Here is a 72,089-nt window from a genome sequence, read left to right as displayed (position 1 = left end):
GTGGCAGTTCTCAGGCACAGATTAAAACAAACAAATAAAGTAAACGTGTGGAAATCATATTTACTGTTATATTTTCAATATCATAACTTTGTATTGTGAGGTTTTATTGTGAAAATGTGACAAAAAACAAAAGCTATTAAAAGTCATAACATTAAAATAGCAGCGCTTCAGATTGGTTGCAAAGTCGGGTGCGTGCGGGACAGCAGACTTCATACACCTTAGATTGAAAAAAACACTAGGTTGGATTTTATGTTTGTGTCAATCTTTCTTTTAATATATATGCATACATTTATATATATACAGTAGCCTAGATCGGGGGTCGCCAACCTGCGGCTCTGGAGCCGCATGCGGCTCTTTCATGCCTCTGCTGCGGCTCCGGAGCCGTGCTCCTATGGTGATATATTTTTAGACTGATATTGTAAGTTCAAAATAAAACGTGTTCATTTTTGCGCTCAAAATACCCCCCGCCGTCAACAAATTATTTCGCTGAATCCACCCCCCCCCATCCCCACCCCCGAGGTGGAACGAAGTGTCCGAGATCAAGCCCGCTGCCATGCTTTCCTGACCGAAAAATGTTTTTCATCCAAAGTGACTTGCAAACTAGGAGCCTCCTCGTACTATAATAGTTTTGATACACTGATCTGTTTTGATCTGATTTAATATTGTACGTTAATTGCTTCACAGCTTCAATATACTGTAGATTGCATGATGTTTGTTAGTGGATTAAATTGGGGGAAGTTTTAGTACTGTATGCTCTTGACTGAATCTCTTCTCGTCATCTCTTCCCCCAATGAGGTGCGAAATGTAATTTACATGTAAAAACCGGTTCGACCGGTGCTCAGACGATCTGTGATAACTCTCCACCATTTTCACAATCTTGTCATTAGTTAGTTTAATCAGTTTAATATGCTATTTTCCAAATAAAAGAGCAAGCTGAAGATGCTTTTTTAACTTATATTTCTATTTAATACAATCAGACCTCGTTTTCATTACTGTAAGGTTTTTATTGAGTGGTTACTAGGGGTGGAGCCGAACCCGAATACGGTATTCGGAAAGGCACAAATAATGTGTTTTTTACGAATACTTATTTCAAACAAATACTTTAAAAAATATTTGTATTCGGGAACAAGAAAAACTTTATATTAAAAAGCTGCGTTTCCTCTTGAGACCGCAGTGCATGCCCGGATGAGTGAGTGAGTTCAGGAGTCGGGGGGGGGGGGGGGAGTAAAAGAGGTGACTGATACAGGCTGCTCCACACAGCAACAGAGAAGGCTCGGCTGAGCGAAAAAAAGACTTAACTGTATCACTATTTTTGTTGAATAGATTTTTGTACCTTAACTGGGTTCCGGAGGCAGTTTATAACTTTCGGGAAGTGGAGTTTGATCGGGAGATTATTCCATTACGCTGCATTATTGACGTCTGCAGTCAGGTGCTCTCATATTCGCTCTGTTTACGTAGCTCTGTTAGCTCGGTAATTTAGGCAATAGGCTGTTGACAGAGTAACGCTAACATTTGGTTAAAAAGGTTAAAACAATGCTTGTGTAGGCTAGTTGTGTCGAATTGTATGCACTTGTAGGAGTTATATGGTACGTTTAAGTTACTCTGTCTACTGCATATCCATAATTATAATTAAAGAATACTTACACTATAACGTAAATTAGAAGTGCAACGCAAAAAAACTGGATTTTTACGCCTATTTTGAATTTTACTCGAATACAAATACAAATACTTTTCCCCCCTCAACAAATACAAATACAGATACAAATACCGGCTGCTTTGCACACCCCTAGTGGTTACATAGGCAGAAATACAGATTAAGATGGATTACAGTTTAATTTGTGTTTTGTACATCTACTACATTCCGGTATGTCCACCCTGATTCGTAACTACGACTGGAAGAACTTTAAACAGTCTATTTATGTAGTTGTTGCATGTAGTATCTTTTAGTTCTTCAAACCAGAACTTTTCTTCTGGTTTTCTACGTTTTAGTCATTAAAGTTGTTTAGTCATTAAAGTCGTCTTAGTCGTTTAAAGTCATTATAATGCATGATTTAACAGTAATATTTAGATAATAAAGTCAACACTAGTTGTGAGATTTCCAAAATAAAGTTAACAATATTGAATTTTTAATATTGTTATTATACTCATGCATTATAAAGATTAAGTCATATGCCAAGGAGGCATTTTTATTAATACATTCATTTATACACAAAAATGCCTATTATTTTTACTCACGTTTTAATTCATTTTTACTCATAGTGTTAGTATATATAGCATTAATATATAAATATATTGCATTAATCAGTTTCCCTTTTGAGTAAAGTTTCGTTGCATTCACCTGTCCTCACACAACTGTTTCCTCAAGAGATGAGATTAAACGCTGTTTGTCAACATTAATGTAGTGTGTATTTTTAAAAACACTGTTACAACAACAACAACAATATTATTATTATATATAGATATTTTATTTATTTCACATCAGTCCGTCACATAAAACAGACTTAGGATTTACGGCAACAGTTTTGGAAAAGCAAATAAAAAATGTCCATTCAGTGTGTTGAAAAGCACCTGGTGAAGTTGGAATTTTACACCAAGTTTCTTCTTCGGGTTCGGCCAAAGTCGCGTGCATTTTCGGAAGCTAGCTAGCTAGCTAGATAGATTAGATAGATAGATAGATAGATAAAAAAAATTACCTGTGACTTCGCGCGCGGCTCCGCTTCCGAAAATGCACGCGACTTTGGCAGAACCCAAAGAAGAAACTTGTTGTGTAGAATTCAGAACAAATAGACACAGTTTTTATACATATTATTATAAAATAATACAATAATATAATACAATATAATATATATATATATATATATATATATATATATATATATATATATATATATATATATATATATATATATAAGAACTGTGTCTATTTGTTCAGAATTTATTGTAGCTGTTTTAACACAATCACTAAGTTGCATGTGCATATAGACTATACTATACATTGCAGACTTTGAATGATTATACATATAATGTGCTCTGGAAGAGTTCTTCCATGTGCCACCTGGTGGGAATTCTGTGAAGTACAACACTTGGATGTAAATTTCAAGGCGAGGACTCCCAGAATACCGCGGCAGTCAGCGGGAAGAATTGCGTCATGCCGCAGAAAAAAACGCTCATTTTTAAATGCCCCATCTGTATACCTACAATCCTCTAAATGCCCTCTCTACTCCATAATCAAAAAGTTACTCACCAACTTTTATTTCCCTCTGTGCTATAAAGAGTATTGCATCTTGCTCATTCCCACCAATGTCCATTGTATTCAGCCTGGGTTGAATGTTGGCCCTCTTTGTGTCCAAAGGGGCGAGCAAAAGATTAGTCAGGAGTCAGGCGAGAGATCAAAGAAACCAGGAAAGCAATCAAACCAAAGCGAAAGTACGAAAGGGTAAAGCGAGAAATCAGAATCCGAAAACCAAAACCATCATACACAAATCCAACCAATAACAATCCAAATCACAATCCAACACAATGAGCAGAGCTGCCGACGTACTCCAGTCGTGGCCTTTTCTGTCCAGGAACCGGAAGTGACGAGTGGCGCATCGGACGAGTCGTGGACGGGGTCTGGACAGGGAGGCAGAGCAAAGTTTGTTTGGGCAAAGTTATGCGGGGCACTTGTCGGGCTTTGTTTGGGCACAGTTATGCGGGGCACTTGTCGGGCTTTGTTTGGGCACAGTAATGCGGGGCACTTGTCGGGCTTTGTTTGGGCACAGTTATGCAGGGTTAGGGTTAGAAACAAAATGTTTCTTATGACCCATAAGTGGTAATGCATTTAGAAAGAAAGACGCTATCCCAAAACACTGCTAGTTACACTGCGGCCATTTTGGATAGGTTTTGGATAGGTTTGGCACAAGTCGTGTGAATAAAATATAGATTTTCCTACAAATGTGTGGTGATTTTGTGTGACAAAATGTTACTTATGACCCATAAGTGGTAATGCATTTAGAAAGAAAGACGCTACCCCAAAAAACACTGCTAGTTACACTGTGGCCGTTTTGGATAGGTTTTGGATAAGTTTGGCACAAGTCGTGTGAATAAAATATAGATTTTCCTACAAATGTGTGGTGATGATGTGTGACAAATTGTTACTTATGACCTATAAGTGGTAATGCATTTAGAAAGAAAGTTGCTACCCCAAAAAACACTGCTAGTTACACTATTGCCATTTTGGATAAGTTTCAGATTAGTTTAGGTTAGGTTTTGGATAGGAAAGGCTCCCAGTTGCACCATTTGCTCTTTCCTCCGTAAAACCTGTTGGGCTGCATCAAATGATATGAAATTGGGCACACATGTAGAAAACAAGTTTGGGAACCAGATTTTTTAAATTGGACCTATTCCATCATGTAGTTTTTGAAATATTTACAAAAATCCAAGACACAAAGACAGGTTTTTGTATTTTTCCAGCTGTTTTTGTTATATTCGCATGTCCATAAATTATACACAGGTTATTCATTTCATTATTGAACTTCCTACAATCAATTGTAAAGGGGTCAACTTTGCTTTTAGGTATCAGGCATGTGTCTGTGACTTTTATATCTGAAGTTATAAGGTAATTATTCCAAAGAGGGAAGAAATGCCCCCCCCATGCAAGGGGCCCCTGGTTCACTCCATAGGGTTAACAGATAATTAGTCTCTTGCACTAACAAAGACCACTTATGCGGGTTGACACGATAAGGATGCTGTTTGATAGGAGCATGACCACCAACATCGATATCATGCTCCATGCTCCGCGAAGGGACGTCTGCGAATAGACTGAAATATTTTTATTAGGGACAACTGTGCAGACTCCCTTGCCTTTCCTGATTATGTCTGTCACTACCAGTCTGTAGGGGAACCTTCCATTGGCCCAATGGCGGAATCCAATTGGACAGCCGAAGGCTTGAAATGCGTGTGGATCCTTCCGAGCGCTTCTGTAAAGTTACTTACCCGTTGTAGGTAAAGACCAAATTACATCTGACTCCAATTTAATTAAAGATCTTTATTGGCAAGTTTAGTCATGACATTTCTGTTATTTAGATTACTTCTGGGCTGTGCCTTCTATTGCTGAACTCCCACTAATCCCAGACGATGGGGCGCATCGGATTCGCCTCGGCCGATAAGGCGATCCGTGACTCTGCTATGTAGGTTTAGAAGTTGGACAACCACTACAAGGGAATACAGTGCTAGCCTAGACACCCGTCATGACCTGGCGGCCCTTAACGCCCCAGAGGCTCAGCTGACCATTGCCGAATCCGAGCTAGTGAGGGCCACAGAGGTTAAGCCGATGTCTGCCGTAACTCAGCGTGTGCACGCCTCAGAGGCTGGGCCGGATTTGGTGCCGTAACTCAGCGTGTGCACGCCTCAGGCTGGGCCGGTCTATTACCGTAACCCAGCTTGTGCGCACCTCAGAGGCTGAGCCGGACTTTATGCCGTAACTCAGCTTGTGCGCGCCTCAGAGGCTGGGCCGGCATTCACCGTAACTCAACTTGGGCAGCCGCATCGGGTCTTGGAGAAACGGGGTCGAGTCAGAGGCTGCAAGAGAGTGTTAGAATAACCCCAGTCCCTGAGGAACATGCAGAGGTTCAGCAAAGTCAGACAGCCAAGAAGTAATCAAAACACAGGTTATTCACAATTAATATACACTCACCTAAAGGATTATTAGGAACACCATACTAATACGGTGTTTGACCGCCTTTCGCCTTCAGAACTGCCTTAATTCTACGTGGCATTGATTCAACAAGGTGCTGAAAGCATTCTTTAGAAATGTTGGCCCATATTGATAGGATAGCATCTTGCAGTTGATGGAGATTTGTGGGATGCACATCCAGGGCACGAAGCTCCCGTTCCACCACATCCCAAAGATGCTCTATTGGGTTGAGATCTGGTGACTGTGGGGGCCATTGTAGTACAGTGAACTCATTGTCATGTTCAAGAAACCAATTTGAAATGATTCGAGCTTTGTGACATGGTGCATTATCCTGCTGGAAGTAGCCATCAGAGGATGGGTACATGGTGGTCATAAAGGGATGGACATGGTCAGAAACAATGCTCAGGTAGGCCGTGGCATTTAAACGATGCCCAATTGGCACTAAGGGGCCTAAAGTGTGCCAAGAAAACATACCCCACACCATTACACCACCACCACCAGCCTGCACAGTGGTAACAAGGCATGATGGATCCATGTTCTCATTCTGTTTACGCCAAATTCTGACTCTACCATTTGAATGTCTCAACAGAAATCGAGACTCATCAGACCAGGCAACATTTTTCCAGTCTTCAACTGTCCAATTTTGGTGAGCTCGTGCAAATTGTAGCCTCTTTTTCCTATTTGTAGTGGAGATGAGTGGTACCCGGTGGGGTCTTCTGCTGTTGTAGCCCATCCGCCTCAAGGTTGTGCGTGTTGTGGCTTCACAAATGCTTTGCTGCATAACTCGGTTGTAACGAGTGGTTATTTCAGTCAAAGTTGCTCTTCTATCAGCTTGAATCAGTCGGACCATTCTCCTCTGACCTCTAGCATCAACAAGGCACTTTCGCCCACAGGACTGCCGCATACTGGATGTTTTTCCCTTTGCACACCATTCTTTGTAAACCCTAGAAATGGTTGTGCGTGAAAATCCCAGTAACTGAGCAGATTGTGAAATACTCAGACCGGCCCATCTGGCACCAACAACCATGCCACGCTCAAAATTGCTTAAATCACCTTTCTTTCCCATTCTGACATTCAGTTTGGAGTTCAGGAGATTGTCTTGACCAGGACCACACCCCTAAATGCATTGAAGCAACTGCCATGTGATTGGTGGATTAGATAATTGCATTAATGAGAAATTGAACAGGTGTTCCTAATAATCCTTTAGGTGAGTGTACATTACACCAACTTAACCAAATATAGCGTTGCAATAATTTTAACATGTGGCCACAATTCCTATATATATATTTTATATATATAAAATATATAATATATAGTATATAATCCAATTAAAAGTATATAACAATTCCATATCTCAGCTGAGTGGACAAATAGTAACTGCAGAAAATATCTGATTACAGATGAAGATTCATACAGCACTATGTGGGAGCTCTGATTACAGAGTGACTCCCCGTGCTGCTCTGGAGCTCTTCCTTAACACTAGAATCCCTAAAGCCTACGAAAAATCTTGGACGGACCTCTGGTGGAGCCCCCCCCTCACTCCCCACACAAACTGCCCGCCCCCTCATCAGCACCAATCAACACCTATTGTTTTGCAAATGAAAGCGAGTTTCACGGTTTCAACCTCGGATCTGCTCAGAAACGTCTTTCTAACAGTGTGGTCTGAGGAATCGTAAAATAAATGTATATTATAATCGTAATTTGAAATACAATTTAATCCCCATTTCTCTTGATTCAGCAATTGCGATTTCAGTTTCCCGACAGTATTTGAAAGAATAAATAAATGCATTTGCTTACTGTCTGTAACAATTGGTGTTAATCTCTTTTTCAGTTTTAAAGTTCGATCAGGGCTAAAAGACAAATTAATTAATTTATGTCGTTAAAATTACCCTGGCATGACATTAGCGCGATATATGCATTATAAATGTGCCGACAGACAAAGCATTTTTATAAGTAATGAAGAAAAAAAATGGAACTTGCAACTTAGAATGTGTAAAGACCGTATGAAGTCCAAGTAGGCTATCTTACAAAACACAATAAAGGTATGTGCTAAAACATACATTCAGCCTGTGAAAAAATGGCACAATGCACCTTGCAGGGAAACTTCGTACGTTACATGTGAAACATTGCGTAGTTATGAGCACAAAAAAGACTACTGATTACTATGTCCATCTGTTATGAGATGGCACAATGCACTTTGCAAGTATACACACTGACATCGCTACGTGCAAAAAATATTGCGCAGTTATGAGCACACAAAAGACTATAAATTACTCAGGACGTATGTGCAATCATGTATGGGATTTTGAGATACCACAGTGAACTTCACACGGAAACAGTTCACACGTTACATGTGAAACATTGCATAGTTATGAGCATACAAAATACTGTAAATCACTCCGGACGTGTGTGCAATCATGTATGGGATTATGAGATGCCACTTCACACAGAAACAGTTCACACGTTACATGTTTGGAGCACACAAAAGGGCTAATTACTCAGAAACAGATTGCGGTCCAAATATATTACGGCACAATAAATAAGACTTTCGCGTATGTATGTTTCCGTATCACATTCAAGCGGTTATATTTGATATAATAAATACATACAGTTGATGTCTGCAACAATCTGTGTAACCTTATTCAGTTGTAAAAGTTAGAGCTAAAAGTTAAACTGATTTACGTATATCGGTAAAAGGACACTGGCATGACATTAGCGCGGCATATGCATTATAAATGTGTCACGCAGTAAAAACGAAATATTGTTTACTTGAGGGGTGCCAAAAATGTTATACGATGTAATGTGTAAAGTTCAACCTTTTGTTATAAAAAAAAAAAAAACAATGCCACAGTGCACCTTCCACGGAAACAGTTCACACGTTACATGTGAAACATTGCGTAGTTATGAGCACACAAAAGACTGCAAATTACTCCGGACGTGTGTGCATGAAACAGGGCATGCAATTATGAGCACACAAAAGTGCTAATTACTCAGTCTGTGGGCGTGTTCTGATGTGACAGAATACAAGTAGACAAAGAGATCCAGGTAAATCAATTGATTTCTTCTTGGTACCGTGTGGAGTGAACAGACACTGCAATGGAAAACAAGAAGCAGTACACCCCTTTGGAAGCTTTGGCTATCCTGAATTCAATGGATGATTGCGACTCTGATGGTGGCGAAGAACTCACTTTTGTTGTTGAAGAAGATGAAGATACGGATACAGATGGGCACTCGGCCATGTCAGCAGATGATGACGAGGATGGTACACTGGATAAAGAGAATAGCAGCCCTCCCTTCAAGAAACGTGTGGTAACTCAGAAGGACAACGCAGCTGCACTTAGCATGAAGGCTAAAGATGGCACTGTTTGGGGAAAAAGAAGATGTTGGACGTCTCCCTGCCAGTGATCCCTCTGCATGTTTTTCCTTCAGTGAGACAGCAGGGCCTACAAAGCACGTCAAGGTATCATGCAAAGTTCCTGTGATTATGCTTTTTCTTGTTCTTTATATAAAAACAATTTAGAATGACATTTATTGTGTATATTCACCTTTATTTATTTATCTTCCTACAGAGTAGAATCACAAGCCGACTGCAGAGTTTTCTGTGTTTGATCGACATACAGTAGGGATGCTGATGACCATCAAGGACTGCACGATCCATGAAGGCTGCAGAACAGACCCCAGCTGGACCCTTTCTCTCTGTGAGCTGATGGCATTCATATCAATTTTGTTCACGAAAGCAACGACAAGCCCAGTTGGTGCAGTGGCTGATGCCTGGTCTGAATTATTTCTGGTGCCGGCAATCAAGAATACAATGCCCCGTGACCGCTACCAAGCAATTATGAGATATTTGCACTTTGATAACAAGGACACCCGTGCAGAACGAGCAAAAACCGACAGATTTGCAGCAATCTCAGACATCTGGCAACGTTTCGTCTGTAACTGTATTTCAAGTTACAACCCAGGACAACATCTTACTGTGGACGAGCAGCTATTTCCGACCAAGGTCCGTTGTACTTTCTTGCAATACATCGCTACAAAGCCTGATAAATTTGGTATCAAGTTTTGGATTGCAGGTGATTTGGAGACCAAGTACATGTGCAATGCTAGTCCTTACTTAGGAAAGGATCCCAGTCGTCCCAAAGGAGAAAGACTTTCTGAGAATGTCGTCACAAAGCTCATGGAACCATATCTGGACAAGGGCAGAACTGTTACAACTGACAACTTCTTCACATCTGTCTCTAGCTAATAAACTACTGAAGCGCAACACGACTCTGCTTGGCACCATAAATAAGATACGACGGGAACTTCCACCTCAGGCTAAAGATGTGTCAGGACTCAAGGAATTCTCCACACAAGTGTTTAGAACAGGCTCTGTTATTCTGACAGTGTATGCACCCAAAAAGAAGAAGTCTGTCTGCATTCTGAGCACCATGCAACGAAACGTGGAGATTGGCAAGGATCGCAAGAAAAAACCAAACACGGTCACAGACTACAACTGTATGAAGGTATGTGAATGTACTTAATTTTTTTTATATGTACTATACATGTCAATTGATTCAAAATGTAACACAAGTCTGACACACTTTTTTTAGTGTGGCGTCGACATCATGGACCAGAAGGTGCGTGCCTACACGGTGCGAACAGGAACACGGCGGTGGCCAGTTGCCGTGTTCTACAACATTCTGGACCTGGCAGCGATGAACGCGCACATTCTCTACAAGGCGTGTACAGGATCCACAGAGAAAAGACGAGTGTTCATGGCCCACCTTGCAGAGGAACTTCGGCGTCGTTTTATGTGATTGATTGTTGTTTGTTGTGATTGATTATTTTAGGGCTTGCTCTGATCTTGTGTGTATGTCTTGGAGAACTGTTGATCTTATCAATTCTCAGACCCTCAGCCAATCAAATTGCTTTAGGAGGAATGTGACAACTCCTTTGTTCTACCAGGTGATAAGATCCTCCACTTTGGTGGGTTTAGTCTTACTTTCTATATTTCTCTTATGTGAAAACATGCCGCTTTAAGGTTGAGAGTATTGTGCCCGTCGTACTGTGACTATTCAAACGAGACCAAACATGGGTGTATGTGTCCCTAATGTATACCTCTTGTGTTAGTGTGAATTACTGAATGTAGGATGCATCTGTGTCTTGACGCAGCCAGGCCTTATCACTGGAATTTGACTGCGGGGTTCTGGCCGCCCAGTGGGGGTGAGGTGTCCCTTTTGATGTGGTGATCAGGTGATTTGGGTCCAGTCTTGTCGGAGCCGGTGGACCTTTGCTTCAGGACACTGGGTGGAGCATTACAGGCTTGCCAGAGCTCAGACCGACGGGGACTGCAAGGCCTCCAGCCTTACAAGTCTTTTCCACTTCTGTGTGGTGACCAGCTTCTGGATGTGACTGGAGTCCATAGCTGTGTCCACAGATACTGGAGGCTTCCAGTCTTTTAGGACACTGGTAGCACTGGAATATTACTCTTCCAGGGCTGCTTTTGGATCCAAGCGCTGACTCTGTACTATGTGGGTTCATCTGCCAAAGTTTATAAAGTTAATAAATTAAATTGGTACATTAATAAAAGGTTACCTGGTACCTAGGGCAGAGCCTATTTGTGGGCAGAGCTTAGGGGTCTCATTTATGACATAAGCGGGAGGGGGCATATCCCTTAATTCTGATTGGTCCAGGGGTTATGTCCATATATGGTATCAGATATGCTTGTGCCACGTGTTGCGGATAAGGGCCATATGGTTTAGGAGTAGGCACAAACGTCCCGACACTTTGTTTAACTTTTTAAAGAAAGAAAAGTATAAACATGCCCAGAACGAAACACTGTCAGAAGAGCAAATGCTTAAACAAGCACAAGTCATGAACGAAACTCAATTAACATACAGCACATTGTTTTACAAGAAACAAAACACAAATATTTTAACACAAGTTTTAAAAAACGAGAAAAAAGCCATTATCAGTTTAACAGTTTATTTCAATGTAAAATAGAAAAGTATTTCACCAAACAGTAATCCACTGTCCCGCTAACGACGTCCAAGGAGCCCACAGCCCTGGTACCATGTGTCCTGTCCCTTCAAAGGACGCACGTCAAATGATTTTCGGAGGCGGGCACACTCGCGCATGCGCACTGAACACTCACTCACGCACACACACATTTCAAAATGCCGCCACCAATGGGGCTACATGCGGCCTGTTATTTCAAATAAGACCCTTTAACCATAACATTTTTTCTCTTTTCAAACAATGTGTTATTTAAAATAAAACACCCTAAGCATTTCAACAACAAGAATCAAGGGATAACATGGCCAATTGTTGTTAAAATGAGCAAATGGCATTACCCCAAAAGTGGTGCGGGTAAAAAATTGTCATGCCACTAATGTTTTAAACTAGAACTAATTCTCTTTAACATAGATGTACTGTCTTTAATACATTGTTTAATACAATGTATGTAAATAAACTAGACAATAAGTTTTAGGGTTGAATTTATGTGTTTTAACAAATTTAGAAACATGGGTGTGGTACGGTCTCAGCACAAACCGCTAGGTGGGGCTGTTTTTTTTCTTATTCTGTTAACGGGGTTTGTGGGGGTTCACAGCAGAGTCAGTGAAACAGCGGGGGTTCTGCAGCCATTATACACACCTGTTGATGGATGGTTCGAGTTACCCCAGTTCCCATAAACATGCTGTCATAAACCGTTGCGGCCTGTTTACCTGAAACCATACATCAAAATACATCAAACCAAAGAATAATGATTGGAAAAACAGATGTTGGCGCAGGAGGTAGTGCTATCGTTCGGCAACCGGAAGGTTGCAGGTTCGAGCCCTGGTTCCTCCTGACCCCATCAAAGTGTCCTTGAGCAAGACACTGAACCCCAAATTGCTCCCGGTGTGCAGGTTGGCACCTTGCATGGCAGCCGTCGCCACCGGTGTGTGAATGTGAGTGTGGATGGGTGAATGTGAGACATGTATTGTAAAGCGCTTTGAGTAATCGTAGGAGTAGAAAAGCGCTGCATAAATGCAGTCCATTTACCATGTTACAAGCATCCCCCAACAAGCTGGCCCTTATTAAGGTGCACGAATGCCGGGGACAATTATCAGTCATCTCAAGGATTGAAAGAAGCTGTACTTCTTTTTCTGATCTACGTCATAATCGCATATCAACATTGTAAAATGCCATTCTCGAGGTATGACATATTTTTACTGTTATTAAGAGCTGTTAGGCTAGCCAGTTGTCACTGTGAAAACATACTACTATTATTTTGACCAAGAATTTTCTACATTGTCAAGCCCAAGGCAGCACCGTGAAACAGAGGATTGTCATGACGGTAAGATATTGTTCATAGTTAGTCATTTCAACAGATTTACTCTTTAAATGCGGCAAAGACTGAAAATGTTTATACTCACAGTTGCAGATAATGATGACCTGTTAAGCACACCAACAGTTATTTTCAAAGATAATCATGAAGGACCTGCACCCAGACAAGTTAGCCATAAACTGAAAAGAGCGGATAGTTTTAACGGTACGTTGTAACACTATTGCTTACCTGTGTCGTTGAATTTTTTTTTTTGTATGAAATGCTTAAAGACTGATTTTGTTAGTTTCACCCCAAGACACTGCCGATGATGAATTGTTGATCGCTGTGGCTGAAAGAATTGAAGCAGCTCTAGAGTCATAAACATCATCAACCGACGGCGTAAGTGCGCCCTGGCTCTTCAACCGGAGTCAGTGTATCAGAGGACTTCTACGATACGAAGCGTGCCACTGGACCAAAGGGAATCTGCAAGTGGTGATCCGGTGTCCGCAACCCGAGCCTTATCGGAGCCCTTGTAGACGACACGAGTGGGATATTGACTCATTAACACCTTGGCATCTGCCTATGAGTTCCCCAGCTGTGAGTGTTTTTCAGTAGCCTTTTTCCTTTTCCACGATCAGCTGTCTGATGTTTTGGTGGATTTGCCTGACCCGATCTAAAGAATAAGTGCGGACATGTCTGAAAGACGGAGGCAGTGTAGTCTTGATGGTACTGGGGGATCTAGAAGGGTGCATATAACTGATGATGATGATGGTGAATTGCAGTTGAACCCTTATTTGCTTCGTTTGATTGATGAACTGAATGGTGTGCAACCGGCTGAAATTAACCCCTTCTTGCTCACCTTAATAAAAGATTTAAATGAGAATGTACCTGATGAATTAGTCGAGGCTATGGACTATGTTAATTTGGGGGACGCTATAGGAAATGTAGACGGGCGGTTACCAAATACACATATGGCTATAGATGTTGAAATGGCTGATGCTATGGTTGATGACCACGTGGCTGTGCCTGGTGCTAGGGGCGACAGCGGACTGGTCACAGATGTTGAAATGGTTGATGCACATGACGGATTAGCCATGCACTCTGAACTGCATCAGATGGTTGCAGAACTGAATGGCAAGCAGCCGTTTAACCCCATCTTACAAGCCTTATTAAATGATTTAAATGATGAAGGAGCTGCTGTGGCGGTGGTCGACCCTGAAATTATGGTTGTTGATAATGTGGTACAACAACAAGGCGGGGCTGCTGATGATGCTGTTGGAGGTATTAATGTAATACGCTGGCCACAGTTGAACAACACGGACATAAGGCAGCGCTTTCATTTTGATGGAATTGAGCATAACGATATAAGACGTCTACAGGTCTGTGATACAGACATTGCAAAATTTTGGTGGACAGAGTGAATACTTTAGCGGGGCCGGGGAATATCATACAGGTTGAACTACAGGGTGATTCAGTAACTAATAGCGCAGTTATACATGTCCAAGGCGAGATCGATATAAATGATCTGCTATCGATGGTAGAGAACCTTTTGCAGAGTAATGCTGAGGTTTTCAGTGATGAAACGCTGGAGCTGGTTGTACAGATTATTCATAATCAAAATGGTGGTGCAGCCAAATGACAGAAAGTTAACAAAGCTTTTAATCCTCAATAGGTCCTTGTTAGAAAGTTACGTTCCAGGTCATTGGGGTTCAAATTGCACCCCTATTCGTTGGCATATATAATTCAATGGTACCAAGCTCAAATTCAATGAACTAAACTTAAGATACATTTATTAGTTAACTGCATGATGCATGCACAGCTTATGCAGTGAGAGTGCAGTTAAAGGGGTTGCGGCAGTGGGGGGGCAGCGGAGGGGACTGGTCATATAACGCACATTCCGTCTAGCCAACCCCTTCACTGCCGCGATGTAAGCGCCATTTTAATTCCAATGCTAATATAACACCCATATTCAAAAAAGGGGATAGAAGTAATCCAGCAAACTATAGGCCAATCAGTTTAACTAGCATTACTAGAAAAATAATGGAAGCTATAATTCAAGTGAAAATGGTAGATTACCTAGATGCAAATAACATTATAAAGGATAGCCAACATGGATTTAGGAGAGGTAGATCCTGCTTAACGAATCTACTTGAGTTCTTTGAGGAAGCTACAAGTGAAATTGATCACAAAAAGGCCTATGATGTGATTTACTTAGATTTCCAGAAGGCCTTTGATGTTGTCCCCCACAAACGGCTCTTGCTAAAGCTTAAAGCTGCAGGGATTTTAGGAACTGTGGCAGTTTGGATCAAAAACTGGCTAACTGACAGGAAGCAGCGAGTAGTTATTAGAGGCACAATGTCACAGTGGGCCTCCGTTCATAGTGGGGTACCGCAGGGTTAAATTTTAGGACCACTATTGTTCCTAATTTACATTAATGATATTAATGTAATAATAAGTGGGCAAAGGCGGGGACCTTGGCGGTCCGATCCTCGGCTGCAGAAGCTACAGTAGCTCTAGGGACATGGAATGTCACCTCTCTGGTGGGGAAGGAACCTGAGCTGGTGCGCGAGGCTGCGAAGTTCCGACTAGATATAGTTGGGCTCGCCTCGACGCACAGCTTGGGCTCTGGAACCAGTCTCCTCGAAGGGGGTTGGACCCTCTTTCACTCTGGAGTTGCTCACCGGGAGAGGCGCCGAGCTGGGGTGGACATACTTATTGCTCCCTGGCTGGGCGCCTGTACATTGGGGTTTACTGCAGTAGACGAGAGGGTAGCTTCCCTTCGCCTTCGAGTGGGGGGACGGGTCCTGACTGTTGTTTGCGCTTATGCGCCAAACGGCAGCTCAGAATACCCACCCTTTTTGGAGTCCTTGGAAGGGGTGTTGGAGAGCGCTCCCCCCGGGGACTCTCTTGTTCTGCTGGGGGACTTCAATGCCCACGTGGGCAATGACAGTGAGACCTGGAGTGGCGTGATTGGGAGGAATGGCCCCCCCGATTTGAACCCGAGTGGTGTTCTGTTGTTGGACTTCTGTGCTCGTCACGGATTGTCCATAATGAACACCATGTTCAGGCATAAGGGTGTTCATATGTGCACTTGGCACTAGGACACCCTAGGCCGCAGTTCGATGATCGACTTTGTAGTCGTGTCATCGGACTTGCGACCGCATGTCTTGGACACTCCAGTGAAGAGAGGGGCGGAGCTGTCAACTTATCACTACCTGGTGGTGGGTTGGCTCCACTGGTGGGGGAGGAAGCCGGCCAGGCCTGGCAGGCCCAAGCGTATAGTGAGGGTCTGTTGGGAACGTCTGGTGGAATCCCCTGTCAGAGGGAGTTTCAACTCCTACCTCCGGCAGAACTTCTCCCATGTTCCGGGGGAGGCGGGGGACATAGAGTCCGAATGGGCCATGTTCCGCGCCTCCATTGTGGAGGCGGCTGACCGGAGCTGTGGCCGTAAGGTGGTCGGTGCTTGTCGCGGCGGCAATCCCCGAACCCGCTGGTGGACACCGGTGGTGAGGGATGCCGTCAAGCTGAGTCCTATCGGGCCTTTTTGGCCTGTGGGACTCCAGAAGCAGCTGACGAGTACCGGCAGGCTAAGCGGAACGCGGCTTCGGCGGTCGCTGAGGCAAAAACTCGGGTATGGGAGGAGTTTGGCGAGGCCATGGAGAATGACTTCTGGACGGCTTCGAGGAGATTCTGGTCGACCATCCGGCGTCTCAGGGCAGGAAAGCGGTGCAGCATCAACACTGTTTATGGTGGGGATGGTGCGCTGCTGACCTCAGCTCGGGACGTTGTGGATCGGTGGAAGGAATACTTCGAAGACCTCCTCAATCCCACCGACACGCCTTCCAATGAGGAATCAGAGTCTGGGGACTTGGAGGTGGACTTACCTATCTCTGGGGCAGAGGTTGCTGAGGTGGTTAAAAAGCTCCTTGGTGGCCGGGCCCCGGGGGTGGATGAGATCCGCCCGGAGTTCCTCAAGGCTCTGGATGTTGCGGGGCTGTCTTGGTTGACACGCATCTGCGGCATCGCGTGGACATCGGGGGCGGTGCCTCAGGATTGGCAGACCGGGGTGGTGGTCCCCATCTTTAAGAAGGGAGACCGGAGGGTGTGCTCCAACTATAGGGGGATCACACTCCTTAGCCTCCCTGGTAAGGTCTATTCTGGGGTGTTGGAGAGGAGGGTCCGTCAGATAGTCGAACCTCGGATTCAGGAGGAGCAGTGTGGTTTTCGTCCTGGCCGTGGAACAGTGGACCAGCTCTATACTCTCGGCAGGGTCCTGGAGGGTGCGTGGGAGTTTGCCCAACCAGTCTACATGTGCTTTGTGGACTTGGAGAAGGCATTCGACCGCGTCCATCGGGGAGTCCTGTGGGGAGTGCTCCGGGAGTACGGGGTGCCGGACTGCCTTATAAGGGCTGTTCGGTCCCTGTACAACCGGTGTCAGAGCTTGGTCCGCATTGCCGGCAGTAAGTCGGACTCGTTCCCGGTGAGGGTTGGACTCTGCCAGGGCTGCCCTTTATCACCGATTCTGTTCATAACCTTTATGGACAGAATTTCTAGGCGCAGCCAGGGCGTTGAGGGTGTCCGGTTTAGTGACCTCAGGATTAGGTCTCTGCTTTTTGCAGATGATGTGGTTCTGTTGGCCTCACCAGAACGTGACCTTTGGCTCTCACTGGAACAGTTCGCAGCCGAGTGTGAAGCGGCTGGAATGAAAATCAGCACCTCCAAATCCGAGACCATGGTCCTCAGCCGGAAAAGGGTGGAGTGCTCTCTCCAGGTCGGGGAGGAGGTCCTTCCCCAAGTGGAGGAGTTTAAGTATCTCGGGGTCTTGTTCACGAGTGAGGGAAGGATGGAGCGGGAGATCGACAGGCGGATCGGTGTGGCGTCAGCAGTGATGCGGGCGCTGCATCGGTCTGTCGTGGTGAAGAAGGAGCTGAGCCAAAAGGCAAAGCTCTCGATTTACCGGTCAATCTACATTCCTACCCTCACCTATGGTCATGAGCTGTGGGTAGTGACCGAAAGAACGAGATCGCGAATGCAAGCGGCCAAATGAGTTTTCTCCGCAGGGTGGCTGGGCTCTCCCTTAGAGACAGGGTGAGGAGCTCGGTCATTCGGGAGAGACTCAGAGTAGAGCCGCTGCTCCTCCGCATTGAGAGGAGCCAGATGAGGTGGCTCGGGCATCTGCTTAGGATGCCTCCTGGACGCCTCCCTGGTGAGGTGTTCCGGGCATGTCCCACTGGGAGGAGGCCCCGGGGAAGATCCAGGACACGCTGGAGGGACTATGTCTCTCGACTGGCCTGGGAACGCCTCAGGATCCCCCCAGAGGAGATGGAGGAAGTGGCCGGGGAGAGGGAAGTCTGGGTTTCCCTGCTGAGACTGCTGCCCCCGCGACCCGACCTCGGATAAGCGGAAGTAAATGGATGGATGGATGGATATTGACACAAATACATACAGTAAACTGGTTAAATTTGCAGACGACACCAAGGTGGGTGGTGTAGCAGATACTGATCTAGCAGCAGAGAGGCTTCAACGGGATCTGGATTTACTTAGCGAATGGGCTGATACTTGGCAGATGAAATTTAACACAGATAAATGTAAGGTAATCCATGCAGAGAGCAGAAATATAAAGTACAGATATTTTATGGGTTCCACTGAAATAAAGGTAGCCGATTACGAGAAAGATCTCGGTATGTATGTTGATGCTTCCATGTCCCACTCTCGCCAGTGTGGGGAAGCAATAAAAAAGGCGAACAGAATGTTGGGTTATATCTCTAGGTGTGTGGAGTTTAAGTCAAGGGAGGTGATGTTACACTTATATAATTCCTTGGTAAGACCCCACCTAGAATACTGTGTGCAGGTTTAGTCACCATACCTCAAGAAGGACATTGCTGCCTTAGAAAAGGTGCAACGAAGAGCTACGAGAATGATTCCTGGTCTTAGAGGAATGTCTTATGAGGAGAGGTTAGCGGAACTGAATCAGTTTAGCCTTGAGCAAAGGAGACTAAAGGGGGATATGATTCAGGTCTATAAGATTCTAACGGGTCTGGATGCTGTTCAGCCAAATGACTATTTCAATATTAGTCTAAATACTAGAACTCGTGGCCATAAGTGGAAATTAGCGGGAGAACATTTTAAAACAAATTTGAGGAAGCACTTCTTTACACAGCGTGTAGTTAGAGTATGGAATAGTCTTCCTGCTAGTGTAGTGGAAGCTAAAACCATGGGTTCCTTTAAATCAGAGCTAGATAAGATCTTAACAACTCTGAGCTATTAGTTAAGTTCTCCCCAAACGAGCTTGATGGGCCGAATGGCCTCCTCTCGTTTTGTAAATTTCTTATGTTCAATGTCGTAATAAAATTGGAAAACATGCATTATCACACCTTTCTCATACAAACATTGTTCAAGATTTCTGCAAATGACATGTCTAAATCGTACAGTTATAGGGGCAGAGCTGTCAACTGATCACCACCTGGTGATGAGTTGGCTCAGGTGGCGGGGGAGGAAGCCGGTCAGACCTGGTAGGCCCAAGCGCATAGTGAGGGTCTGCTGGGAACGTCTGGCAGAGGCTCCTGTTCGCTCGAGCTTTAACTCGTGCCTCCAGCAGAATTCCGACTGCATGCCGGGGGAGGTCGGGGACATTGAGTCTGAATGGACACTGTTCCGGACCTCCATTGTGGAAGTGGCCGTACGGAGCTGTGGCTGCAGGGTGGTCGGTGCCAGTCGAGGCGGTAACCCTCGTACCCGATGGTGGACACCAGAGGTGAGGGGGGCCGTGAAGCTGAAGAAGGAGGCTTACCGGGAATTATTAGCCCGGGGGTCTCCGGAGGCAGCTGACGGGTACCGGCTGGCCAGGCAGAACGCAGCTCGGACGGTCACAGAAGCAAAAACCCGGGCGTGGGAGGAGTTCGGTGAGGCCATGGAAAGTGACTTTCGGTCGGCCTCAAAAAGGTTCTGGCAAACCATCCGGAGTATCAGGAAGGGGAAGCAGCTCCTGGTTCCTACTATTTATAGTGGGGGGGGGGGGGCTGTTGACCTCACCTGGGGACATCACCCGGAGGTGGAAGGAATACTTTGAGGACCTCCTCAACCCTGCCTCAGATACATCTACGCACACTGCCTTTGAGACATCTGAGGGCACAGAGCCCGAGGGTGCTGGGGGGGGCTTGCCCATCACTGGGGCTGAGGTGGCCAGGGTGGTTAAAGAGCTCCGTGGAGGCCGGGCCCCGGGGGTGGATGAGATCCGCCCGGAGTACCTGAAGGCTCTGGATGTTGTGGGGCTGTCGTGGCTGACACGCCTTCTCAACAGTGCGTGGAGGTCAGGGACGGTGCCGCTGGATTGGCAGACCGGGGTGGTGGTCCCCTTATTTAAGAAAGGGGACCGGAGGGTGTGTTCCAACTACAGGGGGATCACACTTCTCAGCCTCCATGGGAAAGTCTATTCCGGGGTACTGGAGAGGAGGGTGAGATCGATAGTCGAATCTCAGATTCAGGAGGAACAATGCGGTTTTCGTCCTGGCCGTGGAACACTGGACCAGCTTTATACCCTTGCAAGGGTACTGGAGGGGGCCTGGGAGTTTGCCTATCCGGTCTACATGTGTTTTGTGGATTTGGAAAAGGCTTACGACCGGGTTCCCCGAGGTGCTCTGTGCGGGGTGCTTCGGGAGTATGGGGTCCGGGGTCCGCTATTGTGGGCGATTAGGTCCCTGTACGAACGGAGCAGAAGCTTGGTCCGCATTGCCGGTAATAAGTCGGACGTGTTCCCGGTGCGGGTTGGGCTCCGCCAGGGCTGCCCTTTGTCATCGGTCCTGTTTATAATATTTATGGACAAGATTTCTAGGCGCAGCCAGGGTGTTGAGGGTGTCCAGTTTGGTGGCCTCAGGATTACCTCGCTGCTCTTTGCAGACGATGTCGTCCTGTTGGCTTCATCTGCTGGGGATCTCCAGTATGCACTGGGGCGGTTCGCAGCCGAGTGCGAAGCGGCAGGGATGAGGATTAGCACCTCCAAGTCCGAGACCATGGTTCTCAGTCGGAAACGGGTGGTTTGCCCTCTTCGGGTCGGGGAAGACGTACTGCCTCAAGTGGAGGAGTTTAAGTATCTCAGGGTCTTGTTCACGAGTGAAGGTAGGCGAGATCGGGAGCTGGATAGACGAATCGGAGCGGCGTCTACAGTTTTGCAGGCGCTTAACCGGTCTGTCGTGGCTAAGAAAGAACTGAGCCAAAAAGCAAAGCTCTCGATCTATTGGTCCATCTTTGTCCCTACCCTCACCTATGGTCATGAGCTATGGGTAATGACCGAAAGAATGAGATCGCGAATACAGGTGGCCGAAATGAGGTTTCTCCGCAGGGTGTCTGGGTTTTCCCTTAGGGATAGGGTGAGAAGTTCGGATATCCGGGAGGGCCTCAGAGTAGAACCGCTGCTTCTTCACGTCGAAAGGAGCCAGTTGAGGTGGTTTGGACATCTGGTGCGGATGCCTCCTGGGCGGCTACCCGGAGAGGTTTTCCATGCATGTCCTACAGGGAGGAGGCCCCGGGGGAGGCCCAGGACTCGCTGGAGGGATTATATCTCTCGGCTGGCCTGGGAACGCCTCGGTGTCCCCCCCGAGGAGCTGGTAGAGGTAGCTGGGGAGAGGGAGGTCTGGGTGCCTCTCCTGAAGCTGCTGCCCCTGCGACCCGAACCCCGGACAAGCGGCAGATGATGAGGATGAGGTATTACAATGCATTGTTGTAAAAGCACAACTGTATACTGTAACTCCACAGCTTCAATGACAAAGCAATTACTGTGATATTACAGTATATTACTGGGGAATTACAACCTTTTGCTGTACATCATTACAACAAGGCCCTGTACTTTTACAGTGTGCACTGTGAAAGTAATGTACAAGTTGAGAATAATTTACTGTGAATTTACAATGCACACTGTGGAAGTCATGCTAAAATTGTCCAGTAACTTACTGTAAAAGTAATGCAGATGAAGCTTCCATTTACTGTGAATTTACAATCATTGTACAATTAACCCCCTCCCCCCAACAAACAACTCTGAGGTAAATGTTGGTCAATGTTAGCCCAATGGCATATTTATTAAAAAATAAATATTTTTCAATGTACAGGTACATTACAGTACACGTACTTAAAATGCAGAAAATGCAGAGAAATTGTGCAAACTTGCAATTCAACTACCTGTGTCACAATAACAGTAATAAATCCATCTTAAAATACAGAGAAATTGTGCAAACTTGCAATTCAACTACCTGTCTCACAACTATTCAGCTAGCTGTGTCACAATAACAGTAATGGACAGGATGGGAATGAGGCCTTCATGGCAAGATAAGAGAGCAAGGGAGAGAGTGATGAAGGAATGTCGTAAAGGGGTCAGGCGCTCCTCTCAGTCTCAAACAGTATGAGTCCACAAGCAACAGCATTGTGTAAAAATCTTGTAGTGCAAAGTTGTCTTGAAAAATTACGAAAAGAACAAGGCTACTAAAACTGAGCCTGACAACTACCGCTGCAAAAAAAAATAAACTATGATAATAATAATAATAATAATAATAATAGATTTAATTTATAACGCACTTTACATTTAAAATAAATCTCAAAGTGCCACAAAATGAGTCATCCTAAAAAAGTGAAAAAAAAAACACATATTGAAACAACAATTAAAACAAGCAAGTCAAACAATAATTAAGAAACCTATAAAATTAATTAAAATCCATAAGTTCTATTAAAAAGAAATGTCTTAAGTCCTTTTTTAAAATTTTCAATAGTCTGTGGGGCCTTCAAATGGTCTGGGAGGGTGTTCCATAGACGCGGGGTGGCAGAACAGAAGGCCCGATCACCTATGGTGCTGAGTTTGGTCCTGGGAAGTAGGAGACAATTTGCATTTGTAGATCTTCGAGACCATGTTAAAGTTAGGGGGGTAAGTAGTTCTTTTAAGTAAAGGGGGGCATTTCCATGGATGCATTGGTGAGTGATAACGGAAACCTTGTATTCAATCCTTGCAGAAACGGGAAGCCAGTGCAGTGATTGAAGAATGGGTGTAATGTGTTCATATTTTCAAACTCTCATCAGAATCCTTGCTGCACTGTTCTGTATGTATTGGAGTTTTTGAAGATGTTTGTTGGGCATTCCAATGAGAAGTGCATTGCAGTAGTCGATTCTGGTGGAGATAAAGGCGTGAACCAGTTTTTCAGCATCTGGCAAGGTGAGAGTAGGACGGAGTTTTGCAATATTTCTGAGGTGGTGGAATGAAGTCTTGCAGAGATGTTTAACATGAGTTTCAAAAGTGAGTTGAGGATCAAGTCTAACACCAAGGTTGATGACTGACGAGGCAAGGGAAATGTCATGACCGGAGACCGTAATACTCGGTATGGAGGCTGACTGAAGCTGATGCGGGGTACCAACCAAGATTGCTTCAGTTTAAGAGCAGTTTAACTGGAGAAAGTTTTGTTTCATCCAGACACTGATCTCCTCAAGACAGATGCTGAGTTTCGATGAAGATGATGCTGCAGAGGAGTATTTCTCAGTTTTCATGTAAAGCTGTGTGTCATCAGCATAACAGTGAAATGAAATTCCATAGCGGCTAATGATTTGGCCAAGAGGGAGCATGTATAAAGTGAAAAGGATGGGGCCGAGAACTGACCCCTGCGGGACTCCACAGGTCACAGTGTGCGTCCGGGACCTTGCTTTTCCAAGGGAAATATACTCTGTCCTGTCTGTAAGATAAGATTGAAACCAAGACCAGGCAGTGTCAGTTAGTCCAATGGTGTGATGTAACCGATTGAGGAGTATATCATGGTCAATGGTGTGGAATGCAGCAGATAAATCAAGAAGAACGAGTAGAGAAGGTGAGCCAGCATCAGCCGTCATCAGCAAGTCATTTGTGACTCTAATCAAAGCTGTTTCTGTGCTATGGGCAGAGCGAAAACCAGACTGAAATTTTTCAAAGAGGTTGTTGTATTTGAGGCGATCCTGAATATAGATGGCAACTACTTTCTCCAGGACTTTAGTGAGGAATGGAAGGTTGGAAATAGGCCTATAGTTGGCAAAAACTTCTGGATCAAGAGTGGGTTTTTTGAGAAGTGGTCGGATTATAGCGGTTTTTAAAGCAGATGGAATGTAGCCAGCCTGGAGGGATTGATTTATGATTGTGGTGATCAAAGGAGTGTTGGCAGAGAGGCTGTAGGAAAGTGATCCAGAGCACTGGTGGAGGGCTTCATCTTCCTAATAATTTCTTCAACCTCTTGATGAGAAACTTTTAGGAAGCAGTCGAGAGGCTGAGCAATCACAGGCCGTGGATTGATGGTCAGAACAGATAGATCTGGTGGATCTTGGAAAGCAGAACGAATTGAGTTAATTTTTGCTTTGAAGAAGGTCATAAAAATCATTACAGCGCTCTTCTGTATTTTCAACAGGAATAGGAGTTTGTGGTTGGAGAAGTTGATTTACAGTGGAGAATAGCTGCTTAGAGTTTCCATGGCTGTTTTTAATGACATTTGAATAAAACTGAGACCGTGCCTCTCTAAGGGACTTTGAGTATGCCTTTTGATGTTTCCGATAGGCCAGTTTATGGAGAGTGAGACCAGTAGCATTGTGACGCCGCTCAAGGGCACGGCCAGCTGCCTTCATTTTTCGTAGCTCATTTGTAAACCAGGGTGCTGAGCGAGAGAAGGTGACTGCTCTGGATTTGACCGGGGCATGGAGATCCAATATACTGCTCAAGATTTCATTATAAAAGTCCACTGCAGTATCAACTGATGAGAAGTTTACATGAAGAAGACTCTGTAAGTCAATTGTCATAGATACTGGGTTGATATTTTTCAAAATTCTAAAGCAGATTTGGCGTTTGGCCTTGATGAGAGGGGAAGGAAATAGTAGCTCCATGGAGACAACCTTATGGTCAGACACACCCAAGTCATATATTAATAAATTGCTGACAAGGGCAGAGTTGGTAATGACCAAATCGAGCGTGTGCCGCTGGAATTTTTTTTATGGACCGTTTGAATCACTAAGTTATTAAAGTTAAACCGCTAACGGTTAGCCCTGCTAATCTATGATAATCTTGACTAATTACAGAAATGTGCACACATAAATAGTAACGTTTGTCCCATCATTGGTTTTATAAACTTTACAAACACCAGATTTGTCTAAACGGTGATAGTGACATGAAAAATTATTAGCGAAACTGTCGTCATTACTAACTACTATTAGCAAATGCTGTGAGAGAACTTTCAACAATTCCAGGCACTTGCTAACAAAATGTGAACTGTATCATGCGATAAACGTTCATTTGAAAGTAAATTATCATATTAAAATAGCATAGGTGCTGCAAACATGCATGCTGCTCACCTTCTCCATTCAGCCCGGAAGAGAAGAGGGACACGACGGCGCCTTCAGTTTAAAACAGTTCGGTTATGTCATGTGACTTCCCAGGGCATATTTCAATACAATATTTCACTGTAATAATACTGTGTAATGCTGTGAAATCCTTAATTTTTTTCATTGTGTTGCTGTGATATTACCGACCTTGTTGTGATATAACAGCAGGTTTTAGATTGCAAGATTTTACTGTAAAATAAGAGCTAAATGCTGTAAAATCCAAGGATACAGTAGTTTTTACAGGTATTCATTGGGATATTACAGGGAAACTTAATTACAACAAGTTACTGTAAAATAATACTGTTAATTATTGTGAAATGCTGGTAATTTCTAACAGTGTACCTTTTAGTGTGTTTATTGGTGCAACTTGACTTCTGATGTTGAGTTAAATTACTAGAAACGTTCAATTAACATAAAATTAAGACAACCAGGTTACTTCTAGATTTAAGTTGAAATCATTTTTAAGTGTAGCGGCCGACCTAGTATCGGTATTGGGCACACCACATTCCCCAAACCACATTATCCGCGAGCGAACAGAACCGGGCACACACCAGCGCTGCATCCCACGAGTCAACAAGCTCCCCTTCGGTCCCAGCTCCCCTTTCCAACACTTCAAAGCCACGCCAGTCCACGGCTGTTCAACTGTTGCAATGGCAAATAAACCAACAGCCGCTAAAATGACTAACACATAAAACTTGTCTGTAATAGTGAGTTTTGTCATAAGTAATACCATTTCTACAACACACGAACATTTCACATACACTTACCAATGTTACGTGCATAGGTGAATCAGTGACTAGTGCCTTTTGAAAAGCCAAGACTCGAGAACATTAAAAGATGCCCACAACTTGGAAAACCTGAACACGAAAACCTGTCGGCAAACTAAAGCAGCTAGACTATTACACACTGTAGGATTTGCCTGTACACTCAAACCACTTAAAAAAAAAAAAAGAAAAACAATACGAGAAATTGACTGCAAGTTGTTTTATTTTACACAAAAAGCTTCATTGATAATGAGATGAAATGTCAAAAAAAAAAAAAAATGGCCAGCACATTACCAATACGTACAAAATGTCAAAAAAAAAAAAAAACTCACAACTCATGGCACAGTGTTACTGCAGGTAGGCAGTTCACTATCAGGAATGTCCATGGATAGCACATTGCAGTCGTCAAAAAAGTGAACATAAGACATTCCTCACCAAGAAGACTCTCCTCAATGGCTTCGTCAGTAGTAATTTGCCTTTGTCCCAAGTACGCTGTTAGATGGGAGTGCCCGATGGCCAGTGTATAGTCCGTGCCGTCCTCGGCTCTCACTTTCAGAGTCTCCCGCAATACTTTTGCGAAGGACTGACATTTCTGAAGCATCTTGCACGTCTGGCAGCGTGCAAATCTGCAGTTAGCGTCCCACGCCTCTTGCCAGCTGCGGCAGAGTGCACATTTGACGCCAGCTTTTACTTTGACTGACGCCGACGACTCCTGCACCTCCTCCAGCTCACCTACATTCAGGTCACCAATACGTTGAATGTCGGTATCCTTTGTTGTTGTTGTTAACTCCGCCTTCCCCTGGTAGACCCTGGTGGTGAGGTTGGTGAAGGCGAAAGAGGCGTGCAGCGCCACGGCATCGATGTGCCTCTCCCAAAGACAGAGAGGCATCTGGGCAGTGCCGTTGGCAACCATACAGCTCTTCACCGCCTTCTCCGTCCCTCTGACAGAGACCGTTTTCACAGGTGACGCCGCAACCACCTTCGCCTTCACCAAAGCCACCTATAGGAAAGAAAACCAGTCATTGCTTTACCAAACTGCTTGTCCAGAAATTGCGTAATCTTAGAAAAACGTCTACATTTCCATTACAAGCTTATTCATAACGCACCTTCCTGCCTGCTGGCAAAGCCGTCATGTCGGCAAACATCTGCCTCGCAGCTGCCGGAGGCTTCCGCAAAGGGAACGGCAGATTTGAGACAGACACCTCCGTTACGGGATTGACTATGATGTCAAATTCAGACATGCCTTTGAAGCCTAGGAAGAAAGACACACACATTAATACATGCTCAGTAAAACATGTCCTCTAAAATTGTGTTCTGTAAAGAGATACTCACTCAGAGTCTTCCTGATATTAGTCAGTTTGACTGCAGTGCCATTATTAGCGGCCTGAATAAATTCTGGCCGCTTCCTTTGGCTGAAAACTACAGCATCATGGAATTCCTCCCTACCGGTCTATATTACAGCCATAGCTGTCAAGTCTCCCGTTTTGGCCAGGAAACTACCGTATTTTACCCCTCTTTCCTGCCATCCTCCCGTATTAGTATTTTCCCGTAAATCTCCCGTATTATAATATCATTTAAAAAAAATAAAAAAATCCTCTGTCTCTCCAAACTCAACTGTCAGTAGCCTTGCGAGAACTGCCACCTGCAGTAGTCTGCAGGTCATTTACAACATGAACCAGGCAATGCTGTGTGCCAAAAACAACGTTATACACTCACCTAAAGGATTATTAGGAACACCTGTTCAATTTCTCATTAATGCAATTATCTAATCAACCAATCACATGGCAGTTGCTTCAATGCATTTAGGGGTGTGGTCCTGGTCAAGACAATCTCCTGAACTCCAAACTGAATGTCAGAATGGGAAAGAAAGGTGATTTAAGCAATTTTGAGCGTGGCATGGTTGTTGATGCCAGACGGGCCGGTCTGAGTATTTCACAATCTGCTCAGTTACATTTATATTCCATGGAGAGTAGCGGTGAATTGATTACTGATGAGTTGCATCTGGAATGGGTGGAAGGATGTCTAACTTTGCCATCGTGTTAATTAAGATTGGCACCGACCCATTTGTAAGTTTAAAATGCATAAAAGCACCACATAAGTTTATATACTGTACTGAATCAAGGCTTTTTCACTTTGTCAGGGACCTCTAACAAAAAAAATACAGATAAAAATCTCACTAAATCATTGTCATCCCCTGCTCTTACGATCGTCCTGTGTGCCACGCCCCCTAGCCACCTCAATTATGTAATTCCGCGTCTGGTCATTAACGTCATTGCTTGTTAAACAATCAGAATTCCGCACGAGGTGGCGATCGAGGAGGTGTGGCAGACATCACAGCTTTTCCCGCAAGCAGGAAGGTTCAATCATGAATTTGTATTGGCAATGTACACCTTTTCTAAAATTTTGCAGTTTCTGGATGATTAGTTTAGGAAAAGCAATGACTGGTTTACGTTCCTGTAGGTGGCTTTGGTGAAGGCGAAGGTGGTGGCAACGTCACCGGCAAAAACTGTGACCGTCAGAGGCACACGGTGTCGGACGGCACTGCCAAGATGAATCTCTGCATTTGGGAGAGACAGATCGATGCCGCGGCGCTGCAGTCCTCCCGTCGCCTTCACCAATCTTTCCACCAGTCTCTTTGAGGGAAAGGTGGACCTGATGGCAACGACTGACACACAAATGGAGAAGATTGGCGACTTGGATGTCATGGAGGTGGAAGGTATACCGGAGGAAGAATCGGGTGTCACCGTTAGGGCTTCTGTCACTGTAGTGGAGATTAAGGCGGGCGTCAAGTGTGCCCTGTGCCCCGTGTAGAATGACTTGCAGCACCACGGCATCGATCTGTCTCTCCTAGACGTATAGATTCATCTGGGCAGTGCCGTCCGACACCGTGCCATTGCATTACAAACTTATTCATGAACTAACCTTCCTGCTAACAGGTGTTACACCAAATTCTGTGACCATCGAATTATGTGACTGCTGTACATGTTCGCGAGGTTCCCGTCCACGTGCACGAGCACTCTCCACATTTTACGCAACGCAATTTAACTGTATGTTCTCGCAAAATATGTAGGAGCAGTGGTGGTTCTAGGATTTTTCTGTAACAGGGGCCATTAAGGGGCCACATGTTACATTCAGGGGCCAAGTATAGGGTACATTCAAGCACACAAAATAATTTATTCAGTACGGTGCAAATACATTTCGGCAGTCATTCCTTTTTCAAACGCTCTAATAAAAAATTATGAGCCAGTAAAGTTCTTAATGATTTTTTTCATTTATTTATACTGTGTCCTTTAGGACACAATGCATAAATCACACACACACACACACTAAAGTACATCACAGCGATTAATTAATCAAATACAATACAATTTACAGTTTGGATATATTTATACCTCCCAGCTTAAACATCTCATACAGTACACTCTAATAAGGTAAAGTGCAGCAGAGCACAGCAAATTCAGAACAAACAAGAGGTATTTTAACATGTACGTATGTTACCATAATGTTTCCAAATACAATACAATTTACAGTGTGGATATATTTACCTAAACCAGTGGTTCTCAAACTGGGGGCCGTGGCCCCCTGGGGGGCCACCAGATGGCGCTAGGGGGGCCGTATCGAAATTGTAGAATCTAAAAAAAAAAATTACCTGTATGTAAATCAGGCTTGTCAACCTATGTAAAATATAATGTATTTAAAAGAAAAAAAATAGAAGTATAAAAAAAATGTAAATATAAATTTTACGTAGCACACTACGCTGCTATGGACATCATAAATTAATGTTCAGTATTCAGTACTTTTAATTTGTTGCACTTTTCAGACAATGTTAGTTTTACTGTCAAAACTGTTGTAATACAATGCTATATTTTGTGAAATGTAAATTTAACAAACCAGAGAAATAAAGACTACAAACAGAATCTAAAATCTAAAATTAAGTAAAATTGTAAGTTTGAGGATGTTTTTGTCGCGTCGGCAGGCAGGCGAGCCGGGAAGCAGGCGAGATCAGCCGGAGATACGGGTAAACGAGTTTTAATTGTAACGAAAGGTGAGACAGTAGGGCTGGGCGATATCATACCGGTATTATATCACGCATGCGCAGTAATCACTAGTACTTCAGATGACAGGCGCAACATTTGGCAGTGCGCCAGCTTTTCTGTGCTATACGGACATTTATTTACGCCCACAATTGAAGCAGCTTTTTAGATTTTTTTAGATTTTCCCACTAACTGCAATCTTTACAAAACCATCTTTTGTTGCCAAACAACAAGATCCTATGAGAATCTACTGCTGTGGCAGAAGTCATTTTGTACCGTGGCTGGGGAATTTATACTGTTGCCCTATTCAACACCATCATGGTTAAAAGTTTAAACAAAGGCAGTACCCTGTCATGCTATGCAAATATACATCAGGCACTGAGGAGCCCCCTCCCCCCAGAAAGAGGGAGGTTGTGGTAGTGGGGGATTCAATTATTAGGGGAGTAGACAGTTATGTGTGCACGCGTGATAGAGGGTCCCGTACGGTGTCTTGCCTGCCTGGTGCCCAGGTAGGAGACCTTCCAGATCGTGTGGACAAGCTTTTGGCCCCAGCTGGGGTGGATCCAGTTGTCGTGGTGCATGTTGGCACCAACGACATAGGCAAGGGTAGAAGGGCTGTTCTGCAGGATAAATTTATAGAAGTCGCCAATAAGCTTAGAAGCAGAACGTCCATGGTGGTATTTTCCGAAATACTCCCCGTGCCACGCGCAAGTGAGGCTAAGTTAGCTGAGATAAGGAGATTAAATGCGTGGCTAAAAGGATGGTGTAGGAAAGAGGGGTTTAGGTTTATGGGGCACTGGAGGACCTTCTGGAACAGGTGGGACCTGTTCAAGCCGGATGGGTTGCATCTGAACCGGAGGGGAACCAGTGTACTGGGAAGGCGTATTTGTAGAGTAGTTGAGGAATGTTTTAACTAGGGACTGGGGGGGCAGGGAGGTTAGTTAAGTATGTAACTGGGGGGAAACGGAAAGCCCAAAAAAATCATATTATAAGTAGGCACTGTAATAAGCCTACCCTTTGTTGTCTGTATTTAAACGCCAGGAGTATTAGGAATAAAATTCATGATTTAGAGGCTCTTATCTCATCGGACTCTTATGATATTATAGCAATAACTGAAACGTGGTTGAGTGATAAGGATGGACAAGAATATAATATGGATGGTTACACATTGTTCCGTAAAGACCGTATAGGTAAGAAGGGAGGTGGTGTTGCAGTATATGTAAAGGAAATCTTGCAGGCAAGGGAGCTTACTGATATAAGTAAAAGTACGGAAGCTATATGGGTAAAATTAGATGCTACAAACTCAAATAGCCTAATTGTCGGTCTTTGTTACAGAGCACCCAATGTAGCTGCTGAGGAAAGCAGATTGTTATACAGTGATATTAGGATTATGAGCAATAAAAATGATGTGGTAGTTATGGGTGATTTTAATCTACCGGGGATGCAGTGGGACATTGTTGCTGGCTCTTCTGAAAATGAACTTGAGATGGTGGAATTAGTACAGGATTGTTTTTTTACTCAGTTTGTTAACACCCCTACCAGGGGAGATGCCATTCTTGATCTTGTTTTGTCTAATAACCAGGACAGGATTGGTAAATTAGATGTTTTAGAACCACTTGACAGTAGCGATCATAACATGGTTAAATTTGAGGTTAAGTTTAGTGCCCGAAGAGCAAAGTCCAAATCAAAAATATATAATGTTAGGAAGGCTAACTTCAATTGTATGAGATTAAAACTAGAAACCGTGAACTGGATGGAGTCAAATAACAAAACTGTTGAAGAGGCATGGGAATTTTTTAAAAGCACATTATTGCAAGTACAAGAGGACTTCATACCTGTTTCTAGCAAGAATAAATCTAGGAAATTGCAACCTAGGTGGTTAAATAGGGACATAAAGTATAAAGTAAAGAGGAAAAGGGCTTTGTTCCAGAGATGGAAAATAACTGATGATGACATAATAAAGCAAGAGTATCTAAATCTACAGGCTGAATTAAAAAATGACATTAGACGAGCTAAAAGGAATGTCGAAAGGAAGATCGCATTGGAGGCTAAGGATGACGTTAAAAGTTTCTTCCAGTATTTTAACTCTAAAAGAGCTCTAAAAGCTGAAATTACTAATCTGCAGGATAGTAAGGGTCTTATAATTGAAAACGACATTGACATAGTAAATGAGTTCAATGATAGTTTTGCACGGGTATTCACTGTCGAGGACACTAGTAACTTACCAGTTCTTATTACTAATCCAACATCGTCTATAACTAATATATATATAACTGAAGCTGATGTTTTGCAAAGCCTAGCTAAGCTCAAAATAAATAAATCACAGGGCCCTGATGGCATCTTACCTATAGTGTTAAAAGAGATGAGGGATATTATTTGCCGACCCTTAACATTACTGTTTCAAAAATCCTTATCTGAAGGTGTGGTACCTTCTGATTGGAAGCATGCCAACATAACGCCCATTTTCAAAAAAGGGGATAGAAGTAATTTGTCAAACTATAGGCCAATCAGTCTAACTTGTATAACTGGTAAAGTTATGGAGGCTATAATCAAAGAGAAAATGGTAGATTACCTGGACTCAAATAACATTTTGAGGGATAGCCAGCATGGATTTAGGAGAGGTAGATCCTGTTTAACAAATCTGTTGGAGTTTTTTGAGGAAGCTACTCAGGAAGTTGATGATAAGAAGGCCTATGATGTCATCTATTTAGATTTCCAAAAGGCTTTTGATGTTGTTCCCCACAAGAGGCTCTCACTTAAACTCAAAGCGACAGGTATTTTAGGAACTGTAGCGACTTGGATTGATAACTGGTTAACGGATAGGAAGCAGCGAGTAGTTATAAGAGGCTCGATGTCACAGTGGGCCTGCGTTCATAGTGGGGTACCGCAGGGTTCAATTTTAGGACCACTTTTGTTCCTAATTTACATAAATGATATAGACACCAATATATACAGTAAACTGGTGAAATTTGCAGATGACACCAAGGTGGGTGGTGTAGCAGATACTGAACTAGCGGCTCAGCAGCTACAGCGGGATCTTAATTTAATTAGTGACTGGGCTGACACCTGGCAGATGAAATTTAACATAGACAAATGTAAGGTACTCCATGTAGGGAGCAGAAATATAAAGTACAGGTATTTTATGGGACCTACTGAAATAAAGGTAGCTGATTATGAGAAAGACCTTGGTGTGTATGTTGATGCTTCCATGTCTCATTCTCGCCAGTGTGGGGAAGCAATAAAAAAGGCTAATAGGATGTTGGGGTATATCTCCAGGTGTGTGGAGTTAAAGTCAAGGGAGGTAATGCTAAGATTATACAATTCCTTGGTGAGACCTCACCTAGAATATTGTGTACAGGTTTGGTCACCATATCTTAAAAAGGACATAGCGGCCTTAGAAAAGGTGCAGCGTAGGGCCACAAGAATGATTCCTGGTCTTAGAGGAATGTCATACGAGGAAAGGTTATTTGAGCTAAATCTGTTCAGCCTCAAGCAAAGGAGACTGAGGGGGGACATGATCCAGGTCTATAAGATTCTAACAGGTTTGGATGCTGTTCAACCGAATAGTTACTTCAGCATTAGTTCAAATACAAGAACTCGTGGCCATAGGTGGAAATTAGCGGGAGAACATTTCAAACTGGATTTAAGGAAGCACTTCTTTACACAGCGTGTAGTCAGAGTATGGAATAGTCTTCCTGATAACGTAGTGCAAGCTGAATCCTTGGGTTCCTTTAAATCAGAGCTAGATAAGATTTTAACAACTCTGAGCTATTAGTTAAGTTCTCCCCAAGCGAGCTCGATGGGCCGAATGGCCTCCTCTCGTTTGTATAGTTCTTATGTTCTTATTGGTCAAATAAATTTGTTTTGTCATTCAAAGTAGGTCTAATAGGATTTTTTAAATTTCACGTAACGCTGTCAGTGAAATTTTATTTTATAGAGACGCAGCAGCAGCATCAACAGAAAAAAATTGAAGAATTTAAAACGTGGATGCTTAGCCTGTATATTCTTTAGGCTATTAAGCCCACTGATTCCTTAATTTTTAAGCCTATTTTTGTGTGGAATGCCATTGCCAAACCTGTCCGTTGTTGCCTATATGTTGCTTAAAAATAAATATTTTCTGAGTGGCAATGTTGCCGTTGCTCATATTTCTTTTTGATATAAGGCTTCGGTTTAAGGTGACATTTGTTAGGCATGCAGATTATTTGTCCCTCTTTTAAATTGGAGCGAGCGTGGAGCGATTTGACTGAAGCGGGAGGAAATTTTAGTGGAGTGAGGAGCGGTGTTGAGCGGAGCGGCTTAGTGTGAATTAGAGCGGTGAAGCGGGCGGAGCCAACAGCCTCGTGAGCGAGGAGCGGAAATTCTCACTGCTCCACTGCGCTCACATGCTCTGATACAAAGCCTCATTAATAATTTAGCCATACTAAGCTGCTTAAATTGTGGGCGTAAATAAATGTCCGTATAGCACAGAAAAGCTGGCGCACGCCCAAATGTTGCGCCTGTCATCTGAAGCCCTAATGATTACTGCGCATGCGTGATATAATACCGGTATGATATCGCCCAGCCCTATGAGACAGACATGGACATTAACGTACAATACAATGACGGATCTGACAAGACGTACTCAGACGCGGACTAAATACACAAGACTAGCCAGAAATAACAGGACACAGGTGATCACAATCAGGACTTGACACGAGGTAATGAGGGGGCGTGGCACACACGAGAATCATACGGAGCTGGGCGTGGCAGTTTTGCGTCATGATTTTTTTTTTGAGGAGGGGGGCCACAAAAGGATTCACCCTACACAAGGGGGGCTCCTGCTGAAAAAGTTTGAGAACCACTGACCTAAACATTTGTTTCTTCCCACTGCGCAAAGTGACGTCGGAAATACGTCTTTTATATGTCGTTTTTGGACGTCCAATTTTGGTCCACTGAAGGGGTTGTTTTGTAACGCCAGGCGACGTCTTTTTTTTGACGTCTAATGAACGTCTAGTGTTGACGTCCATGGGACCTCCGTGTATGGACTATTTATAGTCCAAATGTGGTCGCTGTGGCCGTTTTTTCAACGTCAAACTTAGACTCATTTTAGACATCGTTTTTATACTGCTTCTATTGGCTCTGTTGTCCCATGTTTCCAGAGGGTGGAGGACATATTTTCTATAGGCCACCAGTTAATTGTTAGCTTTGTTTACACCTTTGTATGCGTCTCCAGTTATCTGTGGCTGAGACAATCAAATGAACTTATTGGAAAATGATCTGGAACAGTCTGCCACCTTCTGAAATGGGACTAGATCATATTCCAATAACTTAATTTGACTGTCTCAGATAACTGGAGACGCATAGTTGTAGTGCATTTCCAGTTCAAACTACCTGTTAAACTACAGTAAAATTAACTGGTTCTGAAAACATGTCCTCCACCCTCTTGAAACATGGGTAAGTTATACACGTGATTTATTTGTAAACCTAACTCAATTCCCCCATTTAAACCTCGATTAAAAAATACTAATAATAATAAAACAAACATGGCTGCTGGTTATATATGTATATTTATTTCAGAAAGAACATGAGGAAAAACAATTCTTGTTCAAAGTCCTGTTTGTTGGGCTTATCAGTCCTGACTGAATCCTCCACCTCCATGTCTTTGAGGAGCATGTTTGAGGTGTTCTGAAACATTCATCTTAATGAATTCTTCAGTGGCGGCCTCATCAAATGTCATGACTCCTTCTGCACAAGCAGAAAAAGACAAATGATTTAGATATATGCAAAGGCGATCTGCATTCACACACACCCAACATTTGCGAAAATGTTTCCTGTTCATCAACTACCATTACTGAATTAATACAAAACCATCTCAGCAACTGATGATAGCCATGGTAGACAGTTGGCATAGTTTTTTTAAATATCAGCAGGGAAGGCAATATTTTGTGTAAAGTCATTATTTACAGATTGGTCAACATGAAACTTGGGCTGACCTTGTATAGCTCGATAAACTTTTGTTCCTTCCAAAGGCTTTTTGCCCCTTTTTCCCTTGCCCTTCATATTAAACTTTGCCATCAGGCTGTTAGTGAAGAGCCTATAGAAAAACAAATTTCAATTAATGTGAAGGATATATGTAGGAATAAAATTACACATGTAATAAACCCTTTATAATAGTTAATCAGTGGGTGGTCCTCCTTTTATCCCTCTACTAATCCCCTTGTCAATCACAGCTGGTCTATAATCTCACAATGCATTTGGTTGTGAACTTGTCAGAATAGGTAAAAACTAAGTGAAAACACATGCTCAGAAAGAAGGCAAATGAAAACATGCAATCTAGTCCACACCCAGGAAAAAAAAAATTGTTGTAGATACCTGTCCAACACTTTGTGGACACAGTCCTTGGTGTTCCGCCCACCGATTTTTGAAATTTGCCGCACCTGTTGGAATAAGTTCATAATAAAGTTGACTGACAATTCCCAGAGGAATGTCTTGATGCATGCTCAATCATTCAGGTAAGGAAATCCCAAAAAGTTGATTCTGTTCATCTGGATATGGCGTTCAGTGGGAGAAACGTGTCCTCACTCATTCAAGTGACTTCTTCAGTATCAGACTTCTTCAGTCTTCAGTCTCAGACTGGACGTAGCATTTCAGTGGGAGAAACCTTTTGTCAGATGAAGTGAATCAACTTTTTGGGATTCCCAGAGGAATTTAACAGTGTGCGAGTGCACTGCATTGTTTTATACTAGGCTATCCATTACTTTTAGACTTGTAAAATCTATACCAGGGTATTGAAGGCCTGTGCATCAGAGAGTTGTTGCTCCTGTAATTCAAAATCCTCCATGGTGTCAATCCTCCGAATATGGACAGCTGAAGAGGCAGGCTGTGTTTCCTTCAGGCGATGGCGAATGTCTACCAGTAAATTCAGGACCTTTTTTTGGTACACTGAAATAAACACATTTGTTGATGATTACAATGGTTACCTCTAATTAGAATAGCAAGGTTAGCTAGGTCACAAGTGTTTTTGTAATCAGATTCAGTGTTTGTTATTAGTACAGTAGTGTTGCAGGAAGAAACATAAAAGTCCAAACAAATGTCAGAAATGATGAAAAACAAGCCACAGCTATAATTAAAAAGCAGTTTCTGTGGACAGAGAGAACAGTGCAGTAAAAGAGAAGGTGGTACTATTAAGTCTCTCTCTTGCTCAGTGTCCGGTCATCTCACACTGCTAATAGATCAAGACTTACCATCCCAAGGTAATGGGAAAGTCCATCTCCCACTCTCAGTCACTGCATCTGCACCACAGAAAATCTGTTTTAGAAGTTACCAAATGATAAAACTTTCAACAGATTTATTAGAAGAGAAATAATAAATCTGCAATACTGTAACGATTAGAGATACATCTGTAAAACTCACTGAATTGAAAAGTGCAAGTTAATATTATCACCTGAATAGCAAAATAATCCTGTTTGACTGTAGTGTGAACGCAGCCGACAACTCACCATGCGAAGGTCTGGCATATGGGGGGCTGCTAAGATCACTGTACCGTGATCTTTCACCATGTCTGGATCTGGCCAGGGGCCCGGAGACATCATTACTGAATTGGTCATCACATCTAGAGGCATCACTGTGGTATGACCTGTCATGTCCAGCCCTGACTGTACAAGATACAAGATATTTGTCACATACGGTTATACAAAGTAATACTGCAGTGATATGACTGTGTGCCTCAAACCTTCTCTGTGCCGTGACCCGTCATGTCTGGACCTGATGGTGTGGCTGGAACCATCACTGTGCCAGGACTTGGATTTGGACCTGGATCTGTTTCTGGAGATATTGGTGTGGCTGGAACCGTCACTGTGGCAGGACTTGGACCTGGATCTGTTTCTGGAGATATTGGTGTGGCTGGAACCATCACTGTGGCAGGACTTGGACCTGGATCTGTTTCTGGAGATATTGGTGTGGCTGGAACCATCACTGTGGCAGGACTTGGACCTGGATCTGTTTCTGGAGATATCACTGTGTCCGGACCTGATGCTGGATCCCCTGCTGGACCTAGTATCATTTAAATTTAATCACTTGGCCATACCTTTATGACAGACAACATGCCATTTTAACACTGGAACAGTCTAACCCCTACTGGTTGGCCAAAAATAAGGGCTAGAGACCAACCAGTAGAATCCAGCCACGAATGATGCTGTGCCTTGTCCTTCTTTACCTGGAGCGATAGTCATCCCTCACACGACCTCTTGCTGCATGTTGAGATCCTGAAAAACAAAAAGAATGTTCTCACATTTCATAAGGCCTGATAAAATACAAAAGTGACTGTTTAAAGTGTGATGCGATGAATACTCACTGGGTGTTGATAGGTCTCTGCGCTGAGGTGATGTGCTTGCATCTGGAGATAAGAAAAAACAAAGAATATTCAGATGTACAACTGTTGAAATTAAACAAAACGGTAAGCACTGGCACACTCTGCTACTCTAAAGGCCCTTTCACATAGGACGGCATGCGCTGCGCTGACCGCTAGCTAGCGAAGGACCCAAAATTTGTGTTGCGCTGGCCGCTGCACTCTGCTTGTACATCTTTTTTTTTTGCAGCCGCTCTACGTGTACTAGATGCTCCTGCTCCTTGTCATTTCAAAACATGCATCTCTCTGACTTTGTATTCTCTACGAGTGTGTTGTATTATGTTCAAATGTTTAATAAAAAATGTATCACTCATTCATAAAGAAGAACGCTTTGCAACTATCCCGACTAATGAAGTGTGTGTCATTTCCACAACACTTTGCTTGCCGCAGCCGGAAACTGTTATTGGGCGGTGCAAGTAATAGAAATGAATGGGTTACAGAGCGCAGCGATGTGCGTACTGCGTCCTATGTGGAAGGGCCTTAAGACAGACAAGTCTGAAACATTTGATTGAGCCTGTAACTATTGTCTTGTGTGTAAAAGAGATCATTACCAAACTTGATTCAAAAGCAGTGACTAACACTTTGTCTAGAATAGACTTTTGACCTTGTTGGTGCAATGGATAGAGTGAATACTCACTGGACATTTCCTGTCATGTGGCATATACTAAAATAATTAAACACTTGAGTCATTACTATGCTTATTTCACAACCAGTGAGAAACTACCTGTCTTGAACAAACTATGACTTTGTGTAGTGGGATGGTTGGTGCAAGGGGAGAATTAAATACTCACGAGGAGTGGACATTTCACCACCTTGGAGATTGTCCACATGCTCAGCTTGGACAGACATGGCTTCATTTTCAGAGGCTGAAACACATCAATCAGCCTGTGACTCATGTTGTACACAACACATTGCCATACTTCTTAAGTTGTCACCAGTACTCACAAGTATTGTGTAACATGTTGCTGTCAATGTGCTGCAGCTTCTTTGGTGCAGTAGGGAAGGTGGGTAGCTTGACGCCTATACAGAGGTAATACAGTAAAAATAAGTATATCCAGCTTCAAAAAAATTATCATAATCTTAAAGAATTTGATTTATTTTGAGACTGGAATTATAAACTTAGTAGAAAAAACCCATTACCCCTGACACCCTCCTCATCCTCATCTGTTAATTCTGCAAAAAAACATTTATACGTTTGAAATATAAAATCGGTTCACGATAATTTTAGACATTGATGTTTATAAAATATTTGACGATGAGAAACATACCATTTGTAACAAAACCCTCCGGAATTCCTTTTTTAGTGCGTTTCCTCGTCGATCTAATCACCTCCTCATTGTCCTCCTCCTCTGCCTGACTGGTCAGGTTGTAGGTGTCACATTCACGACGTTTATCTAGAAGTTAGACAATTCAGCTTAAAACAAACAAAACAAAGAAAAAAAAAAAATCAGTAATATTTTGACTTTGAAATACAGTGAATTTGTTGTTCATCCAAGCAAAACTTGCCTGAAGAAATTTTTATTTTGATTAAAGAGAATGTCATCCAGTCATCCTGGGGGTTCTCTTTGTCCTTTATAGCTTTTTCTGTTTTTGTGGTGCTCATTTTACGTGGCCATCTGACGGTTTTCTTTTTCCGGTTGATCCAATTGTCAGGAACTACACCCTCCTCCTCTCGGTCACCCTCCCTCCAAACAGCCCTCGTGTACATGACCTGGAAAGGACAGAATATGCATGTTACTTTAGGTTTTTAACATTTTAGTTTAGCTTGCACATTGATTAGACAAGTGGTTCTCAAACTTTTTAAGTTCAAAGACTCTCATAACTCCGAATGTACAACTGGAACCAAGTGGACCACTTATGGTACCATTAGTACATTGTCAAAGTTACAGACCTGTAAGTATCCAATTTAGAACCCAATGCATTATGAGAGGACCTGGAACCCATTTTGAGTACCACTGTAGAGACAACACGGAGCTGGAGGTGACAGAAATGAATAAGCAAATGAATAAGTGAGTGACTAATAACTACATTAGAGAGGCAGCCCAGGTTAAGTTAATGGATAAAGCAAGAGAGGAGCGGTTAAGAGGGTTTGGACACGCAGAGAAGAGCAATGAGGGTTACATTGGGAGAAGGATATTGTGGCAAGAGGAAAGAGAGAGAAGGGCCCGGGGAGGTTTACGAATGTAGTGAGAAAGGACATGCAGGAGTCACCACAAAAGATACAGAAAACAAACAGATGTAAACAAGTGATCTACTTTGATGATCCCTGGTGGAATCTAGCTAAAAGAATAAGATAATTCAACCTTAATATGTGTGTTCCAGACCATGGCGAAGAGGTATGAGGACAAAACCACCAGCTTCTTGTGGGAGGCAGGCGACCTTCCGGAACAGATCCCTTTCTCGCAGTAGTGCATTTTTCATCCTGACATGACCATTTCCTATGCACACTATATTCAGAAGTCCAGAGCTACATGGTTGGTAAAATAATGGTGAAGTGTGACACTGGCGCAGAATTTCACAAGCAAAAGTCCCATCTGCATTTTTCTGTCGAACAAAAGCAAAGCTGTTGTCTCTCAAAAGAAAACAACTGTCCCTTTCTTTAACAGAAACAAACACTTTCGGGTGTATTTGGCTGTTGTCCACTTCTGAATGTTCGATTTCAGTTAAACGCCTGGTTACTTGCTCCAGGGGACTTCTCCCACTCCTCACATATTTCTTTATTTGTTGCAGATAGTTTTCAAATGGGAAACAGGAAATGTCATTTAAGGAACAGTTGAAGTGGCTGGCATCCTCATGGAGATGAATTAGTCCATGTACATTGTATACAGGAAAGGTCTTGCCATACAGGTCTGCACAGCACATGACAAAATGTTTGATTAGTTCGTGAGCATATTGGAGATAGGCATTTCGAATCCGCTCATCTGACTCCAGCATTATCGATATGGATACAGTCAAGGACAAGAAATGTTTGTATCTTTCAGGGGACAACACAGTTTTCAATACCACAGGCCCTGTGTATAGCAAAAACTGCCGTAGTTCAGTGGCTTTCCACCTATCAATTTCATGTAAACCCCGCGGTTGTCGAGCAAATTCACTTGGCATTTTCCCTCTTAGTGCAATTAGTTCTTGAGAAATTGCATCCTTTTGCCTCACAGATAAACGACAGACTTTTGGGCCACGAGTCAAGTAAATTAACAAGCGCCTAACTACTCCCAAGCAGACGATATGCATATAATCTAAGACAAATGAGCTAACACAAGGAATTCCTGCAGCAATGAAGGGGCTGATACCAGTTTGGTGCTTACTGTACTCCACTCTGAAGAAACCCTCATCTGTTCGAGAAGTGCATTCCTGTTCACTGAAAACTATTCTTCCCTCAACACGATCACCTCTGATTGAACATCTTTCACAACTGTCATATGCAGTATGACCTTTAATACATTTCAGATATGCCCTTGCTGGTGCGTCACAGATCAGAGCATCAATATTAACAGTGTAAGTCTGGCCTTTATAAACTATACCATTGTCTTTGATATGTTTGTATTCAGTCACAAAGTCTTTTAAGTACTCCTCAAGAGGAATGGGCTTACTTTGTCCACTAAAAATGGCTACAATGAATGGATCAAAATGGCCACACTTCACCAGTATTGGCCAGAATTGGACACCACTACTTTTGAAAAGTGGGATGCCGTCAATGTTTACACTGAGGTGCACATCATTACTCTCCATCTGACTTAAATAACGACAGATACCCTTTTCTAATCCGTAGTACTTGTAGTGCCCACCACATTTAGCCTCCATTGTGTTATGCTGTGGTGTAGCAAGGAGTGTCCGGCAATCCACAGGCAATAAGTGTCCTTGCTTTCTTAATATGGACAATAAACCATTAAGCGCTCTGTGTGTCAATTTGTGCTCTAAAGCCCACTGTCTCAGTTCGTCCTCAAAGCTGGTCACTTCAGCTTCATTTGGTTCCTGTTCTGAGTCAGTAGACCAATATTCCACATCAGTGCCAAAGTTAAAACTATCTGTCCCAACAGCACTGTCATTCACTAAATTATCTGGGGTCCCAGGCACATTGTCACTGCTATAACTACTCAGAGACCGAGGCGCACTGACATTATTTTCAGTGCCCTCTTGTTCATCATCACTGTCAGAAAGACGTAGCAGTTGATCCAGTTCTCTTTGGCGTTTTCGCCACTGTCTTACTCTCAAAGTCATCTGTAAACACAGGCGTTAATCCAAATTAGTTTAGCTTTACTGTTTATTTGACTTGGGCTTGTAAAAGGGGAAAGAGGATGAGATCACAACATGTACCTTGTTTAGGTGGTTTAGCTCCTAAATGGGAAGGACACCTCACTCAACGTCCAAAATGTAGAGTACACACCGCCTGACAAAGACAAAACTGGTTTAGAAAAACCCAGCTTTACAATACCCAATACTCCATCACACAACGGTGTTTGCCATAAAGAGCAGATATGTTCTCTTGAACAAGCGACATTGAACTATGGATTATAGTTGTAAGACATACAAAATAATGTACATCATGTATGTGGCCCACCAAAAAGAGTAACCTCTGGCCTAGAGCCTACAAGCACATTACCCACTATGAGTTTGTAGATGCTGTCATATGCTCGTATGTATTGTTCAACAAAAACATATCCTCTGCCATGTGGGATAGGCTGGCACCACCTAGAACAGGGTTTATGCAGGAATCCTAGAGTTGAATTTACTACCTTTTTTTCTACCTCCACAATATTTTTTACTACCACCAATCGGGCAGCGGCCTGATTGTCATCAAATATTATTTGTTTTATTGTAGTGTCAAGTTGAGTTTTGTTTGTCCTTTCCTTAACTCTAGTCCTTGGGTTATCCTAACCATAACCCTTAACCCCACCTAATAAAGTCAACTTGACACTTCTTAAAGCAAATGACACTTGACAACAGCCATAAACATTAATACAATTTTATAAGTGTGTCATGTGACACACACACTAAGACAGACACACATTCTCATACACAAAGACTAAAGTAGTGAATTATTTCATCACGAGGTAACTTGTAACAATAACTTACACTGTGGATTGAAAAACTCCAAAGAGTCCATGGAATGGTAATAGTGGTAACCATTGGTATTTATTGGTTGATGCAACGTGAGATAAAAGTTTGAACATGTCCCAAAATAAATCTTAAGAGAAAAGTTTAACAATTTTACCTGTATATACAATACCTGTATTGTTTATAAGTAATTTCTTTAAAATGTGGCGCAATGCCGAACCGAATCATGTATGCAGTCTTATCCTTGCCACACGCGAAACTTTTAGCTGTATCAGAGTCGGTGAACATGCTTCCGAATAGTTCCCCAATACCCTCATTCGAATTGTATGAATGATGGCTCACCAGAGAACTTTAGCTCTGAGCCGACGTCGGTGACAGTAAGGTCTGCTGTCTGTCTGCTGCAGCTGCTGTGGTGCTAGTCGCACTAGTTTGCTGCTGAGGTGGTGTGATGGCAATGTTTGTGCTCATAGCTGACCTTATGTTTGCATTTGCCCCGGTCTGTGTAGCATCACCGAACAACGAAATAGGGAACTGCTCCCCCCACACGCGAATCCGCTGCTGATGACTGGCGGATTCTCAATGAGATTTGATCGCAGTAACGCCGTTCCAGGTTTGATTTAGAGTTTATTTGCATATACTGCAGAATGCTTTCCGGTCATTCCCCATGACCGGCTTAAGCTAGTCTTTAAATGACGGGTTATCAAACCAACTTTTAGAAAACTTACATTTCCTCATTTCACCGGCAAGTGGCTACTAGCTAACTTAAGAGGCTTTCCTAATATCAACACGTTAGATCACCCTGGCACAACTGAGGTAAAAGGCGGAGAAATTGCTTCAGAGTCACTCTGATAGGCTATTAATTCCGACTCAGGTCCTGTTAGCACGTATATTATATATTTTTTTAATTAGATGAAGTTAAAACATGTAGATAAATGGAAAACTCATTAAGGTGGAAGATGAAAAATTTACTACTAAGTCAAATTCCATTTACTACCTTTTAATACCTTTCAAGGGTCTTAATTTTGTCTGATTTCATTTACTACCCTTTACTCCTGCGCGGATACCCTGTAGAATTAATGTCAATGTAACCTGACCTTCAGTGGCACAGTAAAAAATCGACAAGAATAAACTAAGAGTTTCTGCCTTTGGGAAAAGCTTGTGCCCTGAGTCCTGACATAATGTACACTTTTTTCATATTTTCTGACAGTATTCATAGTGAATGCGTTGGAAAAAGCTCCTAGAACATCCAAAATGAGCTAACAACGTGCAACCTTCATGTGTTCGCTTATCAGTGGGGTGTGATTAGAGACAAAACACCTCTCATGGTTTACAATAAAACTTATGTTAATTTAATGAATGATACGTCACTTAGGGTAACATCAATCAACCTTGCATCCTCCGTGAACATCGTCTACGGACGCTAGCTGGTTAACCACGAGCCAGAACTCCTTGTCATGCTGCTAGCTAGCTTTCGACCTATCCTGTTGTGAACCCTAAGGCCATGGGAATGAAAGTTATAGATTTGTGTCCAGGCAATCCGAAAAAGTGATGCGGCTTTTTTTCCATTATTCATTATTTTAGAGTTTTCATTATTATACTTAGAATTTAGATTTTACCTCAAGTTTTGCCCCCTTGTGTACTGGTATCATAAAATCCTATGTAAAATAGAAAAAAAATAAAGAACTATGAACCACAGATATTCAATTAAAGTATTATTTATTTGGTCTCTTGAATAAACATTGGCACTTAAGCCCTCTTCCTAACGTAAGGTAGGCCTAGGGCACTGCATCCATCGCAATTAAGCTAATTCATTAATCCATCCACTGCATTAAGCCTAAATCAGCGACAAGAGTAGACATGTCGTGAAAAGCCTCATACAGCATCATTTTTAATGGGAAAGACATTTTGTGTAACAGTTTGATTTTTTTTGTGGAAATAATGAACATTTTTGCCAATAATGAAATTTTTTAGCGGCGGCTGTCAAGACATGCGGGTGGTGGACGCAAATCTATAACTTTCATTCCCATGGCCTAATAGTCAAATGAATTCACAATTTGCAAGCTACAAACAGTTTACATTTATATGGAGGGAAATCCCAGACATTTTTCAAAAGGAATTGCAAATTGCATTATCTTGCTAACGTAAGATGCCTGCGGGCAACTACAAGGTTTACACACCAAAAGTTTATATCAGCGTGATAAATTTATGATAACGACAGTCGGTTATGAAAGCTGCTGGCAACAGGTATAATGATAAGGGCACCAGCAACTGACTCATGACTTGATGTAATTTGTATAAATAGTGCATTATAACTATTAATTATGTAAGAAAACAAATGTTTAGCACGATATTATATACTGATGACGATATGAATGTTCATAAACAGGACGCGGTTTCATCTTAATTCACAGTCTTTTCCTTAATTAATTAGGCATATCATACTTTCAAAGTGCATTAAGGTCCCTTCTGGTATCATCGCCGACATCACGGACCTGTCAGTCCCCAAGTCGACTACTATCCCCCTGCCCCCCTTAATTGGAAGCTAGCAAAGTGCTATTAAGGTCCCTTCTGGTTTCATCGCCGACCTGTTAGTCCCCAAATCGACTACTATCCCATCCCAACTACCTAGCTGGCCAGCTTGCAGCTTGTAGTTGCCCGCAGGCATCTTACGTTAGCAAGATTAGTTTGGTGATAATTAATACAGCTAGCGAATTACTTACATAAAAACCTATTAGTTGGGGGGCGCAATAAGTTATCGTAGATAACTATATCGAAGAGAACTCTATCGGCAGTCTATCGCTCATTCTGCTAGTCCCCGATCTAGAGGATTGAATTTCGGACCGTATTTTAAACCACTGAAATTGTGGCAGCGTATTTGAAACAGCGAAAATAACGGGACTGAATATTGTAAAGCAGAAATAAGAGGACTGAATGCTACTGCTTGAATAATAAAGATGCTAATAAAACACATGGAATATTTTCAACTGAATTTGTTCTTTTGAAATTTATTTTGAGGCGAAATTAAATTAACTGAATTCATGTGGTTGAATTATAAACATGCACTTTAAAATACGTATATTTTGGAACTTAATTTTGGATTATTCGATAAGTGTAATTCAACGTGTTTTTTTCATCAACGACTTTTGTCATTAATTTACTTCCACACCCCTCTTGGTCGTCGACTGCGAGTGACGTCACCCCCCATACAATCACGCCCCACAGTATAGACCCACCCCTGACCCCTGTAAGATATGGGTAATGCAATTGCAAATGAACTTTGCCTTTTCATTTGAAATGTGGCAGTGTTCGTTCGCGAAAGCGAAAAAGCAAACGGTAATGCAAAATTTGCAATTGCATTTGAATTATGTCACACTTTATGCGTCCACATATGGAAAACGCAATTGCAAATGCAATTTGCAATTCCTTTTGAAAAATGTACGGGATTTCACTATACATTTACATTAAACGACATGCTCTCTCGTGGACAATCAAAATACCATTGAAACTGAAGCAAAAGTGTACATAGCAGCAAGCTAAAGCAAAACAAAAAAATCTGTGCCGTTAAGACATGTTAACTTTGGGAATTTAAGATAATAACGCTAAACTAACTAACACTATACGTACAAATGGACATAGAATTTACTATATAGGCTCACCAAACTTACCTTCAGTTTACAATAAAACGATGTGTGGACTCACCTTAGGGATTGATTTACAGTAGGTAGTGTGCGGCCGTTAGCATTGCCTTGAATCGCGCCAAAATGTCTGGCTTGTTGTTTCAGCCAATCAGAGTGGCGTTGACTGCTTGAATCCTTTGGTTGGTCCTTGACTGTCATGGCGTCACTTTTTAGGGTGGATATCGGCTATCATGAAATTATTTTCGGAACTCTATAATTTCCCACAAATTGCATTTCCTAATAAATAATCAAGTATATGGATAAATACATATATGCATAAACAAATAAGTTGATTCATTTAAATAAATAAACCAGTTAAAAAAAAACAGGAACAAAAAAATCCCGTACTGAATAAATCAATAGGCTAAAACATAATAAATCATGTTTGTTTATAAATAATCTGTATTCACATTTATTATGTTGATAACAACAACGTTGATATTTGTAAATAAAACTATATTTCCTGCACCTGTCATAGTCGTCCACATGACGTCCAAAAAAATTACGTTCAAATGTTGAATGTCATATTGACGTACAAGTTGGGTCATGGATGGACGTTCAAATTGTGGACCTATTTTGGACGTTGTATAGATATCCAGAATTAGTCATGGACTGACGGACCCAATATAGACATGATCTGCACGTCTATCCGACATCCAATGTTTAGTGGGTTATTTCTCATCTTTTTCACATATTGTCAGAAAAACAAATTGCACAGCTAGCAGTGAGTGTCTGGCTCACTCATTGGCTGTGCTGCGGCAACTGCACATCCAATGGCGCGGGCGCAAAGGGGGCACGGCCTTAGCCCATATTATTCTTTTACTGTCTATGATATTAGTCCTCGAAAAATGCCATTTTAGCAGGTTTAACGACAACTTGCCAGGTTACTATAGTGCGGCCGGCTACGCAATACTCGTTCCCTACTCAGGGAACTGAGGTTACGATAGTAACCGAGGAGGTCCCTTTCGAACGGCCACTTCGTATTGCGTAGTTAAAAGTTACGCAGTGGGGACGCCATGCAAAACGCCGCACTATAAGTAAGTGGTTGCCTTCTGCAGCTCAGGACCCCTCAACTCAGGATTTACACACAGTTCTACAGTATAAATCACTACACCTGCTGTTAATATTTACATAGGTCAAGTAGAAAAATTGTCCATAGGTTGTTTTAAAAGTTAATTTGATGAAAATTTGATTAGACTAAAATAAAAAAGCTTTATGCATTTTGTTTGTGATTTGTGTCGTACGACTATTGTGCATCTGACATAATACTATTATGGTAAATGTGATGTCCTAATTATAAAATATAAAAATCGCAATTTTTTTCACAAATTTCTGGAAATTACCATCACGAAATCAGTCATTTTGATTGCAAAAATCACACAAAAAATCGTGAAATCCTGGAGGGACTGGTTTGATAAAGTTAACTACAGAATCTTTGCTAGCGCTATCTTAGCAAAAACATGTTAACATTGCTTACAAGTTTACTGGTTTACTTCGACAGTGCTTCCAGTGCTCCTTCCACAATTTAGTTAACAAACCTAAAATAAGTGAGAGCAGCAGCTAAATATCCTTTCATATTTTGACAAACAACACGAGGATTTGTGACTCACCAAGAATTGTCTTCAAGTTGTAAGTAATGTTAGATGGATTCTTTCTCCCGCCTACTGTCATAACGTCAGAGAATGTTCTGGTATCGCTCAAGCCAAAGCCGCAAAGATAATATAAAGCCAAGACCTCTGCTTCTTCTCCCAAGTTGCATCGACACATTACTGCCGCCAATTGTTTGGGGGTGGAATTGCATCAGTAATCGTTGTGAAGAATTCTCCGGTTGCTCTTCTCGTCGACGATTGATGGAAGGGGGGCCAATCAGGGGCCAATCAGATTTCAGAAGGGGCCAGGGCCCCTATGGCCCCGCCTCTAGAACCGCCCCTGTGTAGGAGGGTACGAGAGTGGCTATTTCTGAGCTCCGAAACACGTCGGCAGTGCTGTATCTAATTTCCCCGTTTATTCGTTTTAATTTTACTTCATATTATTTTATTTAGTTTTATTTAGTTTTGTTTTTATTTTTATTTTAAGTTATCTCCACTTTACAATGTCTGTAAGGGAAATATCAAAGACATAATTGTGAAAAAACAACACGATAGTTCTGCTTCTCAGTTTCATCATCTTACTTTATGCTACTTAACTGCTGTCTTACATTCTGATACGGTACATTGTTGCTTGTTCAGTAGCCACACCTAGGTCAAATCTGATGAAAGCGGTGTTAATTAGTCACCCCTTTGACAGAGCTGACCTGTACACCCCAGTTATGAAATCTTTCCAGGATTACAATTTCTATTTATGGTGATGCAGCAGAAGTGCTTTTCACTGCAGTGTCCCTGATTTTTCCCTTGTTGCTTTGGGGTCACAGGATTTGGTGGCTGCTGTCAAATATTGTGACCCCTCTGTTGAAGGTGGATGGTGCAACCCAGCCATGAAATCTTTATAATATTATCATGCACAATGAAGACAAGTCACCTGAAGTGCTTTTCACTGCAGTGTCCCTGATTTTTTCCCTTGTTGCTTTGGGGTCACAAGATTTGGTGGCTGCTATCAAATATTGTGACCCCTGTGCCTTGTTTCTTCTACAGTAAAGTCTCCACTGTTTTTGGTCATGAAACCTTTTTGTCATGGTCTATGATCTTAAGCATAAGGCTTACTTTTCTGTTACTGTGTAAAAAATGCTCCTATAGAATTTGATAAAATGTTTGAAACATGGAAATAATTCCTTGATTCTACATTATTACCCCCATAGAATGAAAGTGTGAATTCAACATACACAAGTATTCACATTTTAAATGTAGCACAATGTATTACAGTAAGCAAAACCTTAATAAATTTGACAACTGATAAATTAAATTAAAATTATTTCTTGTTATGTATGCCTTATCTTGATATAGCATATCTAACTCCAGAATGCTCAAGTTACAAGCTACTGGAAGGGGTGAGGAGCTCAAAACTGGCACGCTGCACAACTGTAGGACGTCTTGGGGTTCGGCCATTGGATACACTGCATATGGTACCATCGGTTACACATGTCACACTGGATCTGTAACATCAAAGGTCATAACAATGCTGAAACATTTTAGCTGTAATTTACACAACCTCAGCTTTATAAACCTCTATTAATGCAATCAAGAAACTAATGTCAAAATGCCAAAAGTCTTGTATTTTGGTTGGTTACTTATGGATAAGGTTAGGACTGGGTAGTGGTTACAGTTGTCATTGTTGGATTAGGGTTATGCCCATAGAAACTAATGGAGAGTCCCCACAAAGATATAGATACCTAAGCTGTGTGTGTGTATGTGTGTGTGTACATATACAAACACACACACCAAATGTTTTTGTTTATATTAATCTTTTATTAATCTTTAATTCTATGTGGGGTTAATGTCTTACTTTTTTTGGCTACGGTTTTATAGCCGGTTACCTTTGAAGTTAGCCCTCTGTTACTGTATTTGTCTATTTATCTGGGCTTTGGAGCAGCGCGCATATAGACACATTTTTTTCTCTCTGTTCGTGTGTAGGGTAGGCCTATGCTGCTCTGCTGATTACCTTACCAATCATACAGAAATTGGAGGCTCTCCTTTTCAGGATGTTTATCGGCATCTTTGGGATATTCACCCTCAAGAAGAAACCTTTTCAGTTCCACAATCATGCCATTATGCATTATGTACGGTAGGGTGACCAGATAATCCATGTCAGGGAGGACACTTTGAGCTACTTCAGGTTTTACAAACTACTTTCAAATTGAAAGGCTCCTGTGCTCGGCTAATTAGTTCAGCTCTTCTTGTGCTTTGACTGGTTTATTTCCTTGACTGAAAGACTCATCCAGCTGTTTCACATTAACATTAGTGACACATGCATGATTATAGGAGACTGACCAATCAGCACACAGCAAGAACTCAGTGCTCAAGTGAAATCCAGGTCCGTTTAATTGAAATGGTAATTTACAATTCCTGTCCTAGCTCAGAGTGTCCTCCCTGACATGGATTATCTGGTCACCCTAATGTACGGATATAATTAGATTGCTATGTCTAACGACTTAATGTGTAGTAACACACCCGGACATGCAAATATACGCCGTACAAATGTTAACTCTCGTGAGATTAACTCACGTTAATGTTAGCACCAGGTTACCCATCTCTGTTTATAGAGACAGGTAGCAACGTAGCACAACCAGATCGTACCATAACAAACATTATTTGTTTGTATAATCCAGAATGTGCTAGTTCGAAATAGAAATGGAAATGTCTATAAAAGTGAACCAAATGCCATGTACCTGTTATAATCTGCAATTGTTGCTTTGCAGCTTTCCCAAAGAAGACAATTACATCCTCGTAGCTAGGGGGCAGTCATATCATGCGCAGGGCCAGGAACAAATAAATTCAAGGACACCAACAGAATGAAATGGTAAAGTAAGCGAAATCAAATACAAATACTACCCACCCGTGTCATATTTAATAAACCAATAACTTAGATAAACAGCAGGTTTACACGTGGGTTGTCAGAATGTTGTGGAGAAGTGTGCTCATGTAGTTGAGAGGTGGCCGGGCGTTAGCTTGCCAGATGCAAGTTGACATGTATAAATCTGACGATGGTATAAGGTGCAACAAATAGACCCAACAAGAAATATGATGCGGTCAAAATAATATGTGCTGTGAATTTCTTGCCAACTAGAGCCACGGCGGGCAAATGATAAATGAAACCTATTGTCCTATCTTAAAACTTCGTAGCTACAGTTAATGTTGTCGTTAGCTGTGTGACCCTTTTGTCTTCTTGCTGGCTCATGGAAGTCTTTATCAGTTTAAATTTGCGATTATAGATCTACTTTTATTACATTACTTTTCGTTCTTTTACTTTATGCCATATAGATTTAGGAGGGCAAGCATACTATAATACAGATTGAAACAAAAAAAAAAAAACACGTTGCGCCACGACAAGAAAAACATATCCATGATTTCAACTTGGGAATGCCCACTAGAAACGTCTACCGCACGCCCATATAATTCTTTTCTTTTTTTCATTTAAATTGCTTAATTTTTTGTCAAATCCGTGTGCATTTGCTATTACTGACGAATTGGGCTGAAATTAACGATACCCTTGTTTAAAAGCATGGCTTTTCTTCCCTTAGCAACCGTTGGCATGGGTAAACAAAATCAACTAAGCAATATGATCTAGCTTATTTTGCTGATAAAATCGGCAATGTATTTGGTACAATAACGTGGATTAAAATAGCATTAAAACAATGTATTGTATGCAGAACTTCCTAGAGTAGAATAACAACCTAGAATCTTTGATCCGAATATTAACAACATTCCATAACCTGTGCGAAGCAGCCATAGACTGTGTATTGGCAGCAGCCGGTGGGCTGGGCTCTACACTGGCAGCCAGCATGTGTCACGTTCTTAAGGGGGAGGGAGGGAGATTTTGATACATTTGGAAAATAATTCACCATGAACCAGTTGTGAAACTTTGGGGACTTTTTATGCAGCTAAAGGGAGAAATAACATTTAATTTTACTGTTCCTACTCCAAGTCACCATTTTGTATAATATGGATAACATTTAGGTCTAATTATAGATATTTTGTGAAAAAGTAAAAAAAAAAAATTAAAAAAAATGAAAATGTTAAACCACCTGTCAAACACTAACCCTAACCCATCTGTCAATAGCCTACCTTACATAACTTTCTTTCTACTCTTCCTTCTTGCAAAGTCATCCACTAATTCATCAAAGTTAAGCTGTCTAACCAACTCTGATTCGATGGCCAGAAGTGACAGTGAATTCAGGCGGTTTTGGCACATCCTAATCCTGAGTTCATTTTTAATGCGAGTGAGTTTGGAAAATGAGCGCTCCCCTTCAGAGTTTGTAATAGGCAGGGTCAAAAAAAGTCGAAGTGCTATGTACACATTTGGAAAGGTTGATTGCAAATCTAAATCCATCATTGTTCTGTGCATTTTACTTGGGCATGTCTCTTTTTCTGACATGAATGACTTGTACAGCATCAGTTCATCTGCCAGGCTCATGTTCAGATCTGAAGGATATGCTGCAACGAGTGAGTTAGCCTTTAAAGTGAGCTCACTGTTGGACATATTTTCAGATAGGTAAAGAGCACCAAATAGCTCAGTTACGTGTGTATGCACTCAAACGATGGTTAAGACAAGACACAAGTTTGTCGATAACAACGTTGAATGTTTCACTCCGAAAGTGGTCCCTACCATTAAGTGTAACACCTGGCTCTGCGCTTTCATCAAACATTCGTGGGCGCTTCTTTGTGCACTGAGGGTCATGCCTATAGTCCTGGGAGATAGTAGTGGTAATACCTCAAAATTGTCTCTTTGTGCTGCCACAAAGTCTCGTAAAGATGACAGTAGACATTTAGCTGTACATATGTTAATGTCTGGCTTCTGCAACTGCGGGCTGGTGGCTTGGAACCTCTGTAATATTGTATTCCAGAAGTGTGCCATGAAAGCCATCTCCAGTGTATCCAATTTCCCACAAAGTGCAGAGGCTTCACTGCGAGTTTCTCGCTTCTCCTCCTTATCTTTGGAAAAATTATTCAATGCCTCTCTCAGTTGTGCATAATACCTCCACAGAGCCTGAGCTGAGTCAGCCCGTGCACTCCACCGAGTACCTGACAGCGATTTCAGTGTGAGTTTGACACCAGTGTTATGGAAGACCTTCCCCCACCTGTGCGTAGATGATGCACAAAAAGTGTACATTGTCTGTAGCAGGTCAAAGAAATGTCCAGCCTCTGAGCTGCTGTCTACAGCATTGACACCAACTAAATTCAATGAATGTGCTGCACAAGGGACATAACAAATCAGGGGGTTTCATCGTTTAAGATGAGCTTGGACTCCATTGTACTTTCCCGACATGTTACTTGCATTATCATATGACTGCCCCCTACAGTTAGACAAGTCTAGGCCCAGATTCTCCACCATAGCAATGACACACTCAGCCAAACTGTCCCCCCTATGGTTGTCAACAGGCTCAAATGCCAGAAAACGCTCGACTACATGTCCGCCCTGATTAACAAATCTGAAAATAAAAATGAGTTGGTCCACATGAGCAAGGTCTGGAGTGGAGTCAACCATAACAGAGAAATATTTTGAATCTTTTATTTCATTAACAATTGCTTGCTTTGTTCTTTCTCCCATTAGATGAATAAATTCTTCACAGACGGTTGATGACAAATAGAACACAGAGCCTTTTCCCTTGCCACCAAACCTTTGGAGGTGTTCAGCTAGGAATGGATCAAACTTGGCCAACAGTTCTATGTTGCCCAAAAAAATTACCATTGTGAGCTGATCCCAGTAGCTCATCGTCTCCCCTGAAAGCGAGTCCCCTCTCCCCCAAAAACTGGATGACGGCAACAACTCGTTTTAAAACATCCCGGGCAGTATTGTCTCTCTGCATCAATTTGTTTGATGATATTAGAATCAATTGTTGCTGTGCCTTTGGAGCGATTGTGTAATGCTAGCATGCAAGCTCTATGCTCTGCACTCCTCTCATGCTCACCAATCCGCTCTGAATGTTTCCAGTCAGAAAATCCATGAACAAAAGTATTGTCCTTAATGGAAAACAGTTTGCAAGCAAAACAATACACACAGCCAGTTGAAGGGGAGTAAAGTAGCCACTGCCTAGTCACTGTTTGCCCATTTGGTAGACAACAACTGAGTAAAGCATTTGTAAAGCTTCTACTGATACCCCCAATGTTTCTATCCCTGACTGAGGCAGGATACTTAGTACTTCTGTTTTGAAATGCAGCTACCCCTCTACTAAGAAGAATTGACTTGGCTGGGTCGGTAATGGTACTGGGCCATAAAGCAGGGTCATTGACAGTTTCACACCAGGAGTTGGGGTCTGTGCCCTCCTCATTTGAAAACTGTACCTCAGGCAATGCAGCTGACTGGTCTAATTGTGGCTCTGACACACCTGCAACTTTCATTTGATTATCTTTCTGTTGCTGGTGGTCTGTGGTAGCCTGGCAGGGCTGGCATCCGTGTCCTGTAAGGGTTCATAGACACTGTCAGATAACAATAATCCAGTGGTGAGCTCATCTTCATTGCTAGAACTCTGGTGACTGCTAACATTAGCAATACTCATCTCACTTTTATCCAGCGGCTTATCAAAAAAGTTTGATATTAAAGGAATGTCTTTTAGGAAAACTGCCTGCTTTGCCTCCTCCATTTTTTTTGCTTTTCTTTTTGAAGCACCACTTTTTTGTTTGGGATCCATGTTATTTATGGAAATTGTGTCTTCATAAGGTGATCTATCTATCTTACTCTTGCAATACAATAGCTAAAATATAAAAGAACAACAACCTTTTAAAAAGGCTGTGAGTTGCTAGGTAGCAACTGCTACTTAGACTAGCCTTTAAAAAGGCCTGGATCCTTGGTGTACTGTTATTACAACTATGAAATATAATACAGTATAAAATAATATGCTATGACTTTCAGCCTGTTATAAGACTAGAAAATCATATACTTCTGGTAATGAATAGTACAGAATATAATATGCAATATATAATATAGTATAATATAATTACAAATAATATATTATACAATTATATAGAATAAGAGAGAGAGGTTTAGAGAGAGAGAGAGAGGTGGAAAGAGAGAGTGAGAGATTGTCAAGGAGATAGAGGGAGAGAGATGCAATATAAAAGGTAATGAGCCTTTAAAAAGGCTTTTGGTTGCTAATCTTGTGATAACAAAGAAGTATAGAAGACTGTATAGAGAGTACAATGCAAGTTCTCAAGCTGAACTGTCTGAATGAGGAGTTTTGATACTGGCAGGGGGTTTAATATCTGCAGTGAATTTTCAGTTGGATTTTGAAAAGTGCTCACAACACCTGATTGGCTGACTGGAGGAAATGTAACAATTTTGCAACACTCTGAGTGAGAGAGTGGGGGAGGGGTAGCAACTGTCTACTACAGCATGCTGTCTCCTGTTCTAGCATCGAGTGAAATAACCATCAGACAGAAGTCAGAAAATATTAGAACTTGTCCAGTTTTAATCAACAATGCAAACTGATCATGCGGTTTGAATGTCATACAATTCATGCTCTAAATCAAAGCACTTTTGCTAATCATCCCATTTCTATTCAGCAGCCTGGTTATTACCATGGGAAAAGATAGGTCTCTCCCCATGATTTACGCATTGCAAGTTCTCCAATGTGAAAAAAACTGTTATTAACACCAACTTTCTCAAATTAATTCAAATATTTATTATTTGGAGTGTCATTATTGATGTCACGTACATTCACATCAGAAGAGACCAGAGCGACGAAAGTCATTATTTCTCTATGGAGAGTCGGCGAATTGGCCGAACAAAGCAAATTCACTGGCAGCGAAGCGAATTGGGCGACCAGAGCGAAAAAGAGAAGTTAAACGTCAGTTAACCTTATGTAATGAGTTATGACGCGGTTCGGTGAAAACCAATTCTAATATATAGATTTACCAACGCCCCACGGTAACAGGCTAAATCAAACATTCCAATGAGCGAACAAAGTGAATAAAGCAAATTCAACAACGAAGCTTCTTCAACGACCTTGGCAACGTGTTCGCTTTGGTCTCTCCTGGTGTGAACGTACAGTGAGAGCCATGTTGGGGCATGGTTAGTGATCACACTACATGTGTACCGTTTCCAGCTGAACCATGCCAGAATCCACCTGTGTACCATATCCCCTTACAGAACGGAGTGATCAGGGGTGTAGTGGTAAAATAAGAGGTGGGTGAACTACGAATTCTGTGATCACATTTTGTGCATAAACTATACTATGATGTGCATTTAGATCAATTGAGAAGTGGGTAAACTCTAATTCTGAAATTTCACAGGTGGGTAAACCGTGTTTACTTGCGATTAGCCTCCACTACAGCCCTGGGAGTGATTACACTGGTCAAACTCTTACACTGCTACACTGGTCTGGGGGCCACTCAGCGGGCAGGTTAACCGCCTCCATCCCACCATGCTACCACTCCCTAGTCAGAGGGCCTTCTGTAAGGCTGTTAACACGCCCCCCTCCCCTCCCCCCAGAAGCCAGGGGCCCCATGGTAGGGGCCCTTGTAATCAGATGGCCCTCTAAAGGTACACTACACCCTCCTCCCTAGGGCCTCCTAGTAGGGCCCTCATAATCAGAGGGCCCTCTAAAAGCCCCCAAAGCCCCCATCCTCCCTAGGACCCCCTGGTAGCCAGAAGCCAGGACCATAATAGGAGGGCCTAAGAGGGCCTTCTAAAAGTAGGCTCCCATGCACCCATTTCCCTTTAAAGTTCCTATAGCAGGGCCGGGGGCCCCCTGAAAGCACCGACCCCCCACCACCACCACAACCACCACAATTCAAGGGCCCTTGGCAGCCAAACGCCCTCCCTCCATGTTTCCATCAGAGGCCCTATAGGGTCAGGGGCCCTTGTAGGCAGAGGATCAAAGAATGTAGGCCCTCTAAAATAGACAAACGAAAATACATTGTTGATAAGCGTTGCAAATTGTTTTGGGCTAGGGGCCCCATGGGCCCCCTGCACCCCAAGGGCCCCTGGGCAGCAGCCCCGCTGGCCCGGTCTGTAATCCGTCCCTGGGCACACTTGACGCCCGCCTTAATCTCCACTACAGTGACAGAAGCCCTAACGGTGACACCCGATTCTTCCTCCGGTATACCTTCCACCTCCATGACATCCAAGTCGCCAATCTTCTCCATTTGTGTGTCAGTCGTTGCCATCAGGTCCACCTTTCCCTCAAAGAGACTGGTGGAAAGATTGGTGAAGGCGACGGGAGGACTGCAGCGCCGCGGCATCGATCTGTCTCTCCCAAATGCAGAGATTCATCTTGGCAGTGCCGTCCGACACCGTGTGCCTCCGACGGTCACAGTTTTTGCCGGTGACGTTGCCACCACCTTCGCCTTCACCAAAGCCACCTACAGGAACGTAAACCATTGCTTTTCCTAAACTACTCATCCAGAAACTGCAAAATTTTAGAAAAGGTGTACATTGCCAAATAAATAAATAAAATAATATGAAGTAAAATTAAAGTGAATAAACGGGGAAATTAGACACAGCACTGCCGACGTGTTTCGGAGCTCAGAAATAGCCACTCTCGTACCCTCCTACATATTTTGCGAGAACATACAGTTAAACTGCGTTGCGTAAAATGCGGAGAGTGCTCGTGCACATGGACGGGAACCTCGCGAACATGTACAGCAGTCACAGAATTCGATGGTCACAGAATTTGGTGTAACACATGCAGTGGCAGACAAGGAAAGGAATGCATTCCATTGCTGGAAATATAAAAAACATTTCCAGTACATTACGGAAAAAGGCACAAATTTAACTGTGCAATGCAGTGCTTCTTTACCAGCTGTAAAGATGTTGTCGACATCTAAACAGTCCTTGTCCAACCTAAGGAATATCTAAAGGTAAGTGCAGCTTACTGTAATTGCAAACAGTCATATTAAACAAGGCAGGGAAGACATGCCTACCTCCAGCGTGCCACACCATGCTTCTACACTCTTAAAACAAAAGGTTCCATATTGTACCTTTAAGGGTTCTATAGCTTGGTACATACACTCACCTAAAGGATTATTAGGAACACCATACTAATACGGTGTTTGACTCCCTGTCGCCTTCAGAACTGCCTTAATTCTACATGGCATTGATTCAACAAGGTGCTGAAAGCATTCAAGATTCAAGATTCAAGATTCTTTATTTGTCACATACATAGTTATAACAAGTACAACATGCAGTGAAATGAACCCTGACCAATCCAAAGACTGTGCAAAAAGAGAAAGAGTAAAAAAATAAAAATAAATAAATAAATAAAAGTGCAGATAAGATAATAAAGTGCAGACAATAAGAATAAAAAATTTACAAAATATCCAACATATACAAAATACAAAAAAGTGGCAAGTGGTGACGCATAAGGTGATGTACAAAGTGCAGTGTGCATTGAAGTTGCCTTAAAGAGTGGGAAAAAAATATCATACAGCAGTTTACGTATCTGCTGTATGATATTTGAGAGGTAGTGGTGTCATGTCCTGGTTGAGAAGTCTTACGGCATGAGGATAGAAGCTCCTCCTGAGCCTCTCTGTTTTTGCCGTAATGCTTCTAAAGCGCCTGCCTGATTTCAGCAGCTCAAACAGACTGTTACTGGGGTGAGTCGTGTCTTTGATGATCCTGATTGCTCTGCTCCGGCATCTCCTGGTGTTTATGTCCTGCAGAGATGGCAGAGCAGATCTGGTGCAGCGCTCTGCTGCCCGAATCACCCTCTGCAGTCCCTGTAAGTCCTGGACACGTCTATTTCCATACCAGGATGTGATGTTCTGGGTCAGGACATTTTCCACGGCACCGGAGTAGAACGACTTCAGGATCCCAGTAGAGACGCGAAATTTCTTCAGCTGTCTCAGGTGGTAGAGACGCTGTCTTGCCTTGCTGCACTGGCTCCAGATGTGTTCTGTCCATGTCAGGTCCTCAGTGATGCGAACGCCCAGGTACCTGTAACTGCTCACACGCTCCACTGCAGCCCCGTTGATGTAGATGGGGGAGTAGAAGTGCTCCGTCCTCCTGCTGAAGTCCACTACCAGCTCCTTGGTCTTGCTGACGTTTAGTTGGAGGCAGTTCTCCTGGCACCATGATGTCAGGTTATCTACCTCCTCCTTGTAGGCTGCCTCATCGTTGTTGGAGATGAGGCCCAGCACTACTGTGTCGTCAGCAAATTTGACGATGGAGTTGGAGCTGTGTATGGCCTCGCAGTCTCTCGTGTACAGCGTGTAAAGCAGTGGGCTGAGAACGCATCCTTGAGGTGCACCTGTGTTGAGTGTGATGGAGTTGGAGACGCAGCCACCTACTCTCACCACCTGTGGTCTGCCTGTGAGGAAGTTGTGGATCCAGGCGCACAGGTGGCTGTTCAGACCTAGCACCCGCAGCTTGGTAGACAGTCTGTGAGGGACTATGGTGTTGAACGCTGAGCTGTAGTCAATGAACAACAGTCTTACATAGTTCCCTTGCTTCTTGTCCACGTGGCTGAGGGTGGTGTGCAGGACGTGAAAGATGGCATCATCTGTGGATCGATTGGGACGATAAGCGAACTGGAGTGGGTCTGTGGAGTGTGGGATGGAGGCCATAATATGGTCCTTGATGAGTCTCTCAAAAACCTTCATGACCACCGACGTAAGTGCAACTGGTCGGTAATCATTGAGGCATGAGGGCTTGCTGTTCTTGGGGACTGGAACAATAGTGGATCTTTTGAAGCAGGTTGGGACCATAGACTGAGCCAGAGACTCATTGAAGATGTAAGTGAATACTCTGGTCAGCTGGTTGGCGCAGCAGCGTAGCAGGCACCCGGAGATGCCGTCAGGTTCAGGTGCCTTCCTGATGTTGACGCGCTGCAACGCCCTCCGCACGTCGAGCTCTGCAAGGCTGATGACGTCACTGCACTCCGGCAGCAGGCTGGGGCAAGTGGTAGCCAAGTGGCTATCTCTAGCATGATTAGCCTCAAACCGGCTGAAGAACGCATTGAGCTCGTTGGCAAAAGCAAAGTCGACGTTCGGAGCCGTGGTGGTTTTGCCTTTAAAGTCCGTAATTGTTCGCAGTCCGTGCCACAGAGCGCGCGTGTCGCCCTGATTAAAATGTTTATGGATACGTTTGCTATATGCTATAGCATAGTTTTGCCAACCCCACTGCACGCCGGACTCCATACGATGCCGCTTTGTAAGCACTCATATCGCCGGTGGTGAGTCCTGCGTTGTACGCAGTGGTACGGGCGTTCACAGCCTCACGGATGGTTGCATCCACCCAGGGTTTCTGGTTAGCGAACGTCTTTACCATTGCCGTGGGTACGATGTCATTAGCAAGAGTGCTAATGAAGCTGAGTGCTACATCCGTCAACTCGTCGACGTCAGCTGCGCATGACCGGAACATGTCCCAGTCTACGTCTTCGAGCGCATCCTGCAGCGTGGCTTCTGATTGGGCAGACCAGCGTTTTACCTCCCTCAAGGCCGGGGCTTGCTGGAGGAGCTTTTGTTTGTATTCCGGTATGAGAAAAATGGCTGAGTGATCGGATTTGCCGAAAGCGGGCTGTAACACGGCTTTATAAGCTAGCTTAAATGGAGTGTAGCAGTGGTCCAGAATGTTAGCACCCCTAGTCGGACACGTAACATGTTGGTGAAAGTTCGGCATGACTTGCCTGAGATTGGCTTTATTAAAATCCCCCACTAAGATGAGTGCTGCGTCCGGGTGTTTGTTTTGAGTCGCATTTAGCACATCATGTAGTTGAGACAAAGCCGTACCTGTGTCTGCTTGAGGTGGGATATACACCGCCGTTGCAATGACCAAGCTGAACTCTCGGGGTAGGTAAAACGGACGACATTTGATGGTAAGGTATTCCAGATGAGGCGAGCAGGAGCGCAACAGTATGGAAACACTCTTTGCCTCGCACCACGCAGAGTTCACCATGAAACAGACTCCTACGCCCTTACATTTCTTTGCCTCCGCCGTTCTGTCCATGCGCCGCCGTTCTGTCTCATTCTTTAGAAATGTTGGCCCATATTGATAGGATAGCATCTTGCAGTTGATGGAGATTTGTGGGATGCACATCCAGGGCACGAAGCTCCCGTTCCACCACATCCCAAAGATGCTCTATTGGGTTGAGATCTGGCGACTGTGGGGGCCATTTTAGTACAGTGAACTCATTATCATGTTCAAGAAACCAATTTGAAATGATTCGAGCTTTGTGACATGGTGCATTATCCTGCTGGTAGTAGCCATCAGAGGATGGGTACATGGTGGTCATAAAGGGATGGACATGGTCAGAAACAATGCTCAGGTAGGCCGTGGCATTTAAACGATGCCCAATTGGCACTAAGGGGCCTAAAGTGTGCCAAGAAAACATCCCCCACACCATTACACCACCACCAGCAACCTGCACAGTGGTAACAAGGCATGATGGATCCATGTTCTCATTCTGTTTACGCCAAATTCTGACTCTACCATTTGAATGTTTCAACAGAAATCGAGACTCATCAGACCAGGCAACATTTTTCCAGTCTTCAACTGTCCAATTTTGGTGAGCTCGTGCAAATTGTAGCCTCTTTTTCCTATTTGTAGTGGAGATGAGTGGTACCCGGTGGGGTCTTCTGCTGTTGTAGCCCATCCGCCTCAAGGTTGTGCGTGTTGTGGCTTCACAAATGCTTTGCTGCATACCTCGGTTGTAATGAGTGGTTATTTCAGTCAAAGTTGCTCTTCTATCAGCTTGAATCAGTCGGCCCATTCTCCTCTGACCTCTAGCATCAACAAGGCATTTTCGCCCACAGGACTGCCACATACTGGATGTTTTTCCCTTTGCACACCATTCTTTGTAAACCCTAGAAATGGTTGTGCGTGAAAATCCCAATAACTGAAATACTCAGACCGGCCCATCTGGCACCAACAACCATGCCACGCTCAAAATTGCTTAAATCACCTTTCTTTCCCATTCTGACATTCAGTTTGGAGTTCAGGAGATTGTCTTGACCAGGACCACACCCCTAAATGCATTGAAGCAACTGCCATGTGATTGGTTGATTAGATAATTGCATTAATGAGAAATTGAACAGGTGTTCCTAATAATCCTTTAGGTGAGTGTATATGGCACCCTCAAAAGGTTCTATATAGAACCATTATAGAGGGTTCAATTAAAAGAATACCAAAGGTTCTTTGATTTAAAAAAGAGGGTTATAAACAGCACCTTTAAAAGGTTTATTTGTACTCATATTTTTATTAATACTTAATCATTAATAATGATGAAGAATGATTATGGGTGATACTGTAACAGGGCTTGTCCTTTAAGGTGCGCAATTGCGCGTGCACGCCATCACGTGCCTAAAATGGTGAAGAGCTGCGCAAAGAAATGCGCGCCTATCAATAAAAAAGAATTAAATTGTACGCGCCTCATAATTTGTCACGTGACCACTCGACGCTCCACGGAATTATTCATGACAACAATGGCGTCGAAAAAAAAGCATGGATAGCAAGGGTCGTCCGTGTCAGAACGTTTTTGGGGAGGGGAGGGATAGTTGTTGTTAAATAATTAATTCATAACGATTTAATTAATTGTAGCCTACCGTTTCCACTACCTAACCCGCATGGTCTTTGTTTTACCCATAACCAAACCATAAATAAATAAAGATAAGTGTCACGCCCCGCTCCGTCCGCTCCCGATGTGTGCCACGCCCACCTCGTTACCTCGTGTGATTCCCTGATTGTTCTCAGCTGTGATTCGTTACCCTTAGCCTGTCTCTTGTATTTAGTCCGTGTCTAAGTCAGTGTACCCGAGATCTGTCATTGTATTGTCGTGTATTGTCCGTGGAGGTCTTTACCTGTCTGTCTTTTGACAATTAAACCCAGTTTACCTGAAGTCCTGGCTTGCTCTCCTGCTTCCCTGCTCGCCTCCTTCGCCAAACGTGACAATAAGTTACACACAAATTACCACCTGTCAATCACTTTTTCCATGGGACTCTGGCATGAATAGGCACAGTGATCTGTGTCGTTATAATGGCGTCGACAAACTTGGTTGGTAAAAAAGGTGCAAATTCACCTTTCTGGCAATACTTTGGCTTTAGACCGAATGAAACAGGACAGCCACGAGATACGTCTGAAGTGGTGTGTAGGATTTGCGGTCAAGTTATCCGCGCAAAAGATGCGCAGACGTTCTGTTCGTTATGGTAAAACCATGAAAAAGGCATATTTGGTATAGTTTATTTAATCTAATTTAATTAAAATTATTTAGTTTTTTTTTTCTGCTGTTTCTGTATGCCTCATTTATTAATGTAAACGAACTAGTTCGTGTAATTCGTTTGGAGTTCACTGTAATTTGTATTGTGATCGCTAACAACTTCCTTGTTATTTCCTCATAATAATAATAATAAAATAAGTAAAGATGCAGAAATTGAAAGCATGCATTTAATTTGGCTATATAGTGTGATTAAGTGTGTGTTTTTCGTGAGCTGGTTGCTGCTGCGGCGGGGGTGGGGCGGAGGATTGCGATGTCGGCTCAGCATCGTGATGTCTATCGGCCATCGGTTATGGACGATGGCATCGTCTATCGACCCAACCCTATTGTCCAACTCTTAATATTGAGCTATCCCCACTCCTAGTCCTAGTCCAACAGCAATATCCTTGGCTACTGTCATTACTCACCCTGTGGTCTAGTTGCAGATTCTATCCTGGAAGGCAACCTACTCAAAACTACTCAAGCACTTAAGAGAAGGCATCTTCATAACTAGTTCCCAGTCAGCAAACAAATTTGGCCCAGATTTGGCATTCATCTGGCACACATGGCATTCACCCGGCACTGGCATACAGCATGTGGGCCAAACATGGCCCGGGGTTGGCAGAGGTGGTACTGGTTTTAAGGCGGCACACAGGACATGGGCCAGATGTCAAATGTAGTATTTGGCCCAGATGTCAGATATAGATATGTGAGCCACATAAGTATGGCCGATCTTGACCCATATTTAAAATCAATTTAAAATATTTTTGAGTAAATGTTTTAATAGACAAAGATATTTCCATCTTCCTGTTTGCATCCTGTTGTCTAATGCCTTCAGTTTAATGCAGGCAACAATACAGATTTAATTATTTGAATTCACTGTAATTGTTTGATTTCACTTCATGTTTTTTATGCCATGAGACATTCTATGAAATCTATGTTATTAACATTTCTATGACAAATATGATTAAATCCTGCAGCTAATAAAACAATAAGACATAATTTATTTATAACGCCACACAACATTATGTAATCACTGTCAGATGTACTGTACGTATAACAGAAACATTACTAATGGGTTTGTAAGATGATGACAAATTGAGCAAATATGTGAGAGATGACCAAAAAGTGTTGCCATTTATGGCAGATATTTCCAGAAACACATATATAGCAGCTTCCTCATGAATCAGTGGTGTCAGCTGATGATTTCCCATGCATCGCTAAAAACATTGATGGGCACATCAATATAGCGTAATTTCTTTTTTTTTTTTTTTTGTTTAACAGAAAAACTGTTACCCAGCGCGCTCCAATTAGGATTTCAAAAACCCGGAAATGCGAAATTGGCCTATCAGACATTAATTGCCATTTGCAGTGCTTTGGGATTGCTGTTTTATTTACCCAGTTGGCTGTAACACACACAGTCTCATACTTTTGTCTTTTTGACAATTTTTCAAATATTTTTATTTCAGATCGAATATTGTACATGTTGTAGCTGGTTGTTATGATTCACGTCTTATAACGCTTTAAGCAACAACTCTCCAGTGACGAAAAGGGAATGAAAATAGACCCTCCATCTGTCACAAACGGATCGACGCTGCTGTCTTGCACAGAATTCCGAAACTGATTTGCACTGAACAGGCCAAGCCAGCAGAGTTGGTAAGTGCGAACATACATGCATGTGAGTTACTATATTCTATACATGTGGACTTAATGATTAATTGATGCGTTTACGTTCTATCGAAATTATCGTAAATCCTAAGTAAAAATTACACGCGAGTGCCTTTCAGTTGCATGCAGTTTTAATGTACGTGTTGTAAATACAATAAACTAATGTCACTACTGAAAAAGTAGTGCAAATTAGGATTGTAACCGCAATTTTGATGGCATTGTGGTTGGAGCAAATGTCTGTTAAACTATATTAATTTACAGTTTAAATGATATATTTTTATTTGAGCAATATTTTGGAATTTGTCATGTTGAAATTACGTAAATGCTTGAAAAGGGGGCAAGTTTGTTCCTCACTTTGAATGTATTATATTTGAAATAAACTAAACAATTTTATCAGAACGCAAACAGGCTAAAAAAAGCTTCTCTTTCTGGTATTTCATTTTCATTATTGTCTAAACATTTTAATAATCAGTTTTTTTGTTGTTGTTTTGTTTGTTTTTTTAGGAGGAAGAACAAAAGGCTTCAGTAGAGTCACGGTATGGAAAAGGTATGGAAGTACAATGATAGGGGCAATTCCAGAAGAAGGGCACTAAGACTAGTCAGTGAATTGTTTGACAATGAGCAGCATGAGGGGGAAGTGGAGGACAATTTGGAGTTAAGTGTTTGTGTTGATGATTCGGGGGAATCAGACATGGAAATTAGTGATGAAGAAAGTGACCACCAGAATATTGTGGAGGATGTTGAGAATGAGGTAGTACATGGAGAGACTGCAGCTTCTTTTGAGGACCAGTCTGATCTTGGGGAACCTTGTAGTCAGAGAGATTTGCAGAGTTCACTAGCAGATTGGGCAATTGAATTCGGAATTTCACTAATTGCTTTGTCAGCACTTCTTACCATTCTCAAAGTCCATCATTCCTCTCTGCCTAAGGATGGAAGAACGTTGCTGAAAACAAAAACCAGCTACAGCATTACCAGTATAGCTGGTGGTGTGTTCCACTATTGTGGAATTCTGAATTCTGTTCGGAAAATCCTTGATCAAATTTGGCATACTGTGGCAGACAAACATGTCTTCAAACTACAGTTGAATTTTGATGGACTCCCACTCTTCAAGAGTACTGCTACACAGTTTTGGCCGATTCTTGGTTTGCTGCAAGGTCACACTAAGGCACCTGTTTTGGTTGGACTCTTTTGTGGTAATTCAAAGCCAAATTCTTTGTCTGATTATCTTCATGATCTGGTTCAGGAGCTGAAAATGTTGAGAGATGGGTTTCTGTTCAAGCAGAAAACATTCTTTTTGCATGTTGCTTCTGTTGTGTGCGATACCACTGCCCGAGCCTTCATCAGAGGAGTGAAGTCACACACTGGATATCATGGATGTGACAAGTGTCACCAGACAGGTGTCTGGAAATCAAATCGAATGACATTTCCTGAGGTGAATGCAAAGCGCAGAACTGATGAGAGTTTTAGGCAAGGAACTGATGAAGAACACCACATCCAGCACTCACCTCTTGCAGACATTGGCATTGATATGGTCACTTGTTTCCCACACGATTACATGCATCTGGTTTGTCTGAGTGTAATGCGGCGTCTCTTAGACTTGTGGCTGAGCACCATTGGCCCCTTGCACTGTCGCATATCATCCATTCAAGCTTCCATGGTGTCAGACAGACTTCTTGCACTGAGAAGTTACATTCCAAATGAGTTTGCTCGAAGGCCTCGGGCACTGGCAGATCGATGTAGGTGGAAAGCAACAGAGCTACGCCAGTTCTTGTTATATACTGGTCCAGTTGTGCTGAACGATGTTCTACAGCCTCAGATCTATGACAACTTCATGCTTTTGTCTGTAGCTGTGTACATTTTGGCAAGTCCAAATTTTTGTAAGGGGATGAATGACCTTGCAAATACTCTGTTGCTTTCATTTGTTAAACACTTTAGCCAGCTTTACGGTGAAGAGTTTTTGGTTTACAATATTCATGGCCTGGTGCACCTCAGTGAATATGTCAAAATCCATGGCAATCTAGATCTTATCTCAGGATTTCCCTTTGAAAATTTCTTAGGAAAACTCAAAAAACTGGTTAGAGGGCCTTGCAATCCTTTGACTCAGGTGATGCGTAGATTGTCAGAGATAGAAAATAGCAACTACAGTTGTGATGTTGAAGAGGCAATTCAAAAATTGGATAAAGAACATACAGATGGGCCAGTACCAGAGTGCTTCTCACAACAAGCTTGTCAATTTAAAGTTCTTGCAATTGATGGTATAGTTGTGAAGCTCAATGAGAGAGATTCTTGTGTCAAAACCGACAATAAGTTGGTTTTAGTCCACAACATTGTTGAGGACAAAGGTGCAGTATACCTTGTGGGCAATGAATATAAACAGATGGAACACTTCTTTAAATATCCTATTGATTCAAAAGAATTGGGAATTTATGTGGTTTCCAACCTCTCCACAAAGTGTTTCATGACTGGAAAGAAACTGCAGAAGTATGTGAGATTGCCATTCCGAAACAGATTATTTGTTGTTGTTCCACTCCTGCATCAAGAGAAATAACTCTGAAGTTGCTTTTGTATAATACTTGGCTGAAGAATATAATTCTTGTCTCTTTAGATGTTTCATATTGTTGTCTTTGACAAGACAAATGAGGTTGAAGTTGTGCCATCAGTCTGGATTAAAAATGGAGAGTGCATGTGGCCTCCAAATAAAGGTGATATAACAAAAGCAGTAAAATAGCAGGAGAGCCCTGGAGATGACTGGAAGCCCCATAAGGCCAGAATTATTTTCACATCATGTGAGTTATGTTTTGCCACCATTTCCTTCAAATTGAATTAATAGTAATATTTAAAATCACTGTTTTACTTTTTACATTTCTTCTTCTTGTTGTGATGCTACTTTTCCAGATGACTACAAGGAAGCTAGACGTAAACTACCTCTAGCTGTTGATCACACTGACGTTTTTCAAAGAAAAAGAAAGTAGGGTTTTGGTTTGTTTGTTTATTTACATTCATGTTTTGCACCACATTTACAAATACAAGTATATCTTGAAATTGATAAATGTGTTAGATCCAAGAACATTCTTTTTCCTGGTGAAGACGATGATAATGAGATGGAAGAACACCTGAATGAACCAAAGCCAAAAAAAGGGTAAGAAGCTTGTTTATGATGATAATGTATTTTATCACAGCAGATAAATGACTAAGACATTTTGAATGTTTTAGCAGAAAACATTCCATACCTGATGCTCCAAAAATTGCTAGACAGCACAACAGATTAGATCCAGGAAAGCCAAGCTGCCCTAAGCTCTGCCACAGAACTCCTGACCTCCCCAATGATGAGATGGAAGGCATTAAAGGAACAAAATCAAGAAAAAAGTAAGCATCACCCTTTTTAAATTACAGATCATTTGATCACAGCTGTTAAAGGACTAAGATATTTTGTACTTTGCAGGAGGTATGCCTTACCTAATGCTCCAGCGATCACTAGGGAACAGATTTCTCCTGCAGTAGACAACCTCCACCTAAGTGGCCAAGGCAGTAGTGACCTTCACTCACATGGCCATAGCAGTCCTGATGTTAGCCCACATGGCCAAAGCAGTCCTGACCTTCACCCAAGTTGCTACTACAGTCCTGACTTGTACACTGTAAAAACTGTGACTAGAGGTTACTTAAAAAAGTTATGGCAACAAAGTGACACTTAAAATAATTAAGTAGATTTTAATTTCAAAAGATTTATGTAAAATTTAGAGAAAATGTTAATTAAATTCAAATTGAAAACAAAAGTAGATATTAATAGAATTAAACTGTAAATATGTGTTGGATTTAGGGACAAAAACTCAAACTGAAGGTTGAAATTGCCCAACTTTAACAAAAAAAATTATTGATTTGAAATAAGTCTCTGAGAAAAATTACTTTGAATTTACTAACTATCTGGCAAAGGTTTAGTAAAAACCTCCTAAAATATCCATTACAAAGAAATGAATTTTTTTTGTTTTTTCAGTAAAACTCAAATTGGATTCAATAATTTTCCAAATAAACCTTAAAAATAATGACTGAATAATAGGAGAAAATCAAATGAATTTAACTTATTTTCTGAGTAAAATGAATCAATTTCACAAAGAAAACATCAAAACAGTAATTTGTTTTATTGTGGAAAATAAAACACGGTAATTTATAATATAACATTTTTCTGCTCGTATACACTGAATTCTTATCAACAATGTCCTGATCTCCTGAATATATTCCCCTGCTGTAAATTTGTTTTAGTGTCATAAACAGTTTATCACACAGCTCTGTGTACAGAACAACAGCAACATAAAGGAACTGCATGACTGTAAACCAGTTTTGTAAAAAAGAAATGAATCTTTAGACTAGACTGTAATATCAACATGAACCTGAAATTTGAATATCCTTTACTGTTTCCTTTATCTCTGTTACTTATTTATGATTGACTAAGAAAAACTTAAAAAAAAAATTGAATTACTCAATATAAATGTAGAACAAAGGTTTTTCACTCATGTACATGGTATATCAATAATGTAAATAAACCTTTTATCCCAATTTGGATGTTTAACCCGAGAAAATCTAAGACACATGTAAGAGGAAGTAACATTTCTACAGCTATAGGACTGCACTTCTGTTAAATTTTAAAGTTGTTTTAAACTAATGTTTTATAGTAACATACACTATAAACAAAGAAAAGCTTCACTAGTGATTCCTCCAATTTGTTGCCTTTCAAACAGAATATTCCTAAGAAACTTGTAGGTAATAAAAAACAAACATTAAAATAAAGAGCACAAATACAGCCTGACACATTGCAGGTCATTTGGGTAAGATATGAATAAGTTGAAATTAACTTGAAAACTGAAAACATAGCTGCATCTAACAAAGACAAACAAAAGTTTTCCGTGAGCTTACTTCCCTTTCATTCTTTCAGAGTCCTCGTTTAAGCCAATAACTTATTCTTGAGGCTGTTCACTTTTGGTGAGAGCCTAGCACAATCCAGTTCAAGGAAAAGTTTCTGGAATACTTCCAAGGTGTATTTTAGCTCTTTGGGATAGGCGAGATCGACTGCATATGTCAATCCAACCAGCATTGCGCATGCTCTTGGAAAATTACCCAGAGCAGGCATAACTCTCACACCCTCCAGCACAATGCCAATGTCATCCTCCTCAGATCCAACAGCCTTGATTTTGTAGATTTTCATCCTCTGTTCAGAAAGATCTTGTGACACACTGTCCTCATCAGCATCCTGAAACAACAAACACATGGGTTTTTCTGACTGTAATTGCACACATGAAATATTTCCTGGACACATCCTGTAGCTGAATGACAAATAAAACATGATAATATCTCAAATTATTTGAAAATTGACAAACACATACACAAATACATATGAATAACAAAAACAGAATAATGTTTCTACTTCAACACTTACACTGTACTCTTTGATCAGTTGATCAATGGACTCCCCAAGGTACACCATCAAGCACTGAATAACCAGATTTCTGGTTATGTTATTGCTAGGATTGCTTGGTGACTGAAAATGAGCAAGAATTCCAAAAATTACCATCAGATAAGTGACCATTTATTAAGACAAAACTGTGAGAATTGGCAGTATTAAAAAAAACTGTTAAATATCAAATTATCATCACATGGAACATTATGTGGGATAAGTAGCTGATGTTAATGCACATGCCTGGGTGCTGACAGTCAACAAAACGGTATTGTCAACATTATATAGGTAAAGACAATTCCAAGTTGTATGCTTCAACAAGTTGTATGCTTCAATCTTTAAATGTGTCGTTTTAGTAAATTAATTTAATTTAGTCATTTAGTTTTTTATTTAATTTAGTTTATGATTGTCAGAAAGGGTTTTTCCTTCTTGGGAAAAAACAAAACCCCAGCAATACCTGTACTTGTGGGGTTTTTTGGGTTTTTTTTTTACTAAGAACAGACATGTATTTAAAATACAATTAAAACATGAAACCCATAATTGTGTTGTTAATTATATCAGTGACGTCCTCTTGCACTGACAAAAACATGCAAACAAGTTAGTGGAGCTATGCACCATGCAAATGACTCTTGAAATTTGACAAAATAATTCTTTAAATAAAATTACAAGCTGAAATGTCTGTGGAAAATACCTTGGCTATGATAGCCTGCAACTTCAATCCCATGGCTCCCCCCTTGGAATGGAAAAGGGCCAACAGTTTGGGAGTGTACTCATCCAGCATGGACATGAATTTGGGTTCAAGGTGTACCAGGGTGATCCTGTAGAACTCATCCTGCAGCTGAATGACAAATAAAACACGATAAAGCCTCAAATTATTTGAAGCTTGAAAGATTACATTAAAAAAACCCAAAAGCCTACCCAAAATGAATTTGGAACTCACATGAGATGCCT

At 42.2% G+C, this 72,089-nt stretch overlaps 2 protein-coding genes and 2 long non-coding RNA genes across 9 annotated transcripts in view; 1 reads left to right on the top strand and 3 right to left on the bottom strand.

Annotated features, from left to right (window-relative positions):
- Nucleotides 1–35,656: 35,656 nt before the first annotated feature.
- On the bottom strand, nt 35,657–39,552 carry LOC111840980 (uncharacterized). The gene is made up of 11 exons (XM_072707674.1): nt 39,461–39,552; nt 39,307–39,381; nt 38,462–38,503; nt 38,324–38,372; nt 37,841–38,112; nt 37,608–37,763; nt 37,353–37,400; nt 36,890–37,050; nt 36,481–36,545; nt 36,102–36,202; nt 35,657–35,853 (listed from the first exon to the last, which is right to left on the bottom strand). The coding sequence occupies exons 1-11, from the start codon at nt 39,474–39,476 to the stop codon at nt 35,738–35,740; spliced, it is 1,101 nt and encodes a 366-aa protein (XP_072563775.1). The 5' UTR covers nt 39,477–39,552; the 3' UTR covers nt 35,657–35,737.
- A 2,998-nt stretch (nt 39,553–42,550) lies between these two features.
- Nucleotides 42,551–47,494, bottom strand: LOC140583032 (uncharacterized). Its single transcript, XR_011985819.1, has 3 exons — nt 47,270–47,494; nt 42,830–42,902; nt 42,551–42,733 (listed from the first exon to the last, which is right to left on the bottom strand). It is a non-coding gene; the product is annotated as an uncharacterized lncRNA (long non-coding RNA).
- Nucleotides 47,495–65,600: 18,106 nt separating this feature from the next.
- LOC140582668 (uncharacterized) lies at nt 65,601–68,735 on the top strand. Of its 2 annotated transcripts, none has more exons than XR_011985476.1 (4): nt 65,601–65,702; nt 66,197–66,239; nt 68,298–68,478; nt 68,588–68,735. It is a non-coding gene; the product is annotated as an uncharacterized lncRNA (long non-coding RNA). The 2 variants fall into 2 exon arrangements; XR_011985475.1 differs by having other exon boundaries at nt 65,651–65,680.
- Nucleotides 68,736–70,171: 1,436 nt separating this feature from the next.
- LOC140582984 (uncharacterized) overlaps nt 70,172–72,089 on the bottom strand; it is a 7,527-nt gene continuing 5,609 nt past the window's right edge. For 4 of the 5 annotated variants that reach the window (XM_072707537.1, XM_072707538.1, XM_072707540.1 and 1 more), the window contains 4 exons: nt 72,079–72,089; nt 71,830–71,976; nt 71,121–71,222; nt 70,172–70,934 (listed from right to left, as the gene is read on the bottom strand). The exon at nt 72,079–72,089 is cut by the window's right edge and continues 1,034 nt beyond it. In XM_072707537.1, coding sequence (XP_072563638.1) covers nt 70,629–70,934; nt 71,121–71,222; nt 71,830–71,976; nt 72,079–72,089 — 566 coding nt within the window. In that variant the 3' untranslated portion in view covers nt 70,172–70,628. The remainder of the gene's footprint in view (nt 70,935–71,120; nt 71,223–71,829; nt 71,977–72,078) is intronic. The other variant, XM_072707539.1, reaches the window with a different exon arrangement.

The sequence above is a fragment of the Paramormyrops kingsleyae genome, chromosome 25 (genome assembly GCF_048594095.1).
Source record: "Paramormyrops kingsleyae isolate MSU_618 chromosome 25, PKINGS_0.4, whole genome shotgun sequence".
Taxonomy (NCBI): Eukaryota; Metazoa; Chordata; class Actinopteri; order Osteoglossiformes; family Mormyridae; genus Paramormyrops; species Paramormyrops kingsleyae.
This window is presented reverse-complemented; position numbering and strand designations above follow the sequence as displayed.

Bases quoted from the DNA above. Each gene is read 5' to 3' on its own strand.
- LOC111840980 (XM_072707674.1), bottom strand. The intron at 37,401-37,607 runs GTGAGTTGTCGG...TCTGTGGTGCAG, and splicing joins ATATGCCAGACCTTCGCATG to ATGCAGTGACTGAGAGTGGG. The intron at 36,203-36,480 runs GTATCTACAACA...GTTTTTCTATAG, and splicing joins GTCCACAAAGTGTTGGACAG to GCTCTTCACTAACAGCCTGA.